At 31.2% G+C, this 72,089-nt stretch overlaps 4 protein-coding genes, 2 non-coding genes and 1 pseudogene across 9 annotated transcripts; 4 read left to right on the top strand and 3 right to left on the bottom strand.

Annotated features, from left to right (window-relative positions):
• Window positions 1-2,065: 2,065 nt before the first annotated feature.
• Window positions 2,066-2,172, top strand: LOC131172373 (small nucleolar RNA R71). The gene has a single exon (XR_009142853.1). It is a non-coding gene; the product is annotated as a small nucleolar RNA R71 (small nucleolar RNA).
• An 8,994-nt stretch (window positions 2,173-11,166) lies between these two features.
• LOC110642944 (disease resistance protein RPV1-like) lies at window positions 11,167-16,349 on the bottom strand. Of its 3 annotated transcripts, none has more exons than XM_058131903.1 (5): window positions 15,817-16,349; window positions 13,693-14,797; window positions 13,336-13,605; window positions 12,286-13,224; window positions 11,167-12,050 (listed from the first exon to the last, which is right to left on the bottom strand). In XM_058131903.1, the coding sequence occupies exons 1-5, from the start codon at window positions 16,299-16,301 to the stop codon at window positions 11,385-11,387; spliced, it is 3,465 nt and encodes a 1,154-aa protein (XP_057987886.1). In that variant the 5' UTR covers window positions 16,302-16,349; the 3' UTR covers window positions 11,167-11,384. The 3 variants fall into 3 exon arrangements, with proteins under 3 accessions (XP_057987886.1, XP_057987884.1, XP_057987887.1); XM_058131901.1 differs by having other exon boundaries at window positions 13,336-13,608; XM_058131904.1 differs by having other exon boundaries at window positions 13,336-13,608; window positions 13,693-14,702; window positions 15,817-15,953.
• Window positions 16,350-23,592: 7,243 nt separating this feature from the next.
• Window positions 23,593-23,697, top strand: LOC131172253 (U6 spliceosomal RNA). Its single transcript, XR_009142736.1, has one exon. It is a non-coding gene; the product is annotated as a U6 spliceosomal RNA (small nuclear RNA).
• A 1,685-nt stretch (window positions 23,698-25,382) lies between these two features.
• Window positions 25,383-28,503, top strand: LOC131168951 (subtilisin-like protease SBT1.8; annotated as a pseudogene).
• Window positions 28,504-29,968: 1,465 nt separating this feature from the next.
• LOC110642946 (subtilisin-like protease SBT1.8) lies at window positions 29,969-32,654 on the top strand. Its single transcript, XM_021795150.2, has 2 exons — window positions 29,969-31,734; window positions 31,886-32,654. Exons 1-2 carry the CDS (start codon window positions 30,114-30,116, stop codon window positions 32,512-32,514), a joined length of 2,250 nt encoding a protein of 749 aa, XP_021650842.2. The 5' UTR covers window positions 29,969-30,113; the 3' UTR covers window positions 32,515-32,654.
• Window positions 32,655-58,008: 25,354 nt separating this feature from the next.
• Window positions 58,009-60,265, bottom strand: LOC110642950 (H/ACA ribonucleoprotein complex subunit 4). The gene has a single exon (XM_021795154.2). The coding sequence runs from the start codon at window positions 60,069-60,071 to the stop codon at window positions 58,218-58,220; it is 1,854 nt and encodes a 617-aa protein (XP_021650846.2). The 5' UTR covers window positions 60,072-60,265; the 3' UTR covers window positions 58,009-58,217.
• Window positions 60,266-61,496: 1,231 nt separating this feature from the next.
• LOC110642942 (NADH dehydrogenase [ubiquinone] 1 beta subcomplex subunit 3-B) lies at window positions 61,497-64,514 on the bottom strand. Of its 2 annotated transcripts, XR_002492526.2 has the most exons (3): window positions 64,160-64,514; window positions 63,581-63,618; window positions 61,497-61,748 (listed from the first exon to the last, which is right to left on the bottom strand). XR_002492526.2 is itself a non-coding variant. In XM_021795146.2 (2 exons), the coding sequence occupies exon 1, from the start codon at window positions 64,407-64,409 to the stop codon at window positions 64,194-64,196; it is 216 nt and encodes a 71-aa protein (XP_021650838.2). In that variant the 5' UTR covers window positions 64,410-64,505; the 3' UTR covers window positions 61,497-61,748; window positions 64,160-64,193. The 2 variants fall into 2 exon arrangements, 1 of the variants encoding a protein (XP_021650838.2); XM_021795146.2 differs by lacking the exon at window positions 63,581-63,618 and having other exon boundaries at window positions 64,160-64,505.
• Window positions 64,515-72,089: the final 7,575 nt, after the last annotated feature.

A 72,089-nucleotide genomic window follows, 5' to 3' on the forward strand; every position in this document is an offset into this window, starting at 1 on the left:
TCTATATTCTCTCAAAACTCTCAATAATTTTTCATTCTCAATATCAGTCAAAGATGCATTAATTATAACAGAATATGTTCCATTGGGTCCAAAAAAAGCATACCTGAGGTTGGAAGGAAGAGGTTTAAGATCTACCTTTGGGGCATCCTCTACCTTTAATGATGGTGGTTTGATCTCCAAATTTTGCACTTCTTCAAGCTGAAAAATTGTGGCTTCAGGATGTGGTGGAGAGCTCTCCAAGTATTGTGCAAAAGCAGCTATGTTGTGATTATCATCATCAATGCTCCCACCATGGACTAAGCAATTTTCAAGTGGGTCTTGTGGATAGTTTTTTCTTAAATGCTCTTGAACAATCTCATCAATAATGTCTACCCGCAAACAAGACTCAACTTCTTCATGTTTCCTTTTCATGGCTGGATTGATGTTGAATATCATTTGATCATCTCCCACTCTAAGTGTCAATTTCTCACCCTTTACATCAATTAATGCACCAGCTGTTGCCAAAAAGGGTCTTCCCAATAAGATAGGAATTTTTGTGTCTTCTTCCATATCTAAAATGACAAAGTCCACTGGAATGTAGAATTTCCCAACCTTGATAGGCACATTTTCAAGAATGCCTTCTAGATACTTAATTGAACGGTCAGCCAATGAAAGATACATGTTTGTGGGCTTCAACTCTCCCATATTAAACTTCTCATAAATTGAAAGAGGCATTAGGCTAACACTAGCTCCAAGGTCACATAAGGCATTTGCCACACAATTATCACCAATATGACAAGGGATGGAAAACACACCCGGATCTTTGAGTTTGGGAGGTAACTTCTTCTGAATTATAGCACTGCATTGCTCTCCCAAGTTGATGGTGTCATAATCTTCTAGCCTTCTCTTGTTGGTAAGAATCTCCTTAAAAAACTTGGCATAACTTGGCATTTGGGATAGTGCCTCAGTGAATGGCACATTGATATACAACTTCTTTAGCACTTCAAGGAATTTGCCAAATTGTTTGTCTAGCTTATGCTTGATGAATCTTTGAGGGTAGGGAAGGGTGGGCTTGTAAGGCTCAGGTGGGATGTATGGTTTCTCTCCCTCATCTTGCTCACTTTTTCTTTCTTCTTCTTTTTCATTTTTCTTGCTCTCAATTAAATTTTCTTCTTTTGTGCTCTCTTTTTCTTCTCTCTTATTTTCACTCTCTTGACCAACTTTCTTACCACTTCTCAAGGTCACAACCTTACATTGTTCATGAGGGCTTTGTGGTTGGCTAGGTAGTTTCCCATAGGATTTGCTTCCTGATGAGCTTGCTTGTTGAGCCAATTGAGTCTCCAACATGCGGTTGTGAACTTGTAATTGATTCATGGTTTGTCTCATGTGTTGCATTTCTTCCTCCAATTCGCTATTCATCTTGCTTTGTTCAGTAAAAAATTTCTCCATCATGCTTTCCAAGGTTGGCTTCGGTTCATGAGGTGGAAGGGATTGTTGTGCTCTTAATTGATATCCAGGTTGTGGCTGCCTTGTGGGCTGAAATTGAGGCTGAAATTGAGGCCTATTCTGCTGCATATATTGCTGGTTATGAGGATAATTTGAGCTTTGACCTTGTTGAGCAAAATTTGCTTGTGGTCTCCATGTTGAGTTGTTCACATTAGAGTAAGAATTTCCCATAGGTTTCTGTTGATAACCTCCTGCATAAGCAGCTTGTTCTTGCAAATAATCATCACCATAAGAAGAGTAATCAACTCCACAACTTTGAGTTCCATCTGTGAAGGCAACTTGTTGCATAGTTGTAGGAGTTGAGGTTGTTGCCTTTGTGCAAAAATCACTAAGAAGCTGAGTCAACTGGTCAAATCTTGCATTCATATAGCTAACTGAGTCAAGTTCATAAATCCCAGCTTTCTTTGGCTCAAGTGCTCTAGGATTTCCCCACAAATGGGTATTATGAGCAATCTTCTCTAATAGATCATAGCATTCTTCACTTGTCATTCTCATGAAATCTCCTCCGCTATGAATCAATTGTGTTTCTTATGGTCGGAGTAACTCAGTGTAGAAATTCTGAACAATCATCCATTTGGGTATTTCATGATGAGGACATTGCCTTTCAAGCTCCTTAAATCTCATCCAAGATTCATACAAAGTTTCATCATCCCTTGGCTTAAAAGCTACCATCAAATTCCTCAAATGAGTGGTTTTCCCAGGTGGGAAAAATTGAGATAGAAAAGCTTGAGATAGCTGCTCCCAATTAGCTATAGTAGCTTGTGGAAGTGAGTCATACCACTCTAATACTGAATCCTGAAGAGAGAATGGAAATAAGGTGGGCCGAATCACTTCATCTGAAACTCCAGGCTGCCTTTGTGTACAACATATCATCAAAAATTTCTTCAAATGAGAATGAGGATTTTCAAGTGGACTACCTCCAAATTGTGAATTCTGAACCATTTGAATAAGACCAGTCTTTAACTCAAATTGATTAGCTCTAATAATAGGTCTGTTATCTCTCACATCTGCACATCTAGGAAAAGCATAATCCAACATGGATCTTCTCTAAGGATCATTTTGATTAACAACTTCATTTTGCCTATTTTGCTCATTTCCTCCATTGTTTCCACCAATAGCTCTATTTTGATTCTCCATATTTTCAATTGTCTCCTCTTGCTCAAATCTTTGTTGTTCTTCTTTTTCTGCTTCTTTTCTTCTCTTGTATTCCTTTTTGTTGGCTCGGCAAAATTTTTCAATTTCTGGGTTGAACAACAATTCAGTATCACTTGTGCTTTTCGATCGTCTCATAAACAAGAAAAGTACTTGAAAAACACAAGGAACAACAGTGAAAATAAAAGAAAATAAAAATTCTAATTAGCTTAAAACAATTAAAATCCAACTTAAAAACAAACAATTCCCCGGCAACGGCGCCAAAAACTTGATGTTGTGTATCCGCAAGTGCACGGGTCACAGTAGTATAGTTTTAAAAAAAATGATATCGATCCCACAGGGAATTGTGCTTAAATTGGAAATAAAAGTATAAGCTAATTAGAATGGCAAAATTTAAATATGTAAAATGAAATTTAAAATTTAAGATTGATATTTGAGGAATTTAAGCTAAATCAAACAATTAACTAAATTAATTAAACTAGATTACCAAAATTTAATTTGAAATTTCTATTTATGAAATTGAGAGGAATTAAATCTAAATTCAATAAAAATTAAAGTCATTCTAGAGATTGGATTTTCAATATTGTTTGTATGTGGTTTATCCCTAATTTAGCCAAACACATGAGAATTGCAATTTTGAGAGAAATCAATTCTTAAATTTTTGAAACCTTTTTCAAGCATCTCAAAGTTGGTTTTCATTAAATCAAACCCTGTTTTCACGGTATTTCAAACCTAACAAAAACCCAATTAATGCTCTAATTGATTTTAGAAAGTCCCCTTAATTCTCTTAGCTTATCTCTAACACCAAGAAAATAAAGTTTATTGCAAGATTATCTATCCCTAATATTCACTTTTCAATCCATCTATTAAGGATTAAAGCTTAACTTAATGAGGGCCCATTCATCAAGCAAGGCAACAAGCTCACAAGCAATAAATCAAAATATAACAATCTTCATTTAAATGGCTAAATCAGTTCAAAACCACAATAAAAAACAACATTTACAAACCCATCTCTAGAATCTCAAACAACTACTCACAAATCATTGTTTCAAGACAAACCCAAGTGTATAGATGAAGAAATAATGGAAATCTAAGTTAAGGAGTAGAAAAACCCAGAAAAATACAGCTGAAGCTGCTGCTGGAAAGTGCAAAAAATGGGTTCTGCAGCTGCTAGAAAATGGCTTCACGTGCTCCCTCTTTCTCCCTTTCTTTCTTGCCAAAATTGTCTCCCTTCCTCCTTATGGAAAGAAAATGATAAAAGAGACTTTATATAGGTGAGGGGACTGCCCTATAATGGGTAAAAAGGTAGAAGATTCCAGAGAAAGTGAGGTATAAAATCAGAGTAACGGAAATGCCACGTCAGCCATTTCCAGTAAAAATGACATAAGCTGAATAGGTTATGCCGCGGGTTGTGTCGCGGGTTGTGTAACAATCTGCCTGAATATATGACGCTCGACACAACCTGCGACATAAGCTAAATTGGTTGTGCCGCAGGTTGTGTAACTCTCGGCCATTTTTTTTACTCAATTTCAAAAATTTTTGCAATTCAACTCTAATCTCCTCCAAATGGCTACTCTGATCAAAATACACCAAATTTATCCAAATTTAAACTACAAAACAAATAAATTCCAAAAATTAAACTAAGAAGTGTGAAAATTATAAAATTGACTAAATATATGCTAATATCTATAATAATAGCTATAAACAAGGGTAAATTATGTGCAAAAATTACTCCTAAATGATGATCTAAAATGCATGCATCAACTATCAGATGAGACAACTTCGATCAACGCAGATCCCTATGGTTAAAGTCCTGTGGAGGAATGCACTTGGGAGTCAGAGCGGAATATGCACAGCAAGTACCCATATTTATTTGATATGTAACTCTGTGTCATTGTTCTGTCTTGTGTAAAATTTGAGGATGAATTTTTTACGAGGGAAGAATGTAACACCCTAAATTTTTAAATAATTATTTTATGTGTAGTATATGAGTTTTGACTGGTTGGAGGGCCCAAGAGGGGCCAGATGATGCTGTTAAGATGTGAATTTGAGACTTGTGGTTTTAGAAGTGGTATTTGAACTACTTTGTAAGTTGGGTAGGTTCTAGGTACAAGGGAAATTTTGCTGGATTTTTGGCATAAATTAGGGTGTCTTTTGACTGTCTAAGTTCTTATTTTATATTGGTGCTGACAAATTCATTAATATAATTATTTAGGTGAGTAGGGTCAGCCATCGTCCTCTACCCAGTAGCCACAATTATCTCCGGTGTACTGTGAGTAGATATTGATTTTATTTATGATTTCAATATTATTATATATTCAAGGCATGCCCATGCATCATTTATAAGTATATGCATGTAGCTATTATAGGCATGCTTTGTATTGCATTATTATTTGATGAAATTAATATGGGTATCGCCTTAGGGTAATTTGGAGCTGTGTGTACGTGTCGGTGTGCGTGAGGTGTGGTATTGGATATGGGTAGGACAGGCAGATCGGCTTGAGCTAGTCTCGCTTGGGCCCTGGTCCTTTTTGTGATAAGTCACGGTGAGTATAATTTTGAGTTGATCTCACTGACCCTTGCATTTGAACTATTAAGAGAAAGTCCAGCTCGAGTTAATCTTGCTGGTAGAGGTTGGAATTAAGAGAGCTGTGTAGGGGATCAGCACCCATATATATATATATATATATATATATATATATATATATATATATATATATATTTTTTTTTTTTTTTTTTTTTTTTTTTTTTTTGATTGATGTGACATACGAGTGTATGAGTGCTCCAAATTATTCTTTGTGTAAATATTATTTGGGCTTGGTTGAATGTGTTGATATATGCTGCATTTCATCCTTAGGGATGCATTAGCCCTAGATAGTTATAAAAATTATATTTAAAATCAATATCTTACTCTATGAGTCGAATGCTCACTCCTGTTCACCTCAATTTTTTTAGGATATAGGAGAATTGATTTTGTGATTAACCTGCTTCCTTCCTCGTAGGTCTATTAGTAGCAAATAACAGTATTATATGGTATTGATTATAAATCTAGAACCCCGCATGTGTTAGAAGTATTTTAATTGGTTTGGGACTATAATAGTTTATTTATTTTTGAAATTATAAACCTAATATTTATGCTTGTGTGGATATATGGAATGGATATTTATCTTGGATGAAGGAGTTGAGCTCCCATTTAATTAAATTGTTATGTTGAGTATTATGAGGGTGAGCTGAGCTCCCCAAATAGATATATTTTATGATTACAAGTTGGGCGAGTTAAGAACTCTCCGTTGGATAGTCCAGGTTATGGCTGGACTCTATCCGGTTAGTTTCTTGAATTGGGATTTAGAGTATGGGCTTCATAGTTGGGCTAGAACAATTAAGATTACCACGGGCTTTGGGGGCCTTATGTTGACCCAAGTCCTGGTGCCGGTCTGCCCATAATTTGGGTTGTGACAATCCATATAGGTGACTTAAACTATTTTTCCAACAAATAGGTATGATCCTATATTTAGGAATAAATTTTAACAACTGTTCCTGAACTTATAGGTTGTAACATTATAGTCCTTCAACTTTAAAATGTAACATAAAACCCCTTCAACTTTCATATTTTGTATAGTAAAATCTCTCTGACTTTAAATTACTAATTTTTCAGTTAGATGCTAACATGAACAGATCCAGCGTAGTGCTTAATGAGCATTTTCTTTTCTTTCATATACAAAGTGTAAAATTATTCTTTCTACACATGAAAAATTATTTTTTCTGTAGAGAATAGAAGGATTCAATTAACACATGGCTTGAGAGAGGAAAGAGAAATGATGACTAAGCATTACGCTGAAACTATTCGGGTCAACGTCTAACTAGAAAACTGGTAACTGAATGTTAGAGGGATTTTACTGTGTAAAATTTGAAAGTTGATGGAGGTTTTATGTTACATTTTTAAATTGAATGACTATAGCATTACAACCATAACGGTTGTTAAAATTTACCCCTATATTTAGTCTAGAATTATTTTTTTTTTTAATGTAATATATGCCCGAAAATTGAATATCCACCGAGGTCCCAGGAGATGGAAGGTTTGAAGTTGAGTCATGAGAGAGATTTAATATCAAATTTATGTAGGGAGACCTTTGATGGTCAAAGGTTATATCTTTGGCTGCCAAAGTCCCCATATCAAAAATATAAAATTCGAAATTTTTATAACCTTCTATAAGCTCACCCCCAAAATCTTCCTTGAACTTACTTTTCTGTTTTCCCTATTCGCCTTCAGTTTTTCTCATTTTTTCTTCACTTTTCCCATCTTAAATAACCCAATTCCATTAGAATCACCCTCAAGCTCCCTAAGTTGTTAAAAGAACTACCTTTAATCCTCTCTTAAGTTGGTTAAAGAGAGATGTTGAGGTATCATTCTCCTTTTAAAACCCTAATTTAGCTTGATATAATTTTTTTGAAGGTTTTAAATATGCTACGTGTTCCAATGGCTTTAAATCTACCTATTCTTTAGCGTTGATAACGGTCTCAATTTTAAGTTGTTACATTTTCAATCAAATAAGGATATCATTATTTTTTTTTTCTCTTGTTTTAATCAAAGCAAAATAAATTTGAGTTTCACAAGCACATACACTATAATATTATCAGTATGCAAGCAGCAGTTTAGTGTATAAGCATTTATTTATTAACGGCATAAAAATATTCGTATGGTGGAGGTTGGTTAAAGATGGTGTTACATGGCATTCAAAACAGCCTTGAAGTGAACGAATTAGAAAGATCAAAGAAGGAAATGAGACACCTCTTTCTTGAACTATAACATGAACAGATCTTCCAATCCACACCAATCCCGAGTTTTTCTTCATTCCTCTCATATACTACCGTAACACCCTTAATTTTAGGTTTTAAAAAAAAGTTTTCATGTCAAATTTATTACATAATAAATAATATGAATTTAAAAATATTTTTATTAGTTAATAAGTTCATTCCTTAATTATATATTTATGTATATTATTGATTATTAATTATTAAATGAATTGTAGATAAAAAAAAATAAGTTATATATGAATAAATATGAATTAAAATTGAATTAGAATAAATAATTTAATTAAAATTAAAATTAAATTAATTATTGAAAAAAGAAAAAGAATTTATGAAAGCAATAGCATGGAAAATTATATAGGGTAGTGAATTGCAATAAGAAATGTAATCGAAATATAAATTGCTATTAAACCAGAAAAAGAGATATAGTTGTATTAAAATTTATTTTGTGTAAATAATTATAAGTATAGAGATAAAGTTCTAATATTTTTAAAAAAAGTTTTATTAGGATTTATTTAAAAATAAATTTCAATTAATATATATATATATATATATATATATATATAACCATAAGGATATAGGTTTTTTAGTAAATTATATAAATTTAAAACTTTTTGAACATCAAAGAGTAAAAATATGCTTGGAAAAAATAGGATTCCTTTCAAGAATCAAAGACTTATTAAAATTATAAATTTGAAAAATACAAATAAAAATATGATTTTATAATAATTTAGAGTATATCTATTACCATTTGATATATAGTAAAATATAAAAAATATATATATAATATTAAAGATTGAAAAATATTAATACTGCAATATTTTTTGAGATAAATTAGTACTGCAATATTAAGTTTTAATATTAGAATCGTATTTAGAATTTTGATATATAATAAGATTCTTTTAATTTGTAATTATAACTCATCAAATAACAAATTACACAAAATTTTATATAATATGATAACAATGTATATTATAATTTTTATATTTTATACTAGTTAATTTATTAAATTATTGTTTAAAATAAGAATACAAAGATTTTATTAATGCATAAAAATATTTATAATAAATAATTTATGTATATTTAGTCAGAATGAAATTAATCTCCATTAAACTTATTTTTTTATATAGTTTAAACTTTAAATATATTATAACTTTTAATTTTGTTATTATATAACACATTGTTGTCATTAAAACTTTGGTATTTCTACATGTTTTCCCCCTTACAAAAAAAAATCTTTCCTTTTCTAATTTGTTATTTAAGATTTTTTTTTCTAATTTCGATTTTATAACTTGCGTTTTTTATGGGAGCATTTTAGAAAATGAAAATTTATTTCAAATTAATCATCTTAAGATAACGTATTTCTTATAATCTTTAAATAATTAATTATATAATTTATTGTCAAATTAACGTGGGCTATTAAATTAGTGCATACTTTAGATCTATCAATCTATATCTATAACATTGACTTTACCTAAATTGCCCTTTATTATTTATAATATTCATTATTATATTTTTTATTATTTAATTTAACTTTACAATTTATATAAATTTAAAATTCTTAGGACTTAAAATTTAATTGTCTATATAATTTTAGAGTTTATATAAATTTAAAATTTTTAGTTCTACTTATATTTAAATTCTACTTAATTAAATTTTTATTATAATATAATTTAAAATAAAATTTTATAAAAATATCTCTATGATTTATCTTATTTATAAAAATAGAAAAGTATTTTATTTATATAAATTTCTTTTTTAATGAATCTAATATATTTCTATCTCTATCTTATAATTATTTATATAAAAATATTTTAATATAATTATATTTAAATTTATGTAAATGAACAAGAAAATAAATTAATTTTTGCTAACCAAACATATGAATTAATGTTTTTAAGTTTTTTTTTTATTTTAATTTCTTATAAGTTCATTTCAAAAATATTTCATATAAAATAAATTTATATTTTTAATTATAAATATATTTTTAAAATTCTTAATTATTGCATTAATATTTAATTAGTGTGTAATATATAATAAAATTTTATGAATATAAAATTTTTAAATAATATATAATTACTTACAAAGCATATAAAATAAATTATATATATGAGAAAAAAATTAAATAGATAAGTATATTACTTAAAAAAAATTAATAGTTAACATAATATGTCAAGTTGGAATTTAATTATAAAATTAATATAGTTAATTGAATGATTGAAATTTATAATATTGATTTTTTTATTTTAAAATGATATATTATTAAAAGTTAAAAAAATGCTAATGTGTGTACATATAAAAAAATAATAATTTTTTAATCTTTTAATACGATAATCTTATTCTAGCATAGTAAATAATAAATACGTATAAACAGAATTAGGAATCATATTTTGAATATAGAATTTTTATTACAATTAAATAAATTTATATTTAAATATAAACTTAAATTGATATTTTGATTTAAAAATAATCTAATTTTCATATGAATATAAGCATTACATAATTTAATAGAATTTTTATTTATTTGGATTCAATAACTTTCTTTGTTAAAATTTGACGTTTACTTTTAAAAAAATAATTATATAAAAATTTATTTTAAAAATAAATTATAAGTTAGTTTGATAGTGTATTTTATTATAAATCAAATAATTGTTTATATATTTTTTAATATAATTATTTCAATTAAAAATAATAATATACTAACATCAGTATTTTTTTATTCTATTAGTATTGATTTTTTATTTTTTATATAAAAAGAGAATTTTAGTTATTAATTTATTATTTATAAATAATTTATTAGTATTAATATATTTATCAATCTTATTTTTTTTTTTTTTTTTTTTTATATATAAAAAAAATATATATTATTATATATATATAAAAAAAAAAAAATATAAATGATACTTATTAATATGAGTGTCAAGAGATAATTTTATCAAATAAAATTAAAAAATTGAATAAAAAATAACTAGAAATTTAACGTTATATGAAATTATACTAAATACAATTTATTTTACTATTATATGTATAAACTCTTAAATGGCGTTAAAAAAATTTTTAATTTTTCACATTAATTATATATGTTTTATAAAAAATTATATAATGTTAAAAACTAATTAGTTTTGATAAACCCATGCATTTCATTATTGACTAAATTTGACACAAAAATATATGAACCAACAAAATAATAAATAATTAAATTTACATATTTATAAAACACTTAAAATTATAAAATATATTATAATAATAAATTTTGCATAGTAAATTTCACCAAAATAATTTATTATTTTCATTGATATACTTTTATATTCATTAACTTAATCTAAAAATAATAAGTATACATATAACATATATGTAATAAAAAATAAAAAATTATTATATTGTCATAATAATAATAATTATGATACACACAACTAAAGTATAAAGAACGTGCAATGCACATTTAAAAAATAACTAGTTATATTAAATATATAAAAATATTTTTGTTCACTCAAAAGTTCGCCCCATCATTTATATATTTATATAGATTATAAATTATAAATAAATTAAGATTAGGCTCAATAAGGGCTAACCGTAAAAAGTTAGACTTAATTATGGACTATCCCGTTCTAAATTTTCTTTGTCCTTTAAACAAATTGAAGAAAGATTTTTTTTTTTTTTTGTAATATTTCCTTTCTCCCTTAATTTTTAACATTCCAAATAAAGTGTTAATAAACTGAAAACAGAACTTGAAACTAAACTTTCTTTAGGAAACAACATTAATTGAGTAAAGATGCATTTGAGCCACCAGGCTACTAGCCTAGAAGTCAAGTGCCTAATTTGTTACATTAAGAAACTTGGCCTATCATACACTTAATACCTCTTTTACATGTGGATTCCACTGTAAATATTGTGTTTTGTGTCTACCATAAACTAGATCAAGCAAGAATTTCCCTTTGTCACAACATATCAGTCAGACACTTGTGTATCCTAGTAAGAATATTGACCATGGTACTTACCTGGGGATTGTTATTGGTATTAAAACCATTAAGTAATGTATCCCAACGAAGTTTCTGTACATCACGGCCATAGTGATTATAGCCGAGAATATACCCAGTCCGGTGCCGGAATGCTGAGACATCTGCATTGCTGAGATCTTGATACCAAGAAGAGGAAGTAATTGATTGGCTTTGGCTACCATCTTTTTCCTCCTCATAGACAAGATGGACTCCAACCCTTATAACTTGAATACCCGAAGGCATACCTACTCCCACAAACACTTCATCGCCATCTTCCATTTTATCCACATACTTCCAATGGCTCAACCATAGATTATATGCTTGCTCTCCTGGAATCTCGTAGAATGTTGGGCTGTAATTCCAGGATAAACCGTTATTTGTGTTCTTGATATGTGTGAAAGGTTTACCACATATCTTATAATCTGAACGAGGATTTGCAGGTTGATCAAATGCATATACAACACACAAATTCAACCCAATTATCTTATGCCCTTGAACACGATTCACATTGAAAGAAATTGAACGCCCTGCATTTTGGTAGCTGTACCATCCTGGAATCTCGCTTCCTGGAATATAAATGCTAAATATTCCACATTCGTGCAAGACCTGTGCCATTGGAATCAAAATATACATGAAACGAGTTAATCATAAAGTGCATATATTTGATTTTATTTTATTTTTATATGTAAGTGATAATGATTTTGGTTTAAAAAATATAAAATTATATTTATTACTTTGGTTTAAATTTACTCTAAATCGCACCAAACCCGACCATACACACCTACATGGAATTGTAGGAATTTAGGAAATGAAATGGAATTTAGAAAGGGTGAGACAGAACCTGGACTGAAGTTGTTCTTAGAGTTCCTGTTAAGCAATTAACCATTTGCACCTGAAAGCTTTCCAAGGATTCCAAATTGAACATGCCCAAAGCAGTGATCATCTCCATGTCAATGTTTCTTATGGGTTGTAATTTGAATGCACCTTCAACTTCATCAAGATTTTCACAGCCATAAGATCTGAAAATCAATCTTCTGAACAAGTTAGGTAAGTTTGTAATTCGTTCCAGTGACCTACAATGGTTCACATCCAATTCCTTCAGAGTTGGGGGAAGCTCTGGAAGATATTGCAATCTTTCGCAGTGGTCTAACAGAAGAGATCGAAGCGAAGTGAGGCTGCTAATACTTTCTGGCAGAGCATGAATTGGGTTACCACCAAGGTTCAAATGTTGCAAGGAAGGTAGCATGCTAAGATCTTTGGGAATATGATCATCTAACAGATTACAATTAGCAAGGCTTAGAGTTACCAAAGTCCTTGGTAAAAAGGTGAATGAAAATTTCATTGATTTTGGGCCTTTTCTTGGTGATAACCAAGAATGGAAGGTTGAATCCCAAGATGTAGCAGACAAGAAGTTGAGTTTACTTGCATCATCTGAGGTAGAGTTTAGTTGATTAATGGAATTACCATCAACAACAAGAACCTTCAAATTCATTTCTGCTAGCACTTTGGGTAGCTCATCGAGTTCTAAGCAACCGGATAAAACTAGTTCCTCAAGTGATTTCAGGCTTGCAAGTTTCCTTGGAAGCTTCCTGAGATTCTTGCAATCTCTTAGATTTAATAAAACTATTCTCTGGAGAACTTCAATAGATTCATCAATCTCAACCAAGTTTATGCAGTCTTGGAGTATCAATCTCTCGAGATTAGGTAGTCCTCTGAAGTTGGGGGTCGTAACAAGAAAATGCGAATGGCTGAGGTTCAGGATCTTCAAGTTTGGAAGATTCTGAAAATGGATGAATGGAAGAAAGAAGCAACCAATAACAAAATCAGATTCTCTATATATATAAAATTCAGAAACTGAAAGGAGTAGAAGAAGAAGAAGTTAGCATCATACCCTGTTCCTTTCCCAGAGACATTTGAGATAGCTATGCGGCATTTCAAGAACAGCTAGCTTTTCCAGATCAAAACTGATTGGTATAGATTTCAAAGAAAATCCACGCCAACTCAACCATACCAAATTTTTAGGGAAATCTTCATAGCTTCCTTTGAGTTTTACATTGCAAAGTTGGAGTAATTTAAGCCTCTGCATCTTTGCCAATCCTTCTAACTTCAATTCCACCTCATTTGGTGGGCTGAAAGTAAGGGCCTTCACTGCTTCTGAACCCTGCTTTGGTGCAAAAAAAAAAAAATTTGAAAATATGATCAAGCACAAAGATATAAATATATACTTGAAAATGGATGCATCTCTTACAGTATTTTCTTTCAAGGCAGTAAGTGCATCCCCATGGTTCCACAATCTGCTGCGTTTTCCAGGATCTTCAGGCGATTCCTGGCGAACAATTTCTCGTCCCATGTCTCTAATTAGCTGATGCATCATTATCTGCTTGTGTTCATTGACTGTTATAAGACACCTATCAATGAGATTCTGAAGCCCAACAACTGTGTAGAAACCACATTCATCTAGTATTTTGACAACATAATCTTTATCCATTCCCACGAAAAAGCAAGCTATGTCGAGGAATATGTTCTTATCATGATCATCTTGAAGCGAATCACAACTTATTCTCAGAATTTTTTGAATCTTGCCATCAGGGATTTCTTCCAACTTTCTTAATTCACTTTCCCATAGATCTACCCTTTTTCCTCGAAGTGAAGAAGCCAAAACCTGAAGAGCCAATGGTAGTCCACTGCAGTAGTTTACTACCCTTTTAGAGACCTTGACAAAACCTTCAGGAGGATGATCTTGGCCAAATAAATGCCAACTAAAGAGCTGCATTGATGAATCATCATCCAATTCCATAATTTTAAGTATCAAGCAACCTTCATAATTAACATTAAACAAACTTGCATATCTAGTTGTTATGATTATTTTACTTCCTGGGTATAACCATTTCTGCATTCCAATGATGGCATTGAATTGATCGATATGATCGACATCATCAAGAACAATAAGAACTCTCCTGCAACATATAGCTTCCTTGACCTTAATGATTCCTTCATCTACATTGTAAATATTGATTGGTTGGTCTTTTAGGATATCAGACAGAAGTTGTCTTTGTATGTGAAGCAAACCATTGAGCTGTTCAGAAGTTTCTTTAATGTTTGCAAGAAAGCTTCTTCCTTCAAAATTGTCATAGTTCATGTTATAAACTGTTTTTGCAATGGTTGTCTTCCCCACCCCTCCAATTCCATAAATTATCATTATCCTGGTATTGGTTGACACATCTTGTAACCAAATATTAATTCTTGCAACATCAAAATCTATTCCAACCAAATAGGGGGAAACATTCAGCACCTTGCGACTCAGTTTACTCCTAATATCTTTCACAATATTTCGAATAAATGGGGCCTCATATCTACAAATCAAATTTGCAATCAAAGCAAACAAGTAAATAAATATATTTAGTCAATTGAATATGCACACTTTTTTTTATTCATTGACTCCAATTATAACTTGAACCTAAAACCTCAAAGAGACACTCCAGTCACTGGGTTAAAACTCATGGATTTGTGGGAAATTCTCACCTAGACCCGGTCTACATGGATCCAAGATACAAGAACCACCAATGTATTTAATAAGTGGATTCCATCATACATTTTATATCTTAAGTCCATATAAACCTGGTCTAAGCAAGAAAAATCATATCGAAACACTTAGTTTTCCCACAATACCAAAATAGAGGTTTCAGATTTGAGTACTCTAATTAAAGAAATCTTGGTGAACATGGAAAGATACAACAAAGATAGCCAATGAATAAATGTTAATACAATTTTTAACTAATTTCAATATTTTTCATAATTTTTTCCTTCATTCTTAGCTTTTTTGTTAATTAGATTATGTTATGACAAGCACACAAATTTAAGACACACATAATCGCATAATAACACAATATATAAAAAAGAAAAAAATAACATAAAATTTAACATGGTTAGATCATAAGGTTTACGTCCACAGAAAATACAAGAGAAAAAAGTTCTGTGAAAAAGAGTTTACTCAGAATCCTCAAACTCTAACTTAAGTATGTTTCGGTAATATCTCAAAAATCTACCACCCATGCCCTCCACTGCCAACACAAACCTCACTTTTTATTTTAATATGTTGTAGCACGAAACTTTTTGTGAGGTCACAATTTGATTCATGAAGATATATTTAAAATTCAAGCTACATAAAAATAAAAATAACAAATTATTATTATTATTATTATTATTATTATTATTATTATTTCATGAGGCTTCGGCTGAGATTCAACACATACAATCATAATTTAACTATTAGCATCATTATGAATCAGATTCGATCAAAAGCTTTTGAGTTTTAAAAGAAGTACTCTGAGTCAAGTAAAAAAAATTATGCAGGGGAATGCAGGGCAATTACCTGTCCTGTAAAACAAAACCTCCAAGGTCTGCAACTTCTCTAAGAGCTGCTCTCCATCCCTCCACCCTATTCATCTCCTCCATGAAATACTGTTCATGTGCAGCAAATATTTCACCAAATCTTCCACTCTGTTCAGAGACTTCTGTTGGATCCACATCGTAGAAGACTGGCACCACAATGTGCTCAACAGTTCTGCTACGTTTCGTGATCATCACAAGTTCATCTAGGCACCATCTGGAAGAGGCATAGCCATTGGAGAACACAATTATGGATAATCTTGATTCTTCTATAGCTTTCTTGATTCCTATCTCAATGTTTTCACCTTTCTTAAGTTCATCATCATCTCTGAAAGTGTGAATTCCTGCTTGAATCAAAGCTGTATAGAGGTGATCAGTAAATTTCTTACGAGTATCCTCACCTCTAAAACTCAAGAACACATCATAATTGCATCCAGATGAGGCTTCCTGTGCCTTTGCTTTAGCCATTGAATAAGGAAATTAGAACTCTCAAGAATAATGAGGATACAAGTTGAATGCAAGAAACATTTCTATAACATATATGTGCATTTGCTTTACTTGCATATTTCTTTCACATTGCTAAGAACTTTCCCTTGTAGTTGACTTTCAGCATTCAAGCATTCTTGTCTATATTGTATATAATAGTTGACCCAATATATATGCATTAGACAAGTTGAACTTTTTTAATGATATATTATAGATGAGTTTTCTTGGATGGTACTAAATTCAACTCTTCCATTTAATAAAGTTTTAAGGGCATGTTCACTCGTAGAAAATTGAAACATTTTTTTGAAAAAAAAAATATAAGAAAATTGAAAAAAAAAATTCGTGTTTATATATATCAATTTTTCCAATAGAGAATTAAAAAACTAGTTTTCAATTTTTTATCATTAACTAAGATTTGGAAAGCAGTGTTAACTTTCACTGTTTCCTTTTATAACAAAAATTCTATTGTTTAACTGTTTTCAAATGGAAAACAATGACTTTTTTATAATTAAATTATGCTATAATTTTTTTAAGTAAAATTAAATAATTATTTAAAAAATATTTATTTATATTTTTAAAAATAATCATATTATTATAAAATAAATAAATAACGCATTAAAAATTTTAAATATATTTTATAATGATTTATTTTTTTTTAATTATGATAGATATGAATAATTTTTTTTATTTATTTGAATTAGAAAATTGTTTTGTTGCAGGTTAATATGATTTTCATATTTTTCTTTATTTTAATAGCATATAAAATATTCTATTAAAGCTTAAAGCTCAGATTTATTGTAGGGTAACATGTTTTAATTGACTTTGTTAATTTAAATTTAAAATAAAAATAAGTGAATAAAATTAATTTTTTAAAAAAATATTTTATTTTGAAAAGATTCGCAACCTATAAATTAGTTCAAAATTCTTTTTTGAAAGCAATGATAAATCAATTTCAAAATGATATTATCCTAATTCATTCAAAAAAATAAAACTAAAAAATCTAATTTAATCTTGCCCAACTCTACCCATTTACGAATCAAGCAACGCAAATGGGAGGATTCCTTTCATTCTTGAGACTTTTCAAGTCAAAAAAAGATGGTATTACTTCAATATTTCACGAACTGTAGGTTATTCAATCGGGAATATTGACTTTCTTTTAACATTGAGTGTACATTAAGAGTTAGCCACCATTGAAAGAAAATGCCAAAGTTTGAACATTTAGTTCAGACTCAAGCTGTTTTCTGCAGTTTTATATACGTTGATATGTTTTAAGCAGATTTAATTTATCATATTCAATTAGTGATATTTTTAAGAGAATTTTCACTAATTTTTTAATTAAGGATAAGATGCGGTAATTTATATGTATTCTGCATAATGCTCAGATGGGTCTTAGTTTGTTGTTGAGACTCTTTGAGAATTTGGAGGAATTTCTTTAGAAATTCTAGGATTCAATTCTTGCATTCTAGACATCTTAATTGATACCATTAATTCTAGATTTTTAGTCTTGTTTCTAAACTTCAAATTTCTTGTCATATTTATCTGTAGGGGTTCCTACTTCACATGTAGGTCTTAAGGACACTTTTGTTGGTTAGCTGGTTTCCTTTTCGGTTCATTTTCCTCCAATGCCAAGTGAGAGGATAAACATGTAACATTGTTATTTTCATTAAATGTACATGTTTGTATATTATTTTTGTTATGCAAAAATGGGAATGGACAATGGGCCTATATTAGGTGTTGCCACTTGGGATAGTTATATACGTGCATGTATGACCAATATTTTTATCGCTCTTGGACGAAAGATTTCAACGTTGCTCTCAGGTTGTCAATATTTTTATTTTATTGTGTTTGAGATGTCAATATCATCTATAAGAAGCATGTTATAAATGTATACAGATATTACAGATTTTATGATATTTCAAGAAATTATTCTTGCAACATCATTATGGCATATATTTTTATTTCAGTTTAATTATGTTAATTTGAAATGATAACGTATTTTAGCTTACCATATGATATTATTGACTATCGAAACCTTCTACTCTTCCTTGTTATTTATTTATTGGCTCAATGAATTCATACTCACCCTTTTATTTTTAATATTTTATTTTCTTTTGGTGATCCCAGTTTAGCAGTTCTTGTTTCCATAACTTATCCTTTATCTTTATCAGGTTTCGAGTTTAGAGGAGGTCGGGCTGCTCTTCTAGCAATTCACATTTCTTCTTGGATTTTTGGCATACATATGGACACAAAGTTTATGATAACTAGAAATCTATTTTTATTATATTTCTTGATCCTCGCTAAGAGAAAAAATATCTATAATTATATTTTTTTATGTTCTTAATTAAATTAAAATTACTTTCAGTTGATTGTGATAAGAATGTCAAATAAATACTATCCATGTTATCATTTTACCAAGTGTTTATATTTTATTAATAATGTTTTGGGGAAACTCTATCAATTTTTCAAGTTACATTCGTCTCTATAAGTTAAAAACAAGTGTGACATATCAAAATGTGAAGGATGAGGCTTCCTGTGCCTTTGTTTTAGCCATTGAATAAGGAAATTAAAACTCTCAAGAATGATGAGGAGACAAGTTGAATACAAGAAACATTTCTATAATATATATGTGCCTTGGCTTTACTTGCATATTTCCTTCGTTTTCCTATGAACTTTCTGAGAAAGTGTAGTTGACTTTATGCATCAGACAAATTGAACTTTTGAATGATATATTTTAGATTAATTTTCTCACCATACTAAATTCAACTCTTCCATTTAATAAAAATTTAAACCTCTACAATGATCTTAATCTAAGAATAAACTCTATCTGCTTCTATTTTTTAATCAAGTAAATGAGACAAATTTTGATATGATCAATTAAATCGAACCAATTCCATTCGATTAAAAGCGGTTTAATTATAATATGTTCAGCCTACGTAAAATTTAAACTATTCAAATTATCTAATTTAAAGCTGAACTATTTTAATTGACATTATTAATTCAAAATTTGAAACAATAATCATAAATGTATAAAATTAATCTTCCAAAAAATATTTTAGTTGAAAAGATTCACGATCTATAATTTAATTTAAAATTTTTTTAAAACTATGATAAGTCAAATTTAGGGGTATAAACGAATTGAGCTGAGCCGAGTTTTGAAAAGTTTAAATTTAATTTGTCAAAATTTTTTTTAACTCGAGCTTAACTCGTGTCAAGCTCCGACTAAATATCCATAAGCTCAAGTTTGGCTCATTTAGAAAACAAGTTCTAAATGAGCGAAGCCAAACCAAGCTTTTATCGAGCTGACTCTCGAATAATTTGTGAATAGCTCGACTCATTTATAGAGTGAGTTTTAGATTTAGAGATATGAAGTTTAAATTACGTAATTTTGATTAACTCTTTTATATATATATATAAACTTAATTTTGGTAAAAAATTAAATTTAAATTACAAATAATTATATTTAATAAATATATTTTATATATTATAATTTTAAACAATATATTATTTTTACAATATTCATAAATAAAATGATAAATATTTATAGTATAATAAAATATAATAATTAATATAAATATTTTTACAAATGAATCTATTCACGAGCCTGCTATCCAGAACACTATGAAATTTGAGTTTTTATTTATTTAACGAGTCTAAAAATTAAACTCAAACTCGACTCATTTTCTAAACTAGCTGAACTAAGCCAAACCAAATTAAATCGAATCAAACTTTTATTAAATCAAACCTTGACCAGCCAAACCAAATTAACTCATTTGCACCACCAGTCAAATTAACTCCTAAATCAAAATGATATTACCCTAATTCATTGAGTGTAGGTTGAAACTAGACCACCATTCAAATAGGCATTGAAAGAACATGCTGGTTGCAAAATGCCAAAAATTTAACATTTAGTTCAGGCTCAAGCTGTTATCTGCAGTTTTACATACATTGAAATGTTTTAAGCAGATTTAATTTATCATATTCAATTAGTAATAGTTTTAAGAGAAATTTCACTAATTTTTTAATTAGTTACCCTTAATTATTTCTATAAATGAAGGACGAGGTGTGATAATTCGATTTGTAACTAAACAGATCGAATCAATCAGTTGTGAACGTAGGAAACAATAATATCCAACCACGAGAATTTATTTATGTGAAAATTTAATTCATCATTTGTTATAAATTAAAAAAATATATATATCAATATTTAATCTCTACACACTTCTTTCTCCCGTGTAATCTCTACCGTAGGATTACAGGGCCAAACCTGAAATCCTAAGGTACGATGAATTCATTCTTTAAATGAAACCGATACACATATAATAATTTTATTATAATGGTTAGTTAGGATAAAATTTATATGGAACTTATCATAATTAATTATTATAATGAAATTATTATATATATGTAATGATAAATTGTTATACATCACAAGTTATTAAGGTTGAATCATATGAGAAATAGGCCGTTTGGGTAAAACTAATTCTTAAAAATTGATTTGCCTTGAGGATTAACTTATTAATCTCTTACTAAAGTTATTCCTTAATAATGTGGGATCGCAACAATACCCCATACTTAGAGAACTAATGTCTTTATTGATCATGACCACATTAATCACAGTTAGCATCCTACACATCAAATAACCTATCTTTATACAATAAGTCTAGGCTACAATATCGACTCTCTTAAAATGAGACAGACTTTGACACTAATTAATATATATCACCATGCACTACAAATTATTAATGTAACGATCGGGCTCTAACCACTAGAGGAATTGTCCGCTTTGGCCATAAGCCTCACGGTTTTGTCCTATAGGTGGAATGGAGAACTTCCAAGGAGGTCACCCATCCTAGGATTTCTCTCAAGCGAACACACTTAACCCTGGAGTTCTTCCAACTCTCCAGGCCATTCCACCAAAAGGCACCTCTAGTGATTAATTCCCCCATTTTATATATCATTACTTTTTGAACCCAAGACCATCTCCGTGCTTTGCCGATGTGGGATTTGCCTAAGGGACCTTTCTCCCCCCCTTTCGGGACTCTGTGTCCTCGCTGAGGTTTGCCCCACCATCGCTCAAGAGGTCACGCGAGTGGCTCTGATACTAATTGTAACGATTGGGCTCCAACCACTAGAGGAATTGTTCACTTTGGCCATAAGCCTCATGGTTTTGTCCCATAGGTGGAATGGAGAACTTTCTAGGAAGTCACCCATCCTAGGATTTCTCTCAAGCGAGCACGCTTAACCTTGGAGTTCTTCCAACTCTCCAAGCCATTCCACCAAAAGACGCCTCTAGTGATTAGTTCCCCCATTTTATATATCATTACTTTTTGAACCCAAGACCAACTCCATGCTTTGCCGATGTGGGATTTGCCTAAGGGACCTTTATCACCCCCTTTCGAGACTCAACGCTCTCATTGAAGTTTGCCCCACCATCGTCCAAGAGGACACGTGAGCGGCTCTGATACCAATTGTAACGATCGGGCTCCAACCACTAGAGGAATTGTCCGCTTTGGCCATAAGCCTCACGGTTTTGTCCCATAGGTGGAATGGAGAACTTCCCAGGAGGTCACCCATCCTAGGATTTCTCTCAAGCGAGTACGCTTAACCCTGGAGTTCTTCCAACTCTCCAGGCCATTCCACCAAAAGGCGCCTCTTTTTTTTTTTTTCTCAACCAGTTCTGTACTCATCTTTTTTCATCTCATATACCGCCTCCTTCTCATTTCTATCTATTATCTTTGATATGATCCTTTTCGGTTGATAATCTACCATAACCTTATGGTTCAAAAGGTTGGTGACAAGCATGTCATCTTCTAATCCATCTTTCGGTATCCTCTTTTTAACAGGAGATATAATGTATATATAGGGGTGAATATAATTAGGGTCTAGCAATACATACTTAAAGGTATTATAATTAGGAAATGTACCTCTAATAACGTCTACCAGATTTGGCTCCTCTCGAGTCATAGCGTACATACGGGGTGCTACTCCAACCTTGGGCAGTTCTGTAATCTCAGAAGCCCTCTATGATGTACCAGCTATCTCAAGCCTCACAGGTCTTCTACCCCTTTTCACTATTGGGGCAGACCTCTCAGTCAGTGGTAGTGTAGTGAGAGCACTCTCCTGTGGACAACTTCGTATGAAATGATCTGTAGACCCACATCTGAAACATCTACCAGTCAACAGTCGACACTCCCCTCTGTGTATCCTGCCACAGTGGGTACATTCTGCACCAAATTGATTCTCTTGTTCTGCATCGGGAACAAGCTATAGATACTCTAGACTGGCCCCTCTGGCCTTGTGTATGGCTCTGTGAACCCTTATGCTTCTTACTACTAGTAACTGGTGCACTAAACTGGCCCTGTCCAGGACCTCTCTTGCATTGCCTATCCTTTCTGGACTGCTCTTCATTTCTGACTCTCTCCACATCAAGGGCTGATGCTACCAATAGGGAGAAATCTGTGAAGTGGTGAGATGTAACTATTAGTCGGATGTTATCATTCAGTCCATCCTCAAACCTTCTGCACTTATCAACCTCTGTAGGCATTAGCTCTAATGCATATTCACTAAGTCTCACGAATTCCCGCTCATATTCGGAGACTATAAGTTGCCTCTGCCTCAGTACCAGGAATTCTCTCTTTCTAGCCTCCAAGTACACATGGCTGATGTATTTCTTTCTGAATTCAGCCAGAAAGAACTCTCAGGTGATCTGTGCAGGCTGTACTACTCTAGATACTGTCACCCACCATCTATATGCATCCTCCTGTAGCAATGACAGAGCACATTCCAAGCTGCCTGGGTGCGGTAACCTGTAATACCCTCTTTGTCCTCTCTAGCCAATACTCTGCTGCGACTGGATCATCATCCCTCTTACCTCTGAAGTCAACTGCCCCATACTTCCGCAGTCTCTCTAGTGGAGATCTGTGTACAGGTTGCGGCTGTGGGGGTGGAGGTGGCTATACAGGTGGTGGTGGTGGTGGTGGTGGCTATGGCTATGGAGGTGGCTGTGGCTGAGGAATGGCTCCGGCGACCTAACGGAATAGCTGTGTCATCTGTTCATATAAGGCCTGCTTTGCCCTACTCACAGTACCTCGAGATGACTCTGCTCTACTACCACTTCTCCCCCTACTAGGAGCAGGTGCGTGACTCTCTACTTCCTCCTCTATCAGTCCTAGAGGTCCGTGCTCTGAAGGATCAGATGCCATCGATCCTATAAAACAGACAAAGAACATATCTGCATTGGTGTCACCTCGACTCTATCTAAAGGCTCATGCATGTGATGCAACTATTTCTTTCTATAAAATTGGAACGATACAGAGAAGATTAGCATGGCCCCTGCGCAAGGATGACATTCAAAAATCGAGAAATGGTCCAAATTAAAGGTCCCTTAGGCAAATCCCACATCGGCAAAGCACGGAGATAGTCTTGGGTTCAAAAAGTAATGATATATAAAATGGGGGAACTAATCACTAGAGGCGCCTTTTGGTGGAATGGCCTGGAGAGTTGGAAGAACTCCAAGGTTAAGCGTGCTCGCTTGAGAGAAATCCTAGGATGGGTGACCTCCTGGGAAGTTCTCCATTCCACCTATGGGACAAAACCGTGAGGCTTATGACCAAAGCGGACAATTCCTCTAGTGGTTGGAGCCCGATCATTACAATTGGTATCAGAGCCACTCGTGTGACCTCTTGAGCGATGGTGGGGCAAATCTCAACGAAGACGCTGAGTCCCGAAAGGGGGGGAGAAAGGTCCCTTAAGCAAATCCCACATCAGCAAAGTACGGAGATGGTCTTGGGTTCAAAAAGTAATGATATATAAAATGGGAAAACTAATCACTAGAGGCGCCTTTTGGTTGAATGGCCTGGAGAGTTGGAAGAACTCGAAGGTTAAGCGTGCTCGCTTAAGAGAAATCCTAGGATGGGTGACCTCCTAGGAAGTTCTCCATTCCACCAATTCCTCTAATGATTGGAGCCCGATCGTTACAATTAAAGTTAAGTTGAACTATGTGAAAAGCAGGCTGCATTATTAGAACTCACTATTAAAAAATCCATTTGTAAAAAAAATTGTCTAGAAACTCATAAATTTCTCACTAAAATTGTCTTTTAGCAATCGTAACACATCCATTACATGGTATAATTTTTCCAAGGTCTGATGATGGCTTGTAGAGGTGGCTAGTCTGCAGCACTTGAACTTGCATGAAGTCCGATTCCTGCAGCAGCCACAACGTGTTGAAGTGAAATAGTAATCATGATAGTGAGTCATAGTCACTGCTTGTCGTGTTTTTAGTTCTTGTCGTTTTGGTGGATCTCGCCATTTGCTTAATCATTTTCTTTTAAAATCCAATTGTTAACTAATATCTATGCAGATTGAATGGTGGATACAATAATAATAATAAATTATATATTCTGTAATTTATTTAAAATTTTAGTTAAATTTCTAAAATTACATTAATTTGATCTAATTTTTTTAATTAATTTTAAATTTACATTTATTTTTTCAATTGATTCATAGCTGCTCATAATAATTTAATTTTGTTAACTACTATTAATATTTCATAATTTTATATTAATATTTATAATACACAAAATCTTTTACTATCGTGACTAAATTAAATGTTTTTTTTTCCTCACTTTTTCTTCTCATCACATTTAAATTTCATTATATTTTTTTTATATATTTTACAAATATCTCAATTTAATAGATTAAAATTAATTTTGTTCATACCATATTGATTTATTAAGAAGTAAAATATTTTTAATGAGTACTTATATGAAAATTAAACACTCGATAATTTAAGAAATAAAAGTGTCGAATTCTACGTACCTAAATTCAAATTTCATTATCATTAATGTCTCATAGATATCATTAATTAGTGATATTGATAGGTTAAATTTTTATAAGTAACTCTAGACAAATTATGAAATAAAATTAAAGATTTGATTAATAAAATTAGATAAAATTATAATAATTTCAAATAATTTGAATAAAATTATTAAAATTAAAAATTTTGAAATATTATTATATAAAAATGTTTGGATTTATTTATTTATTATTATTATTAAGCTTTTGTTGTTGTTACATCGCAAACCTGCATTTAAGGATGAATTCTTGGTCACTGTTTCACTCGATCTATCGTAGCTTTCCCGGATTCCATGGCAGGCATTTGGTTCCTTGCTCTGGTCCTCCTTTCTACTCTCTTACTGCGCACTACCACCGCTAAGAAAACTTATATCGTTCACATGAATCGCAACTCCAAGCCTCACTCATATGCCACTCACCACGATTGGTACCAATCCCTCACTACCACCTCTGATTCCATCCTCTACACCTATACCACCTCATTTCACGGCTTCGCTGCCTATCTCTCCCGTCAAGAAGCCGACTCTCTTAGCAACATGGATGTTGTCCTTAATGTCTTTGAGGACAGAGTCTACTCTGTACAAACCACTCGCACTCCACAATTCCTTGGTCTCGATTACAACTTTGGCTTGATTGATGATGGAAGAGAATTTCAAGAAATCGAACAAGCTTCTCAAGATGTTATTGTTGGAGTTCTTGATACGGGGGTGTGGCCGGAATCAAAAAGTTTCGATGACACAGGCTTGCCTGAGGTCGCAAAACGATGGAAGGGAAAATGCGACTCAACTCCTGATTTCGATCGTGCACTTGCAATAGGAAGTTAATTGGAGCTCGTTATTTCATAGAAGCACACGAGAAAAAAGAACCTGGGTGGAAGGGTATTGTCTCGCCTAGAGACTATATAGGGCATGGAACGCACACTGCTAGTAAAGTTGCTGGGTCACCTGTGGCAAATGCGAGTATGTTCGGTTTTGCGGGGATTTTTACCCAAAGGGTGTAATAAAAAAAATTATACAAAAAAAAAAGAGAGGATTTAAGTTTAATTACTTAAAATGGGTGAATCATATTGAGATGGAATAGCTGAGAGCGAAACCTTTAACTTTTCTTAAAATTTTTTATTTTTTAATTTTAATTTTTACTTCATTAAATTTTAATTTAATTTTAAATAAAAAAATAATTTTTTATAATAAAAATATTATAATATATAATATTAATTATTATAATTTTATTTATTAAAATAATATTTATATTTTATTTAAAATATAAAATAAAATAATTAAAAAGTTTAAAGAAAATTTATAGGGTCCAATTTTTGTTTATATTTTTAAATAGTACATATTATTATAAATAAGCTCCGAATCCTCAAAACGCTATTATAATTATCATTCTATCCTCAACTTTTTCAGCACAATTCACTCTTTTTTTGTAATTAAACTCAAATCCATGATATAATTTTTTTTTTTATTACACCCTTTGGGTAAAAATCCCGGTTTTGCGAGAGGTACCGCTCGTGGAATTGCTGTTCGGGCTCGGGTGGCAAGCTACAAGGTATGTTGGAGAGGTTGTGCAGGAGCTGATATTCTCGCAGGGATAGAAAGGGCTATTCTAGATGGGGTTGATGTGCTCTCTCTCTCCATTGGCTCTCATAAAGTTGAACCTGCTCCCTATTATCGGGATCCAATTGCTGTAGGTGGATTCTTTGCAATGCAACAGGGTATTTTCGTCTCCTGTTCAGCAGGTATCACTGGACCTAATGAATCCTCTGTAGGAAACGTGGCTCCATGGATTATCACAGTCGGTGCAAGTAGTATAGATCGAGATTTTCCGGCTTATGTTTTGCTTGGAAACAAACGAGTGTTCAGGCGTGTCTCTCTCTACAGCGGAAGAAGAATGGGGAATAAGCCAGTGGGCTTGGTCTACCATCAGGGAAAGAATAGCTCCAGTAATTTATGTTTGGCTGGTACACTTGAACCAGCGTTGTCGCATGGCAAAGTGGTGATCTGTGATAGAGGGACAAACAATCCTTCAAAAAAAGATGTCCTGGTGCTCAAGGCCGGAGGCGTTGGGATGATACTGGTGGACAGAGTGGCAATGAAAGAGTTGGTTGCTGTCAGCCCATTGGTGCCGACGGTGGGAGTGGCGAAGAAAATGGGCAATTTGTTTAAGAATTATGTGAAAACCGATGTGAATCCCACTGTTGTTCTTGGATTTCGTGGGATGGTGGTAAATGTTCGACCATCACCAATGGTGGCTTCTTTTAGTTCGAGAGGTCCAAATCCGCTAACACAAAAGATCTTGAAGCCTGATATTATAGCTCCTGGTGTAAACATCCTAGCTGCATGGCCTGAAGCTGTAAGTCCAACTCCCTTGATGTAGGATAACAGGATGACTAAATTCAACATCATAACAGGTATTGCTCAGTTAATTCTAGTGGCTTGCCTGGGTGAGAGGTTTAAGCCACGAAATCCCTTCACCTTTCTATTTGTTTTGATAGAATTAGTTCCGACTGGAATCCAATCCGAGACCTCCCAACTCTGCAGGAGTTGGAGACGATTGAGTACCTATAAAAATCCCTTCTTCCATTAATTGATCTTAATGCTATTATTATGTTAATATTTACGGTGAAATTTTGTCAGGGACATCCATGGGATGCCCACACGTAAGTGGAATAGTTGCATTACTAAAAGCAGCACATCCAAGTTGGAGCCCAAGTGCAATTAAATCAGCTCTCATGACAACTGCTTACACTATCGACAACACCAACCCTTCTACACGAGATGCTAAGACTGTTGCAACTTCAAACCCGTAGGGATATGGATCTGGTCATGTAAATCCAAAGAAAGCATTCTCTCCTGGCCTCATTTATGATATCCCCAATGAAGAGTATACAAAATTCTTGTGTTCACTCAATTATCCCCTTGAAATTATCCGAGCAATGACCCAAAATCCAAATCTCACTTGTATAAAACAATTTACTGATCTTGGTGAGTTCAATTACCCATCGTTCTGGGTCTTGTTTGAAAACAAGAAAGTAATTAAGTAGACTCATGAACTTACAAATGTAGGCGTTGCAGAGTCTACATATGAAGTGGCAGTGATTGCACCATCAACTGTGGCAGTGATAGTGAAACCAAGAAAGTTGTTTTTTAAGAATGCAGGAGAAAAGCTTAAATATACAGTAACATTTATGGCCAGAAAAAATAGGAAGCCAACTGCTGAAGCTGCATTTGGTTCAATTTCTTGGAGATATGGTCAATACATAGTTAGAAGCCCAGTTGCATTTACATGGGACATGATATCACAAGTTGACTCATCAAAGAAAGAGACTTGAATACTTGTGGTTGTGTGCTTGTAAAACCAATTAATGGAAGGTGGAATCCGTTGCTAATGGTTTGGCAAAGCCTGGTGCGTAAGGATTTTATGGTTGTCTTTCAGTTGCTTAGCCTTTTCTTTTTTTTTGCCAGTGGTTTGGCTAAGAGTGTTTTTCTAGAATAAAAGAAGGCAATGGGGTATACAGAATTTCAATTAAATAATAATGAAGTTTATTCAAAGGGAATTATATATTGAGAAATTTTTGTTTTTACCTATCAAACTCAAGACGCAAATCGAATCTATGAAATCTATTTATTTAATAAATAATTTTTTTATTGAAATTCAATCTATCATAAATTTAAGATGTAAAATATATAATGAACTTTATTTATTTAATATATAAATCTTACAATGTGATAGACTAAATTTAAATAAAAATTTTCTTATGCATTGTGAAATCATGGTAAACTTAGTCTAAGTAAGAATTGCCTAATAGTAATTTTGAGCACTTACACTTATGCATGTTCTTAATTAGAAGTCAGAAAAAAGATATAATTGAGCTTTAAATCTATATAAATAAAAATAATATAAAATGCTTTTTTTTATAAGCACAATTTTATTATAAAAATCCAAAAAAAAACATAAGTCAATTAAACAGTTTAAATTAATAAAAGAAAAAAAAACTCAAAACATACACTGATAATATAAAATACTTTAATTAATTTAATTTCTAAATAATATGAGAGACTTAATTTATTTAAATTCTTTTTGGTATTAATTTTTTTTATTTAATTTAAAAGGTTATTTCTATACTTCTATAGTGATATTCAAATAAAACTTTTTTAATAAAAACAACTTTAAAATTTTAACTTCTAAGTAAAGTTTGCTGATCAACTCCATAACACTGATTCATCAAACCACTTGTTGGTTAAATTGAATAAACTTTTGTAAATGATAAAGTAAATTTCCACTTGCTCTTATGCATGCTCTATAAACACTGGAAACAGAGGTGAGATTCCAGTTGAAAGCATGACTTGTGTATACGTGGCTGTAGAATTTGGTTACTCTATTGCACGTGGACTTTCATTACTCACAATGTGCTTCATCAAGTGAAGTCATGCTAACCACTTCTTGTCGTTTGGTGCCCTGCCTTGTCTTGATGAAATTGAGGAAGAGGTGGCTTTCGTCGAGATCTGGGGAGCTCAAAGCATAATTTACTCTTCTCCGTTGAGCCTACTAGGAGTTACCTGATTCTTTCATCCATGTGTAGCATCACGAGAAGAGCATCACGAGAATCACTGATACTCGTTCATTACTAAATCAAGGCTCTGATACTATTACTTATTAGAGATATGGGAAGTCCAAAGCACTTAGGGAGAATACTTCTTAATAGGTTTAATGAAAAAATACCACATTCAACCCAAAACAGATAAATCTATGCGTCTCACTCATCCTATCTTGTCTTTTTCTAACATGGAAATTCCATACTTATATATTCCTTAACTTGATTTTTCTTGCCAAGTATGCAAGCTTTCAATAGGAAATAGTATCAATCAGTGTAAAACAATTGATCTCAGGCTGTTTGTAAGGATTTATAAGGACGAACTTGCTTGCTTCTTCTCTCAAACCATGAACCCAATAACACCGGGTTCCATGGGAAAGCTTTGGTTGTTCGCTCTAGTCCTCTTCTCAACCCTCTCTCTGCTCTCAGCCACCTCCAAGCAAACTTATATTGTTCATATGAATCACAACTCCAAGCCTCTCTCACATGCCACTCACCATGACTGGTATCAATCCTTAATTTCCACCTCTGATTCCATTCTCTACACCTACACCACCGCATTTCATGGCTTCGCTGCTTATCTCGATCCTCAAGAAGCTGAATCTCTTAGGAACAAGGATGCTGTCCTTAATGTGTTTGAAGATAGAGTCTACTCTGCTCAGACCACACGCACCCCACAATTCCTTGGTCTCAACTCCAGCTTCGGCTTGAGTGACGGGCGTCGATTTGAAGAAATTGAACATGCTTCTCAGGATGTCATCATAGGAGTTATTGATTCTGGCGTGTGGGCAGAGTCCAAAAGCTTTGACGACAAGGGGATGCCGGGGATTCCAAAACGATGGAAGGGAAAATGCATGTCTGGTAAGGATTTCAATAAAAGACTCTGCAATAAGAAGCTAATTGGCGCTCGTTATTTCTTAAGAGCACACGAGAAACAAGTATCTGGGTCGAATCATGTTGGTGTTATCTCACCTCGGGACTATGACGGCCATGGAACGCACTGTGCTAGTATAGCTGCAGGGTCACCTGTTGAGAATGTGAGTTTGTTCGGTTATGCGAAGGGCACTGCCCGAGGAGTAGCTTTTCGTGCCCGATTGGCAAGCTATAAGGTCTGTTTAGGAAGCGACAATTGTCGTGGAGCCGATGTTCTAGCGGGGATGGAAAGTGCTATTTCAGATGGTGTTGATGTTCTCTCTATCTCGCTTGCCTCTAAACCAGAACAACATTATCTAGACCCAATTGCTTATGGTGCATTATTCGCAATGAGTAAGAGAGTTTTCGTCAGCGTCGCAGCTGGTAATGCAGGACCTAGAAAATCCTCAATAGTGAACGTAGCTCCATGGGTTATGACGGTTGGTGCCGGGAGTGTAGACAGGGACTTCCGGGCTTATGCTTTGCTTGGTAACAAACAGCTATTCAAAGGTATGTCTATCTACAATGGACCAAGAATGAGGAGTAAGCTAGTGGGGTTGGTTTACCATAGGGGAAAGAATAGTTCGAGCAATTATTGTTTGGATGGTACACTTGAACCAGCGTTGGTGCATGGCAAGGTGGTGATCTGTGATATAGGAGGAATCGGATCTGTAGAGAAAGGTCTAGTGGTGCGCAGGGCAGGAGGTGTTGGGATGATACTAGTAAACTTTGTATCTGTGAAAGAATTATCAGCTGAAAGCCACTTGTTGCCGACTGTGGCAGTGGGGAAGAAGGTAGGTGACTTAATCAAACAGTATGAGAAAACTGATCCTAATCCCAGAGCTACACTTGGCTTTGATGGAACGGTAGTAAACGTACAGCCATCACCAATGGTGGCAGATTTTAGCTCTCGAGGGCCGAATCCGGTGACACCACAGATCTTGAAGCCAGATATTATAGCTCCTGGAGTTAACATCCTGGCTGCATGGTCTGAAGCCATAGGTCCATCTAGCCTGAAGCTAGATAACAGGATCGTCAAGTTCAATGTTATTTCAGGTATTACTCGATCTATTATATTCATTCCAATTCTAGATTGTATATGCGCCAACTTGGGAAATTTGTGTCTTGAGTCCATTAACTAGCTCTAGCTAAGTTTTTCCCATACCAACCAGTTCAGTTTAATGTTAGGATGGTGAAATTTTCTCAGGAACATCTATGGCATGTCCACATGTGAGTGGAATAGCTGCATTAATGAAAGCTGCACATCCAAATTGGAGTCCAAGTGCAATCAAATCTGCAATCATGACTACTGCCTACAATATTGATAATACCAACTCCCCAATTCGAGATGTTGTTACCGGTTCATCTTCCAACCCATGGGCGTATGGGTCCGGTTATGTAAACCCACAGAAAGCTCTTTCTCCTGGACTCGTTTATGATACTTCTGACGAAGAATACTTAAAATTCTGGTGTTTATTTCTTGAAAACCCAAATCCCTCTTGTTCAAGAAAATTTAGTGATCCTGGTGAGCTCAATTACCCATCATTTTCAGTATTGTTTGGAAGCAATTCAATTGTCCAATACAGTCGTGAATTGACAAACGTTGGTCAGATCAATTCAACATACAAAGTGAAGGTGACTGCTCCATCAACTGTGGCTGTGACTGTGAAACCAACTAAGCTGGTTTTTAAAAGTGTAGGGGAAAAGCAGAGATATACAGTTACATTTATGGACAAGAAAGATAAAAAGTCTAATCTTAAAGCTGCCTTTGGTTGGATTGTATGGAGTAATGCTCAGTACAAAGTTAGTAGCCCAGTCGCAGTTACATGGCCATGAGAAACTAGCTTTGATCCTGAAAGAGCTCATCATTATATACAAGTGTGGAATATGTTTTGTTAGTTAAAAATAACTTGTATTACCATGTAATCGAATTGTATCATGTTTTATTAGTTAAAATAAACTGCTTGGTTTTATAATCCAATGTGAAAATTTTCACTTGTATATTCTCAACAGTTTCGGTTTATTGAGCTTGTATGATCTCTTTTGAACAAAGCAATTACTTCACTAACTTACTCGAGCATTAATAGGCCTTGTGAAAAAATACGTGGGTTTGACACCACATTTAATCTAAAATCTTAAAGCAATGGATTTATGAGCCCTTCCTACTTATATATATCTCACTTATTCTATCTTTTTTCAATGTGAAAATTTTACAATTTCATATTACCAATAAAATATTTATAAGTTTAAATCAGCTTTTAAATATGGGTACAAATTAATTTTTATAAATTAAATTAAATATTCTCTTAGTTGAGAATACTAAGTCGTCTCTAGTCTCAAATAAGAGATTTCAAATTGTGATAAGCAGAAGAGAAAATTTAATACCAATATTGAAATGTGTTTCTATACAATTCCAAAGTTAATTCCTTGTCATTTCATCTAATCACTAATTAACTTTCCAATAAATCATTGGTTAATTATATCTATGCCTGCCCACCATCTCATATATGCATGCCAAGCATCTCCAAAAAAATCTCCTGCAAATGCCTATGCTCACACCACTGGTGACCTGTACGCGGCTGTAGAATTAGCTAGTTTTTACAACATGGAGTTGCGTTAAATGCCATTCTTTGCATGAGTTGCAACGTGTTCATGAAGAGAAATGCCCTTTTGAGGGGAGATGATTCACTACTGTAATTGTATATAAGGGTGTGCATTATTTGGTTATAATTGAATAACCATATCAAACAGATAAAATTCGATTATTTCTATAAGAGTAAATTCAGTTCAGTTCGATTTTTTGTTAATAATAATAAAAATTTTTTATTTTTAGTTATTAGTTCGGTTACCTTTGATTTTGTAACTGAAATAATCGAATTTCAGTTAATTAATATATTAATTATAATTTTATTAATATTATATTATTTATAATTATTATTTTTATGATTTTATAATAATATTTAACTTATAATTATTATCTTATTAATATTAAATTATATTTATTATTTTTTATAAAAAAAATTAAGAATATAAATATATTTTTATTAATATTTTATCAAATAATTAATAATATAAAATATACATATATATATATATTTTTTTTTTGTTAATTTGATTATGATCGATAACCGATCGAATATTTTCAGTTTCGGTTAATTTTGATTTTCTCTCAATTTTGGTTCGGTTTGATTAATATTTTTAGAATCTTAATAATTCGATTAGTTGAAAATTCGATTCAATTCAGTTAAATTAACTAAATGCTCACCCCTAATTATATATATACATTTTCAAGGATTATTATTTTTATTTCATAAAAAAAATTTGCACGAGTAAGACAGCACTATAATAACAATATTCTATAATTTCTCCTTTTCAAGAGTTCTATATGATAAAAAAAAAAAATTACAGTCGCATTTATAGACAAGAAAAATCAACTTCCATAAAAAAAAATAAAATAAAATAATTGAACGACAAAATTGTTGAAATTTTTTTTTTGTCGTTAAAGCTTTTATCGATAATATATAGATAATCAGTCATTGATTTTGTTTAAATTTATTTTGTTTTAATACTTCTATCACAACAGTCTATAAATAAATTCACCAGACTCATTATAATAATTTTGATTCAATATAATTAAAATGTATATATTATTAAAATTAAATAATTTATACGAGGAACTTGATATTTATAACAACTAAATTAAAATAAGATTATATTCATAAAAAAATATCACTATAGAAACTAACTCTCACGTGCAAATCTACATAATATCTCTAAATGCAAACATATAATATAATTTGTTGCCCCAAAAGCAGTCTAAGAGGGGGTGAATTGGACTTAAAATAATTTTTCGGTTCTTACTTAAAATCTTATGAGAAATTATGACTTTATTCATCTGGGTGTTTCTAAGCGTAGTGATGCTATGCTATGATATACTTTCAAGTAAAAGTAAAATTGAATCACAACACCCTAAGGCAACTTAATACGAATTAATTTTCATCAAATCACAACCTATATTCCAAATGTGCCTAGTTTGGATATTAACAACTAATCAAAACGAGACACTCATAATATGTGTATCAAATATGCACAAATCTAACTTTAATTCTAATTAAGGCAACTCAAGGCATGAATATCTTCAATCACTTCATTCAATCAACTCAACACATATGCATATATAAATTTAATCAAAGATATCTCAAGATGTTCAACAAAGACAATATAACACAATATATTGCAAAATAATAATAATAATAATAATAATAATAATAATAATAATAATAATAATAATAATAATAATAATAATAAAGGGAGTAGGGTTTAGAATATTAAATACGAGAGATTTTTTTAGTGCTTCGGCCATCAAGTTTATATCCACTCTTTCAAATATCCCTTTAAGTCTTCACTCCACTAAATGCTCTTTTCAATGGCAAGAATCAAAGCTTTGTACATCCACAAGACTTTTCAAGGTGCTTGCAAACCTCTGCAAGTGTTATCCTAAACACTCAACTAACTTTAAGCTTCATTAGGTGCTTGACCAACCCTCACAAATAGCATTTAAGATGATTTTAACTCTATCTCACTCAATACAACAAATTCTATAAAGAAGAGAATAGTAGATTTGCTAATGTATCTCAAAAACTCATTAAAGAACTTAAATGAAAGCAATAAATGTTTCTAAAGAAAGGAGAGCAATTCTAAGCCTTCATTTTATGTAAATTGGTGTAGAATAAGTGTTTATATAGTCCTTTTTCAAATCAGAATGCTTAAAATCAATTTGAAACGTTGTTGGCATAGATTTTGAGGAAATGATCGATATTTTGTCATTTTCTGCATTCTAGGCAGAATAGCAAAACATAGAATTTTTTAACACCAATAGCAATGCAACTTAACAAACATCTTAAAAATTGTAGATACCAGTAGCAAAATAATTTAGCAAAATGATACTATTAGTGCCTTACTTAGATTTGAAATTTCAAATAATCATGCCAACTTTGATAAAAGAATTAGATCAGTTAAAAACTTTAAAGGCACGATAGAAAATAAGATCTATACTATCAGTGTCTAACTTTGATTCGTTACCTGAATCTGTTTACATAACTACTTAATTAAATATAAAATATATATTTTTTATATAATATTTATAAATTTTTATATATTTTATTTTAAATAAAATGAAATTTAAATATTTTGTGAAATTATTAAATTTTTAAAATATAAATTATTAATCAAAATAATTTTTTATGCAAATTATTAATTAAAAATATACAAAATTAAACGGGTTTGAGTTTTTTTTAGGTAATAATTGTTGACCCCGTGTAGCTCAAAATGAGCATTGATTTTGATGATAACAAAACTCCAAGAGAATCTATCTAACCTAACTTTAAAGTGATGTGTAGATTCTTTGTCTTATATATCTAAGGAGAAAGGATACTCAAAGGCATTTCAAAAACAAATCCAAAATGAGAAAAGAACAAGACTATGGAAGCCAAGACTCAAAGAAAAGGTATGAAAGGCATAGTATTAGAGATTGAGTTTTAGGTCTTTTGTAAAAAGAATGGATGAGAATTTAGTCATATGGAGCTCAAAAATGAAATTTTATTTTCTGATTACTTTTTCTCATCATGACCGTGGACACTACTATTGAACATTTTTAAGGTCTAAATCATTTTACATTACAAGTTGAGACATGCAGCTGTTGACTTAGTTTGCTAACTGGTTTGCTAATGAGTTTGCTAAAAACGTTAGTTTACTAACCAGTTTACTGACTGCTACTAAAATTTCATTAGTTTGCTAATTTATCAGAGCTGCTCAACTTCGCACAAAAGGACAAAATAACGGCTATTTTGTCTTGGGCAGTGTGTATAACGTTCCAAAAGGATTTCAAACGGTCTAAAATGATTTGGGACTATAAATACACCTCATTTACTTCATTTACACTTGATGAAAGCCTACATTTGAACTCCAACATTGATTTTTCATTTATTGCTTTCATTCAAGAGCTTTAAAGATTTTGAGCTTCCATTGGCAAATCAACTCATCTCTTCTTTATAGTTTGATTTGTATTGAGTAAGAGTGAGTGTTACAATATTAAATTGCATTTAAGAGAGGTTGTACAAGCACCTATTGAAGCTTGAGAGAGTAAGTGCTTGTGATAGCACTTGTGAAGGTTTCAAGCTACCTTGGTAAAAGCTTGGTGTTGAAAAGTTGTAAAGGGCTTTTGGTCTCTTGCCTTCAAAAGAGCAAATAGCGGAGAGAAGACTCAAAGAGGGTTCTTTGAGAGAGTGGATGTAGGCTAGTTAAGCCGAACCACTATAAAAATCATTGTGTTTGATCTCTCTAACCTTGACCTCCTTACTTTTGTGCAATTTAAATTTTTCCTTTTATACTTGATATTAAATGTTGGTTGAATAGATTAAATTGATAAATTTGTGGACACATTGAGTGACTTGAGAAATTAGTTATACATTGTATGATGCATGCTTTGTTAGTTATTGCCATATACATTGATTGAGGCTTGAATTGCAACTTAGGAACACATTGTTGAAGCACATATTACTTTCATTTTATTTAGAGAAGCACCTAGTTGAACAAAGCCACAATTTTTCATTAGGCTACAAGCAAGGGCCGAAAAATTGTTAAAGTCCAATTCACCCCCCTCTTGGACTATTTTGGGACAACAAATTGGTATCAGAGCTTGTCTCTCTTGCTTAGGGTCTTACAACCTTAGAGTGATCCACAATGGCTAGTTCATCTAGTAATTCTGCCGGTATACCCGCACCATTAGTTGAAGGCTACTCAATCACTAGACCACCACTCTTCAATGGCACTAATTATTCATTTTGAAAAGTAAGAATGAGAAATTTCATACAATCTGTAGATATTGATGCATGGAGAATTATTAAAAATGGTCCACATATTCCTCAAAAGAATGGTCCAGGAACTACAAAGGTTCCAAAACTTGAAGATGAATATGATGACAATGATTGGAAGAAAATTTCTATAAATGCTAAAGCTATTAATATTTTGCATTGCTCACTTGACCTTAATGAATACAATCGTGTTTCAGGATGTCAATCTGCTAAGGAAATTTGGGATAAGCTTGAAGTGACTTATGAAGGAACTGATGTTGTTAAAGAGTCCAAAGCAAACCTTCTTATTCAAGATTATGAGCTGTTTGAAATGAGGTCAGGGGAGTCAATTGCGGATATGAGTACAAGGTTTACTGATCTTGTAAATCTTCTCAAAGCACTTAGTAAAAGATTTGAGGAAGCTGAACTTGTGAAGAAAATTCTTAGATCACTTCCAAAGTCTTGGGAAGCAAAGACGGCAGTTATCCAAGATACCAAAGATTTTAAAACATTCACCTATGATGAACTCATTGGTTCTCTCATTGCACATGAGATGGTATATAAAAAGGGTGAAGTTGAAATTGAGCAAAAGAAGAAGAAAAGCATTGCTCTCAAGTCAAACATAGATGAAGATAAGAAGAAAGGAGTTGCATTCAAAGCTGATTCTAGTAACAACTCAAGTGCTTCGAGTGAAGATGATGATGAAATGGCTATGCTTGCAAGAAAATTTAAAAGAGCTTTCAAGAAAGGAGGAAGCAAATATAAGAAATTCTTGAAAAAGTATACTCCCAAGGATAAACATTTCAGAAATTCAAAAGAAGAAATTATATGTTATGAGTGTCACAAACCTGGACATATCAAGCCCAAATGTCCATTACTCAAAAAGAAGAAAGGAAAAGAAGATAGGAGCAAGAAAGCTATGAAAGTAGTATGGAGCAATAGTGAAGAATCTTCAAATGATGAATCAAGTGACAAAGAGACTGCTCTTCTTTGTATGATGGCACTTGAAGAGAAAGTAGAGAGTTCACAAAAGGAAGAAGAAAGTGACAATGAGGTAAATTCTTATGAATCTCCTAATGTAGAAGAACTTGAACTTGCATTTGCTAGAGTATATGATGAGTATAGAAATTACAAGAGGAAATGCACTAAAATGAATTTAGAGATTGAATCATTGAGATCACAAAATATTGCCATGTCCAATGTGTATAAAGAAAATGAATTTTACAAAGGACAAATTGCCTTGTTTAAAGAACTAGATTTAGAGTTGAAAATCTCAAAAGAAACATGTGAAATGCTCATTGAGAAAAATAAAGTTCTTGAAGCTAAAGTAGAGTCTTTGATAAATGATTTAGCAAAATTTACAAAAGGAAAAGAAACTCTAGATGTACTTCTTGGAAACCAAAGAATTTCAAATGAGAAATATGGAATTGGTTTTGATGGTTTCATGAACTATGACAAGTACAAGAATCATTTCATTAAAGCATCTACATCCTCCTTGCCTAATGTTACATGTTATTATTGCAATAAAAGAGGTCATATGATTAGCTCTTGTGCACTTAGGAAAGGTCATCTTAAGGTAAAGAAGGTATGGGTACCAAAGGGAACCTTACCTAAGGTCACTAACCCCCAAGGACCCAAAGTTGCTTGGGTACCTAAAGCTCAGTGATTAAATTTCAGGTTTGTTTCAAAGGGATGAAGGAAAGTGATAAATGGTATATAGATAGTGGTTGTTCAAAGCACATGACTGGTGAAAAGGACAAGTTTTCAAAAATCACAGTGAAAGATGGAGGATATGTAAAATTTAGAGATAAAGGGAAAGGAAAAATAATTGGAAATGGCACAATTGGAACCAAACCTTGTATTGAAGATGTATCGCTTGTTGAAGGTTTGAGATACAACTTGCTAAGTGTAAGCCAACTTTGTGATAAAGGTTTTGAGGTAAAATTCACTTCTTCTCTATGTACAATCAATAACTTAGATAATGACACATTGTTCATTGCCAATAGATCCAATAATGTTTACTTGCTTGACATGAATAATTTTGAAACTAATCATGGTACATGTCTAGTATCTCTTGATAACTCTAGTTATTTGTGGCATAGAAGACTGGGTCATGCAAGCATGCATACACTCTCAAAATTGTCTAAGAAAGAACTTGTTAATGGTCTTCCTAAGATTAATTATGAAAATGAATTTCAATGTAGAGCATGTGCACTAGGAAAGCATACTAGAGTATCTTTTAAATCTAAAAATATTGTGTCAACAACTAGGCCACTAGAATTGCTTCATCTTGATTTATTTGGACCTATAACTCCTACTAGTCTTGGTGGAAAGTCATATGCTTTAGTTATTATTGATGACTATTCAAGATATACATGGACATTTTTCCTTGCTCATAAAGATGAAACTTTTGAAAAATTCACCTCATTTAGTAAAATGGTTCAACATTAAAAATGCTTTTGCATCTCATCTATAAGAAGTGACCATGGAACTGAATTTGAAAATCATTTATTTGAGAAATGTTGTGATAAACATGGAATCAATCATAATTTTTCAGCTCCTAGAATACCTCAACAAAATGGAGTTGGAGAAAGGAAAAATAGGACTTTGCAAGAAATGACTAGAACTATGTTGAGTGAAAATAATTTGCCAAAGTACTTTTGGGCTGAAGCTGTTAATACATCTTGCTATGTGTTGAATAGAGTTTTGATTAGACCAATTTTAAAAAAGACCCCCCTATGAGCTGTGGAAAGGAAGAAAACCAAATATCTCATATTTCAAAGCATTTGGTTGTAAGTGCTATATTTTAAATAACAAGAAGGTATAACTTCAAGAAATTTGATGCTAAATCCGATGAAGGAATCTTTCTTGGGTATTCAACAAAGAGTAAAGCCTATAGAGTGTTCAATAGAAGAACTTTGGTTATTGAGGAAACTATTCATGTTTTGTTTGATGAGACTAACCCTTCTATCAGAAGGAAAAATGTTTGTGATGATAATAATGAGCAGGTTTTTGAAAAAGAAAATATAATATCAAGTCAAGAAATTGAACAAATTGATGACAAAGATGAAGAAACTCAAGGAGATACTACAATAGATGTCCATGATGCCAATGAAGATCAAATTAATGAAGAAATGCCAAATTTGGAAGAATTACAAGTAAATGAGCCTCAACATGAAGATTTGCCTAAAGAATGGAGATTCCATAGAAATCATTCCCAAGAAGACATTATTGATGATCCATCTCAGAGGATGATGACTAGAGCTCAATTGAGAAGATATTTTGATAATGTTGCTTTTGTTTTACAAATTGAACCTAAATGTTTTGAAGATGCTCAAAATGATGAAAGTTGGATTCTTGCCATGCAAGAAGAACTAAATCAATTTGAGAGAAATAAAGTTTGGAATTTAGTGCCTAAACCAAAACATCATTCAATTATTGGTACTAAATGGGTTTTTATAAACAAAATGGATGAAAAAGGCAATGTTATTAGAAACAAAGCTAGACTAGTGGCTCAAGGCTACAACCAAGAGGAAGGGATTGATTTTGATGAAACCTTTGCTCCGGTTGCTAGAATTGAAGCTATTAGAATGTTGTGTGCCTTTGCATGTCACAAGGATTTTATGCTTTATCAAATGGATGTTAAGAGTGCATTTTTAAATGGTTATATTGATGAGGAAGTGTATGTTGCACAACCTCCAGGCTTTGAAAATCATGAGCATCCAAATCATGTTTATAAACTTACTAAAGCTTTATATGGTTTAAAGCAAGCTCCTAGAGCATGGTATGAAAGGCTTAGTAAATTCCTTTTACAAAATGATTTTCAAAGAGGCAAAGTGGATACAACACTTTTTGTTAAGAAGCATCATAATGATATGCTCATTGTGCAAATTTATGTTGATGATATAATTTTTGGTGCTACTAACGAATCTCTTTGCAAGAATTCTAAGATCATGCAGAATGAATTTGAAATGAGCATGATGGGTGAGCTCACATTCTTCCTTGGACTTCAAATTAAGCAAATGAAAGATGGCATCTTCATAAATCAATCCAAGTACATCAAGGATATGCTAAAGAAATTTAAGATGAAAGATTTGAAAAGCATGGGCACTCCTATGAGTTCAACAATTAAAATGGACAATGATGAAAAAGGTAAAGAAGTGGATACAAAGCTTTATAGAGGTATGATTGGCTCTCTTTTGTATCTTACTGCATCTAGACCAGACATACACTTTAGTGTTTGCTTGTGTGCAAGATTTCAATCATGTCCAAAAGAATCCCATCTAAGTGCAGTTAAAAGGATCTTTAGATATCTCATTGGCACATACTCAATTGGTTTATGGTATCCAAAATGTGAATCATTTAATCTTGTTGGTTATAGTGATTCTGATTTTGCTGGAAGTAGACTGGATAGAAAAAGTACTTCAGGTACTTGTCAATTTCTTAGTCTTGCACTAGTTTCTTGGCACAGTAAGAAACAAACTTCAGTAGCTTTATCTACAGCTGAGGTAGAATATATAGCTGCTGGTAGTTGTGTTGCTCAAATCTTATGGATGAAACAACAATTGGAAGATTTTGGTTTAAAATATAATCTTGTTCCAATTAGGTGTGACAACACAAGTGCCATAAACTTAATCAAAAATCCAGTCCAACATTCAAGAACAAAACATATTGAGATCAAACATCATTTTATTAGAGATCATGTTCAAAATGGAAATATCAAAATAGAGTTTGTTGCCTCTGAAAATCAACTTGCTGACATTTTTACAAAACCTCTTAATGAAGAAACCTTTTGTAGAATTAGGAGGGAAATTGGTATGTGTGAACCACTTGCTTAAAACGTAAGTTATAAAAATTTCATGTTTTACATCTTGTTTAATGCGTTTGTGATCTGCTATGATATAAGTTTGCTAAGAAATTTCTAAAGATATTAGCTAACTTGTTAGTGTACTCGTAAAATTAGTTTACTAAGTTGTATGCTAATATTGTGTGACTAAAATTAGTTTGCTATATCATGTACTGTTCAAATCTCAAACCAAAACGTGAGTGTGTTTGAAACTCTCTGCATGTCCAGCAATGCATTTGTCTTTTCATATTTGATGTCACACTCTCAGTGCTGTGTCAGACATGTAGAAATGTTTATTTGTGCATATAGGGATAGATAGACTTGTTTGAAATATAAAATAAAAAAAAATAAGAAAACAGGTTCAGTTGAAAGTACAGTGAAACAGAAAAGCGCGGGACTCAAGAGGACTTAAACCCTCTGCCACACGAAACCCTCACGCTCTCTCTCCTCTGCATCGATTCACGACACCTTACCTCTAAAACAGACCCATTTTCTTCCCAACAAAATTCATCCAAACCCATCAGACTTCACATCTCACATTTCTTCTCCACTCCTAAGACACCGAAAAACTAGTGTTCACATAAATTTTTTTTTTGGCAATGGCTCATGCTAAACGGAAGTCCCCTGTTGCTGCGACTGCTTCGTCTTCCTCGTCAGCCTCCGACGATGTCCCTGTCGCGGCATTGCGAAAGAAATTGAAAGGAAAGCAAAACTTACCTGCATCGAAATCAGCTAGTGAGTCTTCAAATCCATCCAAGGGTGTCGAACCCCCTATATCGACGCCAGAGAAGAAAAAGAATGGACAAAAGCAAGGGATTGATACCCAGTGAAAAATGCGTGCCGTAAAATCTTCGGGTTCAGTGGATAAAGCACTGTTGGATTGCAAATTTATCAAATGGGAGTACTTTAATCAGGTAAACTTTCAATTCAAAGAGCTTTTTGAGTTTCAAGGATGGTTGGATGTGTGTGAATGTGCAAATGAGTATTACCCTAGGCTTGTTCAAGAGTTTTACAGGACTTTGAGAACAGTTGATGATGAGGACAAATTTGAAGTGATTTTGAATAACAGTACATATGGTGTTTCTGTTGAACTGATAGCTACGGCTTTGAAATTGCCCAATGATGGAAATAAAATTTCCACACATAAGGATGTTGCTAGGGTAGCAGGATTCAATTTGGTTGAGTTTGAAAATGAGGTGTTCCCTACTAACACTGCCAAAAATGAAAAGTCCACTAGCACAAAAGCACTTCAACATATCAAAATCATTCACAGTATGGTGAACTACATTTTCTGTCCTAAATCTGGTAGCTATGGTTATTTGAGTCACTTGGACATGTGTATTATGTGGCACATTGTGAATAAAGTTAGGATGAATTTGGCTTATTTAATTTTCAAGAACATGTGCAAAGCTTATGGGATTGGAAAACTGCCGTATGCACATCTTTTGTCTGCTGTGTTTAAAGAGCTGAATGTGAATGTCTCTAAGGAAAGCTCTAGGACTGATTTGATGGTGCTTAGAGAAATACACTCAGACACTGATGGGAGAAAGAAAAGATTTGAAAAGGGTGGCTCTTCCTCTGCTAAGGTTGGTTCTGATTCTGCTAGTGAATTTTTGAGTGAGATTCAAGGGCTAAAAACTGTTGTTAATGATCAATTCAGTTCAACCCATCAGTCCATTGATATTCTGAGAAAATATGTGGATATGATTGACTATAAAGTAAGTCACCTGCTTACTCAAAATGAGGAATTGAAGAGGCTAATTATGGATCTTCAGCAGGCCAAGGAAACTGGTGTTCCAACTAAAGTTGAGGCTGCTACTCAAGTCTCTGCTGATAAGGGTGAAAGCAATAAGGTTGATGAGTCACCTGCTGCTATGGCCCATGAAAGTGACCAAGTAGCTGAACCTGAGCTTGAACCTGCAGTAGACGCCCCTGTTGAGCATGCTAGTGACCAGGTCATTGAACCTGAGATTGGCCCTGTAGCTGATATACCTCCTGAGCATAATGGTGAAAAGATTGTGGAAACTGAAGGTGAGCTACCAAAGGATGGTGAAAAGGTTGTAGAATCTGAAAAGGTTGTTGAAACTGCTGCTGCTCCTACGCAGCAGAAGGAAGCTTCTCTCAAGGATCACCAAGAGAGTGCTCCAACTCAGCTATCTGCAGTTGCTGCCCCTGCAGCCAAGAAAAGGGAGAAAAAGGACTAAATCCACCGTGTCAAACCCATACCAGACCCTAGCTGCTGCTCTTCAACCACCATCTGATGAAGATGAGCCACAGAAGGATGATCAAGTGGCTGACCAAGAATCTCAGCCCCCTGCTGCTAAACCCACCAAGAAGAAGTTGGTGCCTTCCAAATCCATTCGAAGGAGCAAAAGACTTAAATGATTCCCATCCAATCTGGATTTTTAGTTTCCTATTTGCATATTTAGTTTACTAGTCTGTTTGCTACTGTTGGTTTTTAGTTTACTACTGTTCACCTTACTGCATTTAAATTTGGGCTAACATGATTCTTTTTGGGTTCTTTTCTCCTGTTTCCTTTTTGATTGATGACAAAAAGGGGGAGAATAGAATGTGTTGATACAAATAGGATGGATATGATGGATATGAACATGTGAATATGTGTGTGAATATGTGTTTATAGAATGGATATGAAATGTTGATACTTGTGTTGATGGATATGTGTTTATACTTGTGTTTATACTTGTGACAAATGAAAATGCTTTTTGAGAATATTGTGAACATGCTTTATAGCATAAGCTCAGGGGGAGCTTGTGTACAGAAAATAGATTTCTTGGGAATTATGTGCATATATTTAGGGGGAGCATTTTCGGCATACTATACTTGGATTTACATACTCACATAAACTTTCACACACTTTTATTTTTTATTGTTGATTCAGTTGAGTTTTGTCATCATCAAAAAGGGGGAGATTGTTGACCCCGTGTATCTCAAAATGAGCATTGATTTTGATGATAACAAAACTCAAAGAGAATCTATCTAACCTAACTTTAAAGTGATGTGTAGATTCTTTGTCTTATATATCTAAGGAGAAAGGATACTCAAAGGCATTTCAAGACAAATCCAAAAACTCAAAGAAAAGGTATGAAAGGCATAGTATTAGAGATTGAGTTTTAGGTCTTTTGTAAAAAGAATGGATGAGAATTTAGTCATATGGAGCTCAAAAATGAAATTTTATTTTCTGATTACTTTTTCTCATCATGACCGTGGACACTACTATTGAAACATTTTTAAGGTCTAAATCATTTTATATTGCAAGTTGAGACATGCAGCTATTGACTTAGTTTGCTAACTGGTTTGCTAAATTTTATAGTTTGCTAATAAGTTTGCTAAAAACGTTAGTTTACTAACCAGTTTACTGATTGCTACTAAAATTTCATTAGTTTGCTAATTTATCAGAGCAGCTCAACTTCGCACAAAAGGACAAAATAACGGCTATTTTATCTTGGGCAGTGTGTATAACGTTCCAAAAGGGTTTCAAACGGTCTAAAATGATTTGGGACTATAAATACACCTCATTTACTTCATTTACACTTGATGAAAGCCTACATTTGAACTCCAACATTGATTTTTCATTTATTGCTTTCATTCAAGAGCTTTAAAGATTTTGAGCTTCCATTGGCAAATCAACTCATCTCTTCTTTATAGTTTGATTTGTATTGAGAAAGAGTGAGTGTTACAATATTAAATTGTATTTAAGAGAGGTTGTACAAGCACCTATTGAAGCTTGAGAGAGTAAGTGCTTGTGATAGCACTTGTGAAGGTTTCAAGCTACCTTGGTAAAAGCTTGGTGTTGAAAAGTTGTAAAGGGCTTTTGGTCTCTTGCCTTCAAAAGAGCAAATAGCGGAGAGAAGACTCAAAGAGAGTTCTTCGAGAGAGTGGATGTAGGCTAGTTAAGCCGAACCACTATAAAAATCATTGTGTTTGATCTCTCTAACCTTGACCTCCTTACTTTTGTGCAATTTAAATTTTTCCTTTTATACTTGATATTAAATGTTGGTTGAATAGATTAAATTGATAAATTTGTGGACACATTGAGTGACTTGAGAAATTAGTTATATATTGTATAATGCATGCTTTGTTAGTTATTGCTATATACATTAATTGAGGCTTGAATTGCAACTTAGGAACACATTGTTGAAGCACATATTACTTTCATTTTATTTAGAGAAGCACCTAGTTGAACAAAGCTACAATTTTTCATTAGGCTACAAGCAAGGGCCGAAAAATTGTTAAAGTCCAATTCACCCCCCTCTTGGACAATTTTGGGACAACAATAATAATCAGGTTTAGAATAGATTCGGGTAGTTGAAAATGAATTTTAATCTGATTTGGGACAAGTATGAGTTTTATGAAAATTAATCGAATTCAAATCCATGTAGGGTAATTTTCGCAGGTATCATTTCCGTTGTCATCCCTATTGATGATCTGGATATAACTTTAAAGGTGTGTAATTTGAAATGGGTACCTGTGAAGATCAGTAAACTAACTCTCAAATATGGACTTCAGGTGATTCTAATTTCACGTTCTTCTATAAGATGCTCAACTTGCTCTTATGTCATGGTGCATTGTGAAAATGATCAGGATGAGCAGATCTGCATGAGTAGTAGGCAAATGATTCAACAATTTAAGATTTTAAAAGCTCAGAAAGCCCAAATACATACACCCTCCCTTATTAGCATCACTAGATACTCTAATCCACTTATCACATCAAATGTGGGCTGGATTACAGAGAACCATACTGCTCAAAAATCACACATGAATAAGCTCTCTAAACATATATAATATAATAAAATTTTATTTTATATATATATATATATATATATATATATATATATATATATATATATTTGAAAATAATTTTCATCTTAATCAAATTATTTAATTTTTTAAACAATTATTTTAAATAAATATATTTTTGTTAAAGTATTTATAAACTATAAATATATTATAACTTTATATTGTCAATGTAAATTATATTATATCATATAATAAAAATATTTTTTTTAATTTTTCTTGAAAATCATATTAAAATAATTTTTAGAATTATTTATTTATTGAATAATATTATTATAAAAAATATTTTTTTACAAAATTATAAATCATAATATAAAAAACTTTAAAAATTTAATAAAACATATTGTTGTTATTAATTATTTTTTACTATTTCAAAAGCATATTATTGTCTAATTAATTATTTTTTAGTATTTTATATTTAAATAATTATAAAAAAATGTTTAACATTTTTATAAAATATATAATTATTCAAATATAAAAAAAATTATTAGTTATGTATAAAATTTAGATATAAGAAATATATTATTAACAAATCAAAATTTTAAGAGCTAAATTGTCTCAAATTGAAATAATGTTATCAGTCAATTTAGATGACATTGACTAATATGTTAATCAAACATTAGGAAAAAGGACTGACTTGCAATTTTTAACATGCCTCAAAGACTACTTTATAATTTTCAACAAATACAATTTAACACAATATATTGTAAAAAAAAAAAAAAAGAGAGAAAGTAGGGTTTAGAAGATTGAATGCAAGAGATTTTTATAGTGGCTCGGCCAACAAGCCTACATCCACTCTCTCAAAGATCCTTTGAGTCTTCACTCCACTAAATGCTCTTTTCAATGGCAAGAGTCAAGCCTTTTACATCCACAAGACTTTCCAAGGTGCTTGCAAACCTCTACAAGTGTTATTCCAAACACTCAACTAACTTCAAGTTTCAATAGGTGCTTAACCAACCCTCACAAATAGCATTTAACATGATTTTAACTCTGTCTCACTCAATACAACAAATTCTATAAATAAGAGAAGAATAGATTTACCAATGTAGCTCAAAAACTCATTAAAGCACTTGAATGAAAGCAATACATGTTTTTCAAGAAAGGGGAGCAATTCTTAGCCTTCATTTTATGTAAATTGGTGTAGAATATGTGCTTATATGGTCCCTTTTCAAATCAAAACGTTTAAAATTAATTTGGAACGTTGTTGGCACAGATTTTGAGGAAATCACCAATACTTTGTCATTTTTTGCATTCTGGGCAGAGTAGCAAAATAAAGTAACAAAACATAGGATTTTCGAATACCAGTGGCAATGCAACTAAGTAAACATCTTAAGAATTTTGGATACTAGTAGCAAAATAATTTAGCAAAATGATACTGCTAGTGTCTAACTTAGATTTGAGACTTTAAATAATCATACCAACTTTGATAAAAAGAATTAGATCAATTAAAAACTTTAAAGGCATGATAGAAAATAAGCTCTAAGCATTTAATTTTGAAAACTTAAAAGAGTTAAAGATAATATCACATTGGCACTACCCCTTCAATTCTTTGTATAATAAACCTAAGACTCAATAACCTAAACCTAAGCCTTTTATACCTCTTCAATGCAGCTTGGAAGGCAATCTTCTTATCTTCCTTTAGCTTTGATTCGTCTTGTGTTTGCTTTGAGAACCATCCATCTATAAATGAGCTAACCACAAGTTCTTTCTTTTCTTTGAACCTTAAGAACATCACATAACTTAGAGAAAAGGTTAGATTGATTTTATGTAACACCCTCACTTTAAGCAGTCTGTACATTCCACTGTTCCGATCACTAATGTCTATTCGGATAGCCAGAATGTCTGGAACTATACTTAAACTAGAGTGAAGAGTCATAAGAAGGGTAAGTAAAGATTGAGAAAAATTAAAGAAGAATAAAAAAAGTGAAGTGAAACTCAGTTAAATGAGCCGGAGCTACGGCGATGGGTGACCGTATCGGGAAGTAGCTGCGAAGACAGCTGCTGACCCCAGACCCTAGGAACCCTAGGAAATAATTTTTAGGACTTAATTAAAGGTTTATTGAGGTAAAAATGACATTAGAAATGTCAAAAAAAATTTAGGAGAATTTATTAATTGATACAGACCAAAAATAATTCGATGAGTTTAATGAAGGGCATTTTGGTCATTTCAACCCCAGAGTTAAATTTTGACCCAGTCAATTAGAATAAGAGAGATTAAAATACATAAAATAAATAAAATTGTGAAATTATGCTTAGAAATGGAAAAAGAAAAGAAAAGAAAAGAAAATAAAATAAAATTATGAGGTAAGCATGATGTCATAATGACATCATAATTAAATGGTGACCAATGGGAAAATTACAAACATGTATAAGAGATAAGAAAGAAGGAAAAGAAGACAAAATTTGACTAAAGTCATCTTTTTCTCCATTTCTCTCACCATGGCCGAATTCTCCCTTGAGCTTTTCTCCATTTTTTCTTTCTCCCAAGCTTAAATTCTCCATTTTCTTCCCATAAAACCCTAACCATCTTCACTAAAATTTATCCCTACACCTTGGAGAAGTTAGTAATAGTAAAAAGAAAGAAAGAAATTGAAGTTGGCAATTTGAAGAAGTGTTCATCAAAGAGGTTAGTGCGCTAAACTACACTTCTTCCTTTTCTAAGCATGAAAAGCATGTTAAATTAGGTTGATTTGACATAAAACCAAAAGGAAAATTGAATCTAGCGGAAACCAAAATTTCGACAACCTTGGGATTAGGGGGAATTTGATGATTTTGATTGTTTTAAAACTTCTATTAATGGTATGTGATGAGGATACTTAAGTTAGATGTTTAATCACCTGTGTATTACATGAATTAGAATATGTTGAGTTAGGGTTTGGCCTAACAATTAGGGCTTTTGTGAAATTGCTTGAAATTGATCAAATTGAGATTGATTGTTGCTATTTAGAAGTGCCATGTATGCCAAATTATAGTTTGGGAGTATGGAGGAAATGAAATTGGGAGTACCTTTCTTGTGCAAGTTGTGGGACTCATTGAGTCCAGTGTGGTTTTTACCCTACCCTATAATTAAAATTGTGTGGCTCCAATTAGTATGAGGCTAATTGGAGGTAAAACTAGACCCAAAATACTCCATTTTTCATAAAGAAACTATGCCCAAATTCTATCCATAAATTGACCTAATTATTGTTCCAATCCTGCTAACCATACACGGAACCTAGAAAAATGACCAAATAAACAGTACATATTCAATTGGCCATAACTCCCTCTAGGAAGGTCAGAATGACCTGATTTTTATATCATTGGAAAGGTTAGATATAGAAGCACAACTTTCATGAAGAATACAGAACCCATATCTGCCTCTAACTAAATCAAATTGCTAGCAAAAATTAGGTCAACAAACTGTCCAGAATCAAACTGTCCAGAATTTCTGGACTTAGGCTCACCCGACCAGTTTTGACAAAAATGCCATAACTTAGTCCAAAAAATTGAAAATGCAATGAAACCAATGCCAAAATTTCCATAGCACATAAATCTACAATATTGGTGTTTTGACCATAACTCAGAAACCAAGGAAACTAGGTCAAGTTAGCATGTAAATTCTGAAAATTACCTAAGTGACTACTTGACCCCAGAACAGTGTTTATAGTATATCTCCCACTAGATAACTCTAATTGGGATGAACCAAATTGTTCTGGAAACATGAGAAACAGGGATACAACTTTGATTTGAAAACTTGCCTCAGATTTAGAGAGTAAGAACCCTAAAATGGGAGTCAAAACCACTGAGCTAAACCTGGAATCCTGTAGACACAGGGTACCTGAGTCCAGGCCAGTTAATTGGCTATAAATAATTCTAAAAAACTTAAAAAATTATAATTCAAAATTCTGAGTGATCATAAGGCATAGGGTAATAACTTCTATAAAGAATATTAGGCCTAAAAATGGCTGTAATATGTCCAATTAATTAGACAAATATAGACTCCAGAATCTGCCTGAATCTAGACCCAGAAAGAGACTATGAACAAGTTATGGTTATTTGACCATAACTTGAGTTTTAAAACTCCAAATGATATGATTCAAAAAGGAAAACAAAGACAAGACATATTAGAACAACTTCCATGAAGGAAGTGTGGCCAAACAGTGGCCCCATCTTAACCAATTTGCTAGATGAATTTAGAACACCAAATTTGGACCTTGAGTTTTTTTTAGATAATAATAATCAGGTTTGGAACAAATTCGGATAGTTGAAAATGAATTTTAATCTGATTTGGGATGAGTTTGAGTTTTATGAAAATTAATCGAATTCGAATTTATGTAGGGCAATTTTCACAAGTATCCTTTCCGTTGCCATCCCTATTAATGATTTGGATATAACTTTAAAGGTGTGTAGTTTGAAATGGGTACCTATGAAGATCAGTAAACTAACTCTAAAATATGGACTTTAGGTGATTCTAATTTCACGTTCTTCTATAAGATGCTCAACTTGCTCTTATGTCATGGTGCATTGTGAAAATGATCAGGATGAGCAGATCTGCATGAGTAGTAGGTAAATGATTCAACAATTTAAGATTTTAAAAGCTCAGAAAGCCCAAATACATACACCCTCCCTTATTAGCATAACTAGATATTCTAATCCACTTATCACATCAAATGGGGGCTGGATTACAGAGAACCATACTGCTCAAAAATCACACATGAATAAGCTCTCTAAACATATATAATATAATAAAATTTTATTGTATATATATATATTTGAAAATAATTTTCATTTTAATCAAATTATTTGATTTTTTAAACAATTAATTTAAATAAATATATTTTTGTTAAAGTATTTATAAACTATAAATATATTATAACTTTATAATGTCAATGTAAATTATATTATATCATATAATAAAAATATTTTTTTTAATTTTTCTTGAAAATCATATTAAAATAATTTTTAGAATTATTTATTTATTGAATAATATTACAATAAAAAATATTTTTTTACAAAATTATAAATCATAATATAAAAAATTTTTAAAATTTAATAAAACATATTGTTGTTATTAATTATTTTTTACTATTTCAAAAGCATATTATTGTCTAATTAATTATTTTTTAGTATTTTATATTTAAATAATTATAAAAAAATGTTTAACATTTTTATAAAATTTATAATTATTCAAATATAAAATAAATTATTAGTTATGTATAAAATTTAGATGTAAGAAATATATTATTAACAAATCAAAATTTTAAGAGCTAAATTGTCTCAAATTGAAATAATGTTATCAGTCAATTTAGATGACATTGACTAATATGTTAATCAAACATTAGGAAAAAGGACTGACTTGTAATTTTTAACATGCCTCAAAGACTACTTTATAATTTTCAACAGACACAATATATTGCAAAAAAAAAAATAGAGAGAGTAGGGTTTAGAAGATTGAATGCAAGAGATTTTTATAGTTTTTCAGCCAACAAGCCTACATCCACTCTCTCAAAGATCCTTTGAGTCTTCACTCCACTAAATGCTCTTTTCAATAGCAAGCGTCAAGCCTTTTATATCCACAAGACTTTCCAAGGTGCTTGCAAACCTCTACAAGTGTTATTCCAAACACTTAACTAACTTCAAATTTCAATAGGTGCTTAACCAACCCTCACAAATAGCATTTAACATGATTTTAACTTTGTCTCACTCAATACAACAAATTTTATAAAGAAGAGAAGAATAGATTTACCAATGTAGCTCAAAAACTCATTAAAGCACTTGAATGAAAGCAATACATGTTTTTCAAGAAAGGGGAGCAATTCTAAGCCTTCATTTTATGTAAATTGGTGTAGAATAGGTGCTTATATAGTCCCTTTTCAAATCAAAACGTTTAAAATCAATTTGGAACGTTGTTGGCACAGATTTTGAGGGAATCACCAATACTTTGTCATTTCTTGCATTATGGGCAGAGTAGCAAAATAAAGTAACAAAACAGAGGATTTTCGAATACCAGTAGCAATGCAACTAAGTAAACATCTTAAGAATTTTGGATACTAGTAGCAAAATAATTTAGCAAAATGATACTGCTAGTGTCTAACTTAGATTTGAGACTTTAAATAATCATACCAACTTTGATAAAAAGAATTAGATCAATTAAAAACTTTAAAGGCATGATAGAAAATAAGCTCTAAGCACTTAATTTTGAAAACTTAAAAGAGTTAAAGATAAGATCACATTGGCACTACCCCTTCAATTCTTTGAATAATAAACCTAAGACTCAATAACCCAAACCTAAGCCTTTGATACCTCTTCAATGCAGCTTGGAAGGCAATCTTCTTACCTTCCTTTGGCTTTGATTCGTCTTGTGTTAGCTTTGAGAACCATCCATCTATAAATGAGCTAACCACAAGTTCTTTATTTTCTTTGAGCCTTAAGAACATCACATAACTTAGAGAAAAGGTTAGATTGATTCTATGTAACGCCCTCACTTTAAGCAGTCCGTACATTCCACTATTCCGATCATTAATGTCTGTTCGGACAGCCAGAATGTCTGGAACTACGCTTAAACTAGAGTGAGGAGTCATAAGAAGGGTAAGTAAAGATCGAGAAAAATTAAAGAAGAATAAAAGAAGTGAAGTGAAACTCGGTTAAATAAGTCGGGGCTACTGCGATGGGTGACTGTACCAGAAAGTAGCTGCGAAGACAATTACTGACCCCAGACTCTAGAAACCCTAAGAAATAATTTTTAGGACTTAATTAAAGGTTTGCTGAGGTACAAATGACATTAGAAATGTCAAAAAAAAATTAGGAGAATTTATTAATTGGTACATACCAAAAATAACCCGATGAGTTTAATGAAGGGCATTTTGATCATTTCAACCCCAGAGTTGAATTTTGACCCAGTCAATTAGAATAAGAGAGATTAAAACATATAAAATAAATAAAATTGTGAAATTATGCTTAGAAATGGGAAAAGAAAAGAAAAGAAAAGAAAAGGAAAAAAATTATGAGGTAAGCATGATGTCATAATGACATCATAATTAAATGGTGACCAATGGGAAAATTACAAACATGTATAAGAGATAAGAAAGAAGGAAAAGAAGACAAAATTTGACCAAAGTCATCTTCTTCTCCATTTCTCTCAACATGGCCGAATTCTCCCTTGAGCTTTCCTCCATTTTTTCTTTCTCCCAAGCTTAAATTCTCCCTCTTCTTCCCATAAAACCCTAAACCATCTTCACTAAAATTTATCCCCACACCTTGGAGAAGTTACTAATAGTAAAAAGAAAGAAAGAAATTGAAGTTGGCAGTTTGAAGAAGTGTTCATCAAAGAGGTTAGTGCACTAAACTACACTTCTTCCTTTCCTAAGCATGAAAAGCATGCTAAATTAGGTTGATTTGACATAAAACCAAAAGGAAAATTAAATCTAATGGAAACCAAAATTTCAGCAGCCTTGGGATTGGGGGGAATTTGATGATTTTGATTGTTTTAAAATTTCTAATAATGGTATGTGATGAGGATACTTAAGTTAGATGGTGAATCACATGTGTATTACATGAATTGGAATATGTTGAGTTAGGGTTTGGCCTAACAATTAGGGCTTTTACGAAATTGCTAAAAATTGACCAAATTGAGATCTATTGTTGCTATTTAGAAGTGTCATGTATGCTAAATTGTAGTTTGGGAGTATGGAGGAAATGAAATTGGGAGTGCCTTTCTTGTGTAGGTTATGAGACTCATTGAGTCCAGTATGGTTTTTACCTTGTAATTAAAATTGTGTGGCTCCAATTGGTATGAAGCCAATTGGAGGTGAAATTAGACCCAAAATACTTCATTTTCCATGAAGAAACTATGCCCAAATTCTATCCACAAATTGACTTAATTACTTTTCCAATCCTGCTGACCATACACTGAACCTAGAAAAATGATCAAATGAATAGTACACATTCAATTAGCCATAACCCCCTCTAGGAAGGTTAGAATTACCTGATTTTTATATCATTGGAAATGATAGACATAGGAGCACAACTTTCATGAAGAACACAGAACCTAGATCTGCCTTTAACTAAATCAAATTGCTAGCAAAAATTAGGTCAACAAACTGTCTAGAACCAAACTGCCCAGAATTTCTGGACTTAGGCTCACCCAACCAGTTTTGACAAAAATGTCATAACTTAGTCCACAAAATTGCAAATGCAATGAAACCAATGCCAAAATTTCAATAAGACATAAATCTACAATATTGATGTTTTGACCAAAACTCAGAAACTAAGGGAACTAGGTCAAGTTAGCATGTAAATTCTGAAAATTGCCTAAGTGACCACTTGACCCCAGAACAGTGTTTATAGTATATCTCCCACTAGAAAACTCTAATTGGGATGAACCAAATTGTTCTGAAAACCTGAGAAACAGGGCTACAACTTTGATTGGAAAACTTGCCTCAAATTTAGAGTGTAAGAACCCTAAAATGGGAGTCAAAACCACTGAGCTAAACCTGGAATCCTGTAGATACAGGGTACCTGAGTCCACGCCAGTTAATTGGCTATAACTAATTCTACAAAACTTAAAAAATTGTAATTCAAAATTCTGAGTGATCATAAGACATATGGTAGCAACTTCTATGGAGAATATTAGAGCTAAAAATTACTGTAATATGTCCAATTAATTAGACAAAAATGGACTCCAGAATCTGCCTGAATCTGGACCTAGAAAGAGACCATGAACCAGTTGTGGTTATTTGACCATAACTTGAGTTCTAAAACTCTAAATGATATGATTCAAAAAGGAAAACAAAGAAAAGACATATTAGAACAACTTCTATGAAGGAAGTGTGGCCAAACAATGGCCCCATCTTAACCAATTTGCTAGATGAATTTAGGACATCAAATCTGGACCTTGAGTTTTTTGTAGGTAATAATAATCAGCTTTTGAACAGATTCAAATAGTTGAAAATGAATTTTAATCTGATTTGGGATGAATTTGAATTTTACGAAAATTAATCGAATTCAAATTCATATAGGGTAATTTTCGCAGGTATCATTTCCGTTGCCATCCCTATTAATGATCTGGATATAACTTTAAAGGTGGGTAGTTTGAAATGGGTACCTATGAAGATCAGTAAACTAACTCTCAAATATGGACTTCAGGCGATTCTAATTTCACATTCTTCTATAAGATGCTCAACTTGCTCTTATGCCATGGTGCATTGTGAAAATGATAGGATGAGCAGATCTGCATGAGTAGTAGGTAAATGATTCAGCAATTTAAGATTTTAAAAGCCTAGAAAGCCCAAATACATGCACCCTCCCTATTAGCATCGCTAGATACTCTAATCCACTTATCACATCAAATGTTGGCTGGATTACAGAGAATCATACTGCTCAAAAATCACACATGAATAAGCTCTCTAAACATATATAATATAAATAAATTTTATTATATATATATATATATATATATATATATATATATATATTTGAAAATAATTTTCATTTTAATCAAATTATTTAATCTTTTAAACAATTAATTTAAATAAATATATTTTTGTTAAAGTATTTATAAACTATAAATATATTATAACTTTATATTGTCAATGTAAATTATATTATATCATATAATAAAAATATTTTTTTTAATTTTTCTTGAAAATCATATTAAAATAATTTTTAGAATTATTTATTTATTGAATAATATTATTATAAAAAATATGTATAGTATTTTATATTTAAATAATTATAAAAAAATGTTTAACATTTTTATAAAATATATAATTATTCAAATATAAAATAAATTATTAGTTATGTATAAAATTTAGATGTAAGAAATATATTATTAACAAATCAAAATTTTAAGAGCTAAATTGTCTCAAATTGAAATAATGTTATCAGTCAATTTAGATGACATGGACAAATATGTTAATCAAACATTAGGAAAAAGGACTGACTTGTAATTTTTAACATGCCTCAAAGACTAATTTATAATTTTCCCAATTAATTAACTAATCCCCAGATGCATAAACAAATCAAAACCCTAAAATTGTAATTTTAAAATTTATAATTACCTCCCCACTTCTTTGTCATTCGTCACTGGACGTGGCATTGCTATTGTTCTGGTCTTCTGCTTCTTAAACTATGCTTGAGAGGAGGCTTTACAAAGTAATGATAGGTTTTATAAAGTATATATTTAAAAACCTTCACTTTCTCTCGTATATATATATATATATATATATATATATATATATATATATATATATATATATGAAAAATTTTACTTTAAAAAAATCTTACTTTTGAAATTTATTTCTTTGCTTTATCTGCGCCCAACAAGTTTTCCCTGCATTGTTTAAGCCCATCGCTATAGAATTAGATAATTTCCGAAGTGAGAAGTCCAGCCTATCAAAGCCGAAAACATTAGCTCATTTATGAATATCAACTACCAAATCCATAGCAATGTCATTGAAATCCATTCATCCACTCATTTCACTCAAGTATATCAAAATTTGTATATTCATAACTTAATCAACTCTGCATGAATCTTGGTATAATCTAAAAATTACTAATGCCGAACTTACATGAACTTGGAACATACACTTAATGAGCAAAACATGCAGGAGAGGATTTGGATGCTCAGGAACATAGAGTCAGTTTTACAGAGAATGCAGGATGAAAAATCATCTTACAAAAACACGTCATGATTTTGACTCTAGAATTCAACCAAAAAAAAAAAAAAGGGGAAATTTCGGACGTAATCTATTCATCTATGATGAAGAATTAAAAAAATATGTTTGTTCGGCAAATGTTGCAGGAAAAACTATTGCCACAAAATTTCAATGCAAAGAGGAATGAAAACCAATGCTGAGTTGCTGACCACAACAACAATTCAACCAAAGAAACTGTATATTGTGCAGAACAAGGACATGGAAATGATTCCACTGAAACTGCATTAAAAAGATTAAAGAAACTACCAAATTAACATTGCTTGTGCAATAAAGTTAACATAAGCACACATTTAGTTATACCCCCTCGAAACAAAAATGCTCTGGAATAAAGGTCTACACTTCTTCAACATCTCTGTCCTTCTTTTTCTTCTTCTTCTCCTTCTTCTTCTCACTTCTATCAGCCTCACTATTAGTTCTGCCATCATCAATGGTTGGAGCCTCCTCAGCCTCTTTGTCTTTCTTCTTCTTCTTCTTTTTCTTCTCAGACTTTTCTGTGTCGGGAGAACCAGCTTCGCCTTTATCACTGTGTTCCTTTTTCTTAACCTTCTCAATCTCCTTTTCCTCCAAAGTTTCTGCTTCAGGGTCTTCCTTACTCTTCTTTTTCTTCTTCTTTTTCTCTTTCTTCTCATCTTCACTTTCCTCAATTTTCCCTTCCTTTACCTTCTTCACCTCTTCCTTTTCAACTTCTTCAACTTTTACTTTCTTAGCAGGAGCTTGAAAAGTAGGGCTATCAGTGCTTTCATCCAGTTTGCGCTTGCGCCCTTCCCCATCTTCAATGTACTTGCTTTTCTTTTCCTTCTTCTTCTTCTCCTTCTCCTCCTCCTCCTCCACCTCTCCATTATCTTTCTTCACTGCATTAACCTCCTTTTCTGGCTCAGCTGCTGCTGCAAGGCTAGCAACTATAGAATCTCCTCCTGTGGGCAAAACCAAATTCCTCATCCATTCTTGAGGGGTATTCTCATTTGGCTTCCCATGTTTATCTAACTTCCCCTCTGCAATCAACTTCTTCTTCATGGAAGCTTTTGGTCCCAAACCCCACTTCCTTGGGTAAGTGTCCCGGTCCATCACAACCCTCTTAATCTTTGCCACAACACCATGATCACATGTAGCCATCACCGCAGTAGTCATCTCTGCAATCCCCAAAGCAATCGCCTCACCCTTGGTAGTCATCAGTACAACTTCCTCACCAACCTCAATGTCATTCTCAAACCTCAACAATCCCGGAATCATCAGTTTGGCCCCATAACAAATTGCATTCACTGCAGAATCCTTCACAACCAACCTCTTATAACTAGTCAAAAGCACTTCAAGAGGCATAATCACCCTCCTCAAATAGCTTTCATCCCTATAATTATCATAAACCCACTGAGCATCCATCACATCATGCATAGTCACCATATTATCTCTCTCCCCCAAAATCCCAGACCTCACTCTCCTCAACTCCTGCATATGCCCACCAACCCCAAGAATCAATCCCAAATGCACGCACATAGTCCTAACATAAGTCCCAGCTTCACAAGAAATCCAAAAAACAACCAAATGCCTATCTGGGTCATACTCCAACAACTTACTCTCATAAATTGTCCTAATCCTAAGCTGTCTTTTCACAGCAGAAATCAATGGCGGCCTTTGAAAAACCGCCCCAGTAAGAGTCTCAAGCGCCCTAGCTACTTTGGCAACATCAGGCACCTTATCATGCAATCTTGCTATACAAACATACTCCTTACCCGCACCCTGTTGAGATTTAACAAGGCGGGTAGCTCTATCAATACAAACAATCAAGTTACCTGTAACTTTGGGGTCCAATGTGCCACTATGCCCTGTTTTCTCGACCCTAAGAATCCGTTTGATCCAAGCAACCACCTCGTGCGAAGATGGATTCCCAGGCTTATCAAGATTCATGACACCATAACGGATGTACTCAGTGAGAGGACGCTTCAGAGGAGAGTAACCAGAAGGGAGAGGAGTGTAGTGGCCGGTACGAACATTGAGACGGTCATAGTTTTTCAATAGAATAGGCCATTGGGAAGTGTCAATGGCCGGAGTAAAGCTCTGGGGCTTGATCATGAAGTCGCCGGCGGCGACATCCGAGTCTTTTAGCTTTGCATTGGGTTCTTCCATGGATTGGGTTGTGTTCTTTTTCTTGTGTTTTTTCTTCTCCGAACGGGCAAGCTCAACCTCGGACATGGTTTTGTTGCTTTGAATGCTGCGATTTATTAGGGTTTTGGTGGGATTTAGAGGTGGCGATCAGAGCAGAAGGGTTTTAAGGTGGAAATGCAAATTTATAGAGTTAGGGTTTTGGGGGGTTTTGGGAAGAAGGGGCTAGGGAGAGAGAAGGACCATTCGGGTCGGGTTGGATTACAATTCAATATTGATTTTTTCTTTTTCTTGACAAGTGCATATGGAGAGGCCCAATCTAACAAATACATGTCCCCAATTCTATATTGGTTGGAATTAATTTATTGAATTTATAAATTTTTTTTTTTACTTATTGTATATTTTAATTTTAATTTTTATAATAAATAACATAAAATTAAGGATGAATTATAATTTTCTCTGAATTTTATCATTATTAATAAATGATTTTGCATTTTTAAAAATTCCTTAAAACGTTTCTAAGTTTTGATCAGTTTTTAATATATTTTAATACATTTTATTAGTTAAAATGTAAATAAATTGCTATTATTTTCTAAATTTTATAATTATTAACCCTTTCGTCTATTTATTTTTTAAAAAAATAGATTAAAACATTCATATAATTGATAGATTCTATAAAGTTATTTTAATGCTTATTTAACATTAAAATTAAAGAGTCAAAACTATATTTTTTAATAAAAACACTAATTCAAATGCTATTAAAAAATATAATATTTTATTATTTTAATATTTTTATACTTAAAATTTATTAAATTTAATTTTAAATTATTTTGAATATTTTTATCTAGTATATTAAAAAGTGTGATCTTCTCAACAATGATTTCAACAACAATGCTAAACAGACTCTTAATCTTTTCTTAAGGACTAAATGAATGAGGGACAAAGGTGTTTAGAGACATTTTAATGAGTTGAACTAACTTATTAATAATGGCAAAACCCATAAATGAAATTGTAATTCATCTTACAATTAAACAATATTAATACCTAAAATAAAATGTGACTATGAGTAATTCTATCTTCACAATTTTTTTTTTAAATATTATTTCATATCAATTTAGTTATTAAAGTCACAACCAAACCAACCCTTTAGTTTTAAAGCTACTTGGGCTTTAGTTCCAAAAATTGTGACAACTAATCCTATTCTTTTAGGTTAGGGTTGAATATCAAAGGAAAGCCCTGCCCCCTAAAACATATCAAAGGAAAAGGAAAATGTAAAAAAGATGAAATCTCATCAGATAATTTTAAGCCTGTTTGGCATTATTGTTGAAATTACTGTTGAAAATCACTATTTTAAATATACTAGTTAGAGAATATTAAAAAATAATTTAAAATTAAATTTAATAAAATTTAATCATAAAAATACTAAAATAACAAATTAACTTTTTCAAATTAATTTTTTAAACAGCATCTAAAATGATATTTTTATTCAGAAAAGCAGTTTTGAACCTCCAAACATAATGCTAAACAGGCACAAAATCTAAAACATTAACATGATAAGCAGATAGGGTTACCAAGTTACCAAAATTACAAGGCAGCAAACTAAAAATCTACAGAACATCTCAGATATAAGTGCCATATCCAGACAAACAAGAAGAAATTTATCAGAGACTTAAGTCTCAATGACATGAGAACTTATTGATCCAAATCACCAAGGCGGAAATTTTAATGCAGGATGCTTCCATCTTTGACATGCCACCAATCGTCCATCTGCACGATCAATCAGCCGTCAGAAAAATATTTGCATAAACCAAAAACATTTCCACAAGGATTCCAGGCGATAGAGAGTTTTTTAACAGAGGTTTTTTTTTACTATTATTATATTTAAACTGTTGCACAAGCTTGTCAATTCCCCCTATCAGAAAATGTTCCCATCACAGTGCCAAAAGAACTCAATTTTAGATGTAAAAATTACCTCTCTTAGCAGGCCACATATATTCATTTTTAGACCATCAACCACAATGCAACGATACAAACCTTTTGTAAAATCTTATATATAATTTAATGCAAAAACGTAAGCCACTAAGTTAAAACACTATTTAATTAAATGTAAAAGAATTTAATCTTACATATATCATCAGTTAGCACCAATTTATTGTAGAATGTTAAATAGAAAAATTTACCAAGTTTGAACTGTGTTTTATGCGAACAGATTTAGGTTGCAGGAAAAACAAGCTAATCAATTTATTGACAACATTTCACCATTAACTCCAGGTGTCAAAAATATGAATTACATTGAAAGTTTTGTGGATCAAATTTATGATGTTAATTGGTCTACCACTTTCTTTTTTTCCATATCTAGGCATCCAGCTATAAAATCAACATCATTCAAAAACTTGAAATCAAGTGAAATAGAAGTTAATAAACTTTTAAATCATAAAATCACGGAGCAAATAAATTCATGGTTAAATGATTATTTTTGTGATACACCAAAAGAACCTATGACATGATTAAAAAAGAATATAAAATGTTGCACCACAAGTTTAACAAGTGCATATAAATTATTCCCTTCTAGCACATATAATTATAGCACTGATTACAAATGGAGAAGCAAACCATCAATTTACTAACTAATTTTACATTCTACAAGCTGAAGATATTTTATAGTTACAAGGCAAAAAGCTTCAAATAGTTAGCAATAGCATGAGACACTATATCCTATGCAAAGTACACAGTTCCTTAATTTAAAGCACACAATACAACTTCACATAATGATAATTGATGAAGGCAGAAGAATAAGTAACAAGGTAGAAACATGCAGAAGAACTATTCTACTGAAAGTACATCCATATTTCAGAAATCATAGGACCCTCGCTTGTGGAAAACTGGAGTAGTTTTTTTAAAAAGTTTTCTAAGAAAACCGAAAAACAGAGTTTCCTATTGAAATGCGCCCATTTTTCCAAATGGAGAACTGGAAAACTAGTTTTCCAAGTCTTAAAAATTTAGCTAAGTTTTGGAAAATAGTTTTAATTTGCTTTCTCCTGTTTCCTTTATAACGAAAGTTATGTTTTCCAAATAGAAAACAATGACTTTCTATAATCAAAATTATATTATAACTTTTCATAACTAAAATTGAATAATTATTTAGAAAAATATTTATTTACGATGATAAAAAAAAATTATCACATTATTATAAAATAAACGAGCAACACATATTAAAAAATTTTAATAGTAAAATAAGTTGTTAAATAAATAGTAATTTATTTTTTTAATAATGAAAGATATTAATAATTTTAAAAAAAATTGAATTATAAAACTGCTTTCTATTATTGACAAGTGAAATGGTTTTCTATGTTTTCCCTTATTTTCCATGAAAAATGAAAACTAAAACTTCCTTAGAAAATGAAAAATAAAAAGAACAAAAACCAGTTTTCCACAGATAAATAGGCCCTTAAAATTCACAAAAATGCATAATTCCCAATACATATGTTACATAAAGTTTTAATATTGACATTTTTATTTATCAATGATAAACTAAATCCGTTGAGAAGTAAGTACCATAATAAATAAATGATAGCTTTTGACAAGCAAGCAGTACTTACATAATTGATAACGTTACTTGGGGAGAAGGAAGGAAAAACTGAAAAGAAAACCCCAAATTTCAGAGGAACAAAAACAGATTCAAGTAAAAGCAATCTCTGATACCCAACATAAGCAATTATAACTACCAGGACCATTGCAATAGTAGCAAACACCAGAACAACAAAACGTGCCCATTTCACCAAAGCCAAATAACCAATCACAACATCTAGTCCTACCATAACACTCCACAAATTGGCGAATTAGAAAGGCACCCCTTTTCAAACGAGCTCTTATTTAGTATCAAAATCACCAAAATGAATTGGGGCAATTAGAATTATGGGAAAAAAAAAAGACCCAAATCACCCAAATCAATCACAGTAAAAAAAATAAAATAAAATTTCTTGAAGTTTCATAAACATGGCAAAAAGAAATACCCAGAAACTAAAAAGCTCCAATTTCCAATATAAACAAGAAAACCCACCAAGAGAACTGAATAATTGGCTAGTAATAAAGAACCATAACACGAATAGATCTACTCCATTGAATTCAAACTAATCATTACGAACACAGAAAGTTCAGGAAAATCTTAAATCACTAACCTGAGAAACACAAATCAAACAAATATTGTTTCAATCAGTGAGAATGAGAAGGCGACGAGGCGTGGTGGCCAGAGGAAGGAGCATAAAGCTTGTTGTAAACTTGTTCCCCAACAAGATAGATGCCGAAGGCGACTAAGCCAATGCCAAGGCCAGGAACTGCGCGGCGGAACTGATTGGTGAGCATCGGATGCTTCCTCCACTCGTCCCTCCTCTTGAAGAACTCCCCGGTCGTCCCCAACGGTTTCCCCATTTTTCTGTAGAGCGCGTGGGATTCTCAGTTCTCACTTCTCACAAAATGGGAGGCGTTCTGGATTGGGTATGCTGAGCGGCTTTCAATTCATAACATTTAAGTACTTGTTTAGAGATTTTAATCTTGAAAATTTTTAAAGGTAAATATAATTTATATTGAATTATAAAAATATTAAAATAAATAATATAAACAAAATATTTAATTATATAATATTTTATAAAAAAAATTAAGCATTAATTTCAAATTAATTCGTGTTATGTGATTAAATAAATATTTATACCAACATTTTTATAAGAGACAAGCCTACAAGGAAAAAAAAATTCAAAATATTAGAAACTAGAAACACGCCATTTATTTTATTTAATTTATAATTTTAATTAAATTTTTTTATAATTATTTTTAAAAAAAATTAGACTTAAAATAAATTGGACAAGTTTTTTAGTTTTAGGTCATTAATATTAATATATTTTAAGTTTAATAATTTATAATATTAAATATTTATTATATTTTTTAATTAATATTAATGACAATTTCATTTAATTCTTAGTAAGTCAATTTTATTAAAAAAAAATTAAAGCTCTTTTTTTGTTACTATATTTATTGAATATTTCATTTAATAATTACTTTTTTTTTTCTGCAACGTGTATTGCGTGTTTTTATTCTTGATTTAACTTTATATATATATATATATATATATATATATATATATATATATATATATATATATAATTATTTAAATTTAAATATTAATTTTTACTGTTATTTTAATTAATTATATAGATAAAAATATTTGTGCTAATTAAGGATAAGTTGAGAGAAAGAAGACTGAGATGGTTTGGTTATGTAAAACATAGACATACTGAAGCTCTAGTTAGACAAGTAAAGCACATTAGGTTAGAAGGTTAGATGATAGAAAGAAAAGAAGGGGTAGACCTAAACTGATTTGGAGAATATTAATACAACATGACCGAGAAGCATTATATATTTTCGAGAATTTAATCTAAAATTATTTAGAATGTAGAAAGAGAATCCATATAGCCGACTCCAAATTCTTGAGATAAATGTTTAGTTTAGTTGAGTATAGATAAAAACATTTATTAATTTAAAATTATTATATTTTTATGAAAGTTATGTGTTGAATATAACAATAACATAATTATAAATTTAAATTTAATGTAATAAAAAAATAATATAACAATAAGTTTTAAAAATATAAATAGGTGAAGAGGTTTAAGAAATTAAAATAAATTAATAAAAAATGCAAGTTAATTTATTGAATTAAATTTATTTAAATTTTGTTATTTTATTATTTTTTTTAAATAAGTTTGATTTACTTATATTACATTTTTCATCATTTAAAATAATATTAATTTGAATAATAATGTAGCATACTAGATCAATGTAAAAGAAAATTATTTGTAAATTAAAAAATAAGATAATTTTAAAATATATTTTATAATTTAGTGCATTATCATTATAAAATTTTCATTTTCATTATATTGATATCTCAAAATTTTATGTTATCAATACAAATAATTTTAAAATCTATTTAATATATTTAATAAATATTTTTATTTTTTAAATTATATTATATTATATAAGTTACAAATACATTATAAATTAAAATATAAATATAAATATAATAGTGCATTTTTAATTAATTCATACTAATTATATAATTAATACTTTTACGTCGTCAATTTTTTTTTCTTCTTTTTCTTTTTATATCTTTCTCTTATTTTTATTATTTTAAAAAATTTAAAATATAATAACTTAAATTTAATATTGAAAGGACTATAATTTTTCATATAAATATATGTAGAAATATAATCAGGCTTCTTTATATCCTTATGGTCAAAATTAACAACCTACTAAGATTGATTGATAAATTAAAAAACAAATGTTAATAGGATATTAACAAATTATAATTAATTTACATTTAAGATAGACCCAAGAAATTAAAATCTCATATAATCACATGTAAAATGTACTTTTATTTAAAAATAATATTAATCATCCCAAATATTATAGGATGCATCAATATTAAATATAAAAAAATAGAAAAATTAATTTATCTTAACTTATATAAATATCATTAAATTTGTAAAGATATTGGCTTCATATGATATTGGCAATAATAACAAAATTCTAATAATTATGTTAAAGTGCAGCTACTCTCGTAAGAGTAATAACTATAACACACAAAAGTTCAAAAAATTTAAAAACTTATAAATAATTTGTTCTGATTGGAGAAAAAAAAATACACAAAAATATAGTTAAGAAGGAAAAACATTATTAGTCAAAATTAATTAACCTTGAATCTTGTCGTATGAAAATAGAGTGTATAAATGTAAAAACTATTTATTATTAATATTTAAAAAAAAGCTACAAATTTATAACAAATAAAATATTTGACAACAAGTATGATTAGAATTTTACATCTATTGATATAAATATAAATTTTTATTTAATTAAATAATTAATTTTTAATAATAGTTTTATAATTGTATATGTTAATTACATAGTTATTTTTTTAACAGTAATTTTGTAATTTAATATTATAAGTTTGTAAATATTTATAATAACCTTTTTTTTATTAACGTATGTCTTACGATGTCTATACTCATTATATATACTTGTAATTTAATATTTTTATACATAATTTTTTATTAATTTTTTATCTGATGCAATATTAATATAATATATTAATTTTTATTATGATAATATTGCAATTTTTCATTTTAAAAATATATATTAATAGAAATATAAAAGTATAAATTTATGAGTGAATATGATAAGACCTAAAATTTATTATTTAACATTATAATTATAATAGGTGATAGATTAACGAATTAATTAAAATTTTAATGATAATAAAAAAATTACAAAATGGATAAGAACATTAAAAGTTACTTTCTTGTGTCCATGCAAATTCTTAAGATTATTCTGCAATTTAATAATGACATTAATTATAACGTTAGCAAATAAGTATTTCTTTTACACTAAGTAGAAATTAGAATGAAATTTTATTAAATTAGTATATAATATGTTATACTCAATGATAAATTGTGTGGTAAGAAATACATATTAAATAAACCTTTATGAGATGTTATCTTATAATATATTATTAAATTTTATAATTATATTTTTTATTATTTATTAATTTAATATTCCCTTCCCATATTTATATATATTATAAATTAACAAATTAAATTAGTATGAGTGAAATTTGGTGTCTAGTGTTTTTTATTAATTTTATTGTAATAAACTAAATAATTTTTAATGAGTTTATAATAATATAGAACTGTAATATAATTTTTAGTAAAAGTATAATTATTATTAAAATAATATTAAATTTTAATTTATATTAATAATAGTAATTTTAAAAATTAAAATTATTTATAAATTTAGATATAGATATTTGTTCGCTAAAAATTATTAGCGATAAATTTATATTAAATAGCTTCTCATTGCTAAAAGTAACAACAATATATAATTTATCGTTAAAAATTATTAATGATAAATTTGTATAAAATAGCTTCGCACCGTTGAAAGTGCCACCGACGGGTAAGTCGACGCTAAAAATTATTAGCAACGACTTTATTTAGAATAGCACACTATTGCTAAAGGTAATTAGTAATGGATTGTCGTTACTAATTTATGTTATTAGCAACAAATATACACAGCTATCACTACAGATATATTTTATTAGTAATTTGATAAATAATATAAATCATGAAGAGCATTATTGACAATGCGATTGACCCCCTTCCCCATTCATATATATTAATGATTCTATCAATGAATCATTCAGAATTATTATCATCAATCATTTAGCTATCCAATCAATATCTAAATAAGTGATATATGGGCATAATCCATAGATCCCCATTGCCATCTAGAAGGGAATAAATGAGCAATTAACTATTTATTTTTTTCTTCTTCCCTTTATTAGATAAATAAAGGTTGAATGAAAGCCATTTTAGCACAAGCAGCTGGGCCATTAATTGATGTAGATTAGACTTGGAGAGCTATTCTTATGTCTGACTTCCATTTTAGTTGTTACCAATTTAACTATTATTTGGACAAATTATATATCCATGGTGATGCACTTATTTCATCGTTACGGCTCCGCTTATTTTACAGAAAATAGCTTGTATATAAAAAATATTTTTTATTAAAAATATTTTTTTATAAAAATATTTTTCATTATTTAATTATAATATTAAACTAAATATATGTGTTTATGCCATGTATATATAAATATTTTCATATTTTAATGAAATTATCAAAGTTTATAAAACAAAAAATAACTTTCTATTTTGAAAAGATTGAGTTATTTTTCTTAAAAATGATTTAATTTTTTTTAATAAAAAATATTTTCTCTTAAGTGTCCTAAATGTTAAAAAATATAAAAAATATTTTCTAGTAAAATATTTTCATAAAACAAGCGGAGTCATCAACGACTAAAATCTTCTCTATTATATATCTGTCACCAATATTTTTACTGTAAAAAAAAAATTATTTACATGAAAATTACCAATATATATATGTATCTCAAAAACATTATTCTTTTTAAGTGGATACATCTTTTACAATTGTGAGAATTTTAGGTTTGCTTCTACCAATTGAAACAAGCAAAATAGAGATGTGGTTCAAGATGCAGGCAACAGAGAATGAATTTATAAAACTCATTGATAAATTGAATGGCTAATTTGGAATAAATAAGAATTAGCTATGAATAAGCAAAAAATTAGAAAAAAAAACCAAAATTAGTGACAGATCAGTAATGAAATTCAAGATAAGTGATGAAAATTAGCAATGGAAACCAAAATAGCGATGGAAATTTGCAATTATACTCATACTATAAACCCTAAACCTTTTAACTTTTATTAATTCTATTCTACCGTTAATAAAACCGTTATCTCACTAGTGGAAACGCCATGTCAGCCGCTACGTTAGATGCCATGTCATGCCATGATAATGTACGATTGCTAATAGTTAAAAATTATAGAGTTTAATTGGCAATTTTTTAGTATGGGGTATAATTGTAAAAAATTTATAAGCACGGGATTTTTTTGATAATTTTCCCAATCCATTTCAATTTACTTTTAAAATTGAGAGTTAATTAACAATTCAATTTGGATTAGTTAATTTAATTAACTTCAAAATATTTCAATACGAAAATATGATAAAGTAGTTATAAAAAAATGAGAATGGAAAAGGAAATATTAAAATGACATGAAATGAAGTAATATTAAAAATTTACAATGTTTGAATATTTATACAACATTGGTTTTGAACATAATTGAATAGCGAAAAATGATTCATATAGTCAACTATAACTAGTTTTGGAGATTTAATTATTATTATTATTGATATATATTTTAATTAATTATATATCACTTTTATAGTAAATATTTTAAAAAAAAAAATTATTTTTAGTCTCTAGATTATACTGGAGATGACAATATAAAATACCATGAAATTTATCTTTTTTAAATCAAATTAGTATTTTAAATATCCGAATCCATCCTAAATCTGATTATATTATATGAATAATAATCGAACCTGTTTCAATTTATATGTTTTAATTAATAATCTACTTAAAGTATATTTATAATTAATAATTTATATTTTAAAATTTAATAATTTTAGAAAAATTTGCTAAAAAAAACTTGTAATTTTTATTCAAAATTTTACAATTATGCTTTATACTAATTAAATTACCAATTAAATCTTATACTTTTCAACTTTTACCAATTATACCCTATTGTTGGCATGACGTGACATCTGATATAGCAGCAGACATGACATCTCCATTAGGTAGATAATGATTTTGTTAATGGTAAAATAGAATTAATAAGAGTTAAAAAAAACTTAAGATTTAATTGTCAATTTTTATAGTATTAGATAGAATTATAAAAATTTAACTCAACTTAACTTAACTCAACTAAGCTTTTATCCTAAAAATTTGAGGTCGACTATATGGATTCTCTTTCTCCACTCTAAACAATTTTTTATTAAATCCTTGGAAGTGTAATGCTTCTAGATCATGTTGTACTACTCTCCTCCAAGTCAGTTTAGGTCTACCATTTCTCTTCTTTTTATCCTCTAACCTAATGTGCTCTACTTGTCTAACTAAAGCATCCGTATGTCTACGTTTCACATGACCAAAGCACCTCAATCTCCCTTCTCTCAACTTATTCTCAATTGGTACCACTCCTACCTTTTCTCTAATACTCTCATTACGGACTTTATCTAGTCTAGTATGGCCACTCATCTACCTTAACATTCTCATCTCCGCAACTCTTATCTTAGACACATACGACTCCTTCAGTGCCCAACACTCACTACCATATAACATGGCCGGTCGTATGGTTGTACGATAAAATTTTCCTTTCAACTTATTGGGAATCTTGCGATCACATAAAACTCCAGTGGTACGTCTCCACTTCAACCATCCGGCTTTAATTCTATGACTAACATCCTCCTCACATCCCTCAGCTATTTGAAAGACTAAGTCGAGATATTTAAAGTGATTACTTTGGGACAGTATCACTCCATCCAAACTAACTCCTTCCCTATTACCAGTTCGGCCTTCACTGAACTTGCAATACATGTATTCTATCTTCGTTCTACTTAACTTAAAGCCCTTTGACTCTAGAGTACTTCTCCAAAGCTCTAGCTTTCTATTAACTCCTTCTTGCGTCTCATCTATCAGAACTATATCATCTGCAAACATCATGCACCAAGGGATACTCTCTTGTATATGTTTCGTTAATTCATCTAAAACTAATGTAAAAAGGTAAGGGCTTATAGCTGAACCTTGGTGTAATCCAACTGAGATAGGAAAATCTCTTGTGTCCCCTCTCACTGTGCACACAATAGTAGTTGCTCCTTCATACATATTTTTCCACACTTGTATGTACCTAATAGATACCCCCTTTTGTTCTAACACTCTCCATAAGATATCTCTTAAAACACTATCATAAGCCTTCTCCAAATTGATAAAAACCATGTGTAAATATTTCCTCGCATCTTTATATTTATCTATCAAGCTTCTAATGAGAAAGATCGTTTCTATAGTTGAACGACTATGCATGAAGCCAAATTGATTAGGAGAGATAGAAGTATCATGACGTAGTCGATGTTCCACAACTCTCTCCCACAACTTCATAGTATGGCTTATGAGTTTAATTCCCCTATAGTATGAGCAACTCTATATGTCTCCCTTATTTTTAAAAATAAGTACTAAAATACTCCTCCTCCATTCATCAGTCATTTTCTTTGAATTTAGAATCTTATTAAACAATTTAGTTAACCATACCACTCCCATATCTCCCAAATACTTCCACACTTCAATTGGTATTCCATCAGGTCCACAGGCTTTACCCACTTTTATTTTTTTAAGTTCTTTCTTTACTTCTAAAGATCTAATCCTTCTAGTATAATTCACATTCTTTTCTATTGCTCTGTAGTCTATATTTACGCTATTACCATTTTAACTATTATTAAAGAGATCATCAAAATAATTTCTCTATTTTTCTTTAATGTCCTCATTTTTCACCAACACTTTTCCTTCTTTATCCTTAATGCACCTAACTTGATTAAGATCTTGATATTTCTTTTCTCTCCTCCTTGCTAATCTATAAATATCTTCTTCTATTTTTTAGTTCC

Source organism: Hevea brasiliensis, chromosome 13, assembly GCF_030052815.1.
Source record: "Hevea brasiliensis isolate MT/VB/25A 57/8 chromosome 13, ASM3005281v1, whole genome shotgun sequence".
Taxonomy (NCBI): Eukaryota; Viridiplantae; Streptophyta; class Magnoliopsida; order Malpighiales; family Euphorbiaceae; genus Hevea; species Hevea brasiliensis.

Bases quoted from the DNA above. Each gene is read 5' to 3' on its own strand.
- LOC110642946 (XM_021795150.2), top strand. From the start codon at position 30,114: ATGAACCCAATAACACCGGGTTCCATGGGAAAGCTTTGGTTGTTCGCT. The intron at 31,735-31,885 runs GTATTACTCGAT...AAATTTTCTCAG, and splicing joins CAAGTTCAATGTTATTTCAG to GAACATCTATGGCATGTCCA.
- LOC110642942 (XM_021795146.2), bottom strand. From the start codon at position 64,409: ATGGGGAAACCGTTGGGGACGACCGGGGAGTTCTTCAAGAGGAGGGAC.
- LOC110642944 (XM_058131901.1), bottom strand. From the start codon at position 16,301: ATGGCTAAAGCAAAGGCACAGGAAGCCTCATCTGGATGCAATTATGAT. The intron at 14,798-15,816 runs GTAATTGCCCTG...TTTGATTTGTAG, and splicing joins GGTTTTGTTTTACAGGACAG to ATATGAGGCCCCATTTATTC. The intron at 13,609-13,692 runs GTAAGAGATGCA...TTTGCACCAAAG, and splicing joins CTGCCTTGAAAGAAAATACT to CAGGGTTCAGAAGCAGTGAA.
- LOC110642950 (XM_021795154.2), bottom strand. From the start codon at position 60,071: ATGTCCGAGGTTGAGCTTGCCCGTTCGGAGAAGAAAAAACACAAGAAA.